The following is a 57,825-nucleotide window of genomic DNA, read 5'->3' as shown; positions in this document are numbered from 1 at the left end:
TTCTTTCTTCGGAATTCCGAACAATTGCAACTTTTCCAAAAGTCTTTTTACTAATAAACTAATCTTCCCAGCTTCTCCAAATAAATCAAGTTGTTTAATCCAATTTAAAAAAATTCTATTTTAAAGGCTATGCGACTACTTTTTACACCGACTATACATAACATTTAGATTCATTTTCGTATCAACGTACATAAGTATTACGAAAATGCATTCACTTTTATCTCATTCATGTTGAACATTGCAATTCTGTTATATTCAGACAAAAACTTATTATTACGAATACAAAATATCGATGATTTAAGAAGAAATTATTTTACTCGTATATACTCTGCATCTCGTAAAGATAATAATATTGTCTTCATACATGCATGTTAAATAATGGAGATCAAAGTTTATCAACTACAGTTCCGATATAAATTATCGGTGAACATTATTCTCTTGTTTGTTGCATGTATTTCCTTACCCCCCATGGAGATCATATTTGTTAATGATTCATTAGTCTCTACTGGATCGTCATCTTAACTCTATCATATGACACGAATACTGCAAACTTTCAGGTAAGAATAATATTTCTTATAATACTCTTTCAAATTCTTCATACTCTTGTCTTCCTAATCGTCAAGTATATTTTTTAAAAATTAAAAAGAATCGTGTGGATTCCGAAAGAATTATCGGGAATTAGTGAAACGTTCTATTACTGTTACATGTGCGTGTGTAATGTGTTAGTGCGTGAGCATTAATAAATCGGAGTTTGTGTAGCAGTCCTTAGTAACTATGTTTGTGTTATTGTTTATGTCCTGTGGTGTGTAATGTAATTTCTTCAACTGTGGGAATTTTTAGCACTTTCCTTATATCATCGATTCTGATAAAAGTCAACGCGTTGAGGATGAATCTTAAGATGATAGTTTGCTTTCCATTTTTTAAATACATTTATTTACATTATACCTATATTTAGATTTTCTATTTTTTGAAGTTTCACTTAACCACCATACTCCCGATTTGTAATAAATATGTTCATACGTATTTAATAATGGTTTTATATATTAATAATTTGTTGTCTCTGCTCAATTCGGAGTTTCTTATTTTAAGCCTAATATACCACACTATACTGATTTTCTAGTAATTTTTATTTGTTTTATTTTCCCTTGAATGTGTTTTCTTCAGTTTGGTTTCTTATCTAAGTAAAGTCCGAGGTGTCTGACAGAATTTATTTAATTGTGAAGACTGATTTTGGGGGTTGGTTCTTTATTTGGTAAAGTAAAGTAATTGTTAGAACATTTGTTTGGGTTAATTTTTATCTTATTGCACGTATTGACACACACATGCTTTACATATTATATTTTACTCAAGTTTCGAGTGGATATAAACGTTTAAATGATCGATTAGGTGCTTCAATGTGTGAACAGCTCGCATAACGATATCACTACAAAGATATATACTTATATACATGAGTATTCAGGAGTCACGAGTTGAATCGCTTGTAAACCGGTTGCCTGCTCTTAAACTGTTCATTCGAACAGTGTCGGTCTTCCAGTAAATTCATGTTGATCGTATCGATCTGTACGTCTTAATTTACACAGCGATTAATTTGTACAGTGAAAAATTAAGTAAAAGTAATTTCTTTTGTGTGATTATAGATTCTTGCACAGAATCATGTCGACAGATACACGAGGAATTGTGTTATCCGGCACTATATTGGCAAGGTAAGTTATTAAAAACTAATCAAAAATAAGCTTTAAACAATAAAAAGAGTATACTTAATTCGTATGTAGCTATTCAAATAAAATGTATTACAGCTTTCAGAATAGATCCTCGAAATAATTTATCGATCTGATCCTACACGTGGTTCAAATTTCAAAATAAAAGCTATTCGAATAGAAATTACGATTTAAATTAATTTTCCGAGTGTTTCATAGTTGCGTAGAGGTCGATACTATTCATTGCACTGACTTTCCTATCTTTTATAATTTAATTCTTAAACCAGTTCTTAACAATTATATGCTGTATAAAAGTATGCCTCTTTCCCTATGTGAGGTTATGTATATTTTTTGTGACTTAATTACATAATAAAAAAAAAGCGTTCATTACAATACAAATAATTCTTGAAATGAAATCCTTGATATTTAGTAAGACATTTAATTGTATATTACTCCTTAGAAAGCATGGATGCATTTATCTGCATTAAGAACCGCCAAATTTAAATATTCGTAAGAGATGCATGCTATATCGAAAATGTAGATATACATATGAATATATTAATTTATCTACGTATTTCTAAAAAATATTATCGAATTATATATATATATACAAATAGAAAATTTCTACCAATAAAATATTTCAAATTTCTAATTATCAATGTCAATATCAACAAAATATGTATACGAAATCAATTTAATTCGAAATATATTACAAAAAAAAATTCGAATAGATACATTCCTAAATTATTAACTTAACAAATTTAATACTTTATTTTTCTCAAATCATTTTATATAGTTCTAAATATATTATATATTATTGAACATATATATTATAATGAATTTTTACTTTCCTAGCATAATTCGTGAAAATCTAAAGAAAGATGTGAGAGCATTGAGTGAGAAATTACCAAATTATGTACCTGGTTTAGCGATCGTTCAAGTAGGCAACAGAGAAGACTCAAATGTTTATATAAGAATGAAGATAAAAGCGGCAAGTGAAATTGGAATTATCGCAGATCATGTCAAATTACCAAATACCACCACAGAACTAGAATTAATAAACAAAATAAATAAATTGAACAATGATCCAAACATACACGGTATCATCATACAAATGCCGCTTGACAGTATCAATAGAATTAATTCTCATATGATTACCGACTTAGTATCGCCCGAAAAGGATGTGGATGGGTAAGTTTTCCAGATTGTCATAATCAATGTAATAATTTTTGTTTAATACTGCGCTCAATTTTGAAATACTGTTCATTTAAACTGAAAAAAAATAATATAATTAACATCTATTTTAAATATATTTTATGCACCGAGTCACGTATACGAATATGAATTAATCAATGTTCGCAACGAAATTTTCAAAAATTTATTATTAAATGACAAGTTTATTAAGCAAAATGTGTTTTAGGATAACTTAATGTAAGAAATAAATGCTGACACATACAAGGAAACGCATCAGTAACGTGACCTTTGACACAAAACATCTCGAATTAAATGATAAGAGCGTAGTCGTTAAAAACCTTCCGTTTAAACACTTGCAAACTCGATAACAATTTTTTACTTATTTTGTTAGGGAACGTCACAATATTTCCGTCGATCCAGCGTTATTGGAAAATATTCAAACATTAACCTGTATTTATGACCGAAAATAAGAAGTAATGCCTATTTCCTCCTATGCACAGAATAATGAATATTAAAATATTCTATTTTTTTAGATTAAACACAATTAACGAAGGAAGAATAGCCATTGGCGATATGTCTGGATTCTTACCATGCACTCCAAATGGATGCCTTGAACTTATCAAAAGGTATGTTGAAAAAGTTTTCTTTTCAGCCAACAATTCCTTATGTTTTCCATTCGAAAAAAGGACACAACATGATAATTAAAAAGAAATAACTTTTTAAATAGATAAATATAATGATTATGCATGATAGTTATGTACCTGTATAAAGTATAAGATGATATCTAATGCAAAATAATTGAAATAATGTTTTGTAGAAGCGGCGTACCGATCGCTGGTTCTCGAGCTGTAGTTATAGGCAGAAGTAAAATCGTTGGTACACCTATATCTGAATTATTAAAATGGCATAACGCAACTGTAACAGTATGCCATTCAAAAACGCTATATCTTCCACAAATTGTAAGTATTCTATCTCCATTGGATCAACATATTGTCTTCCTTAGTTAATATGATTTATGTATCATTTTGAAATGCCTGAGAAGAATTAAGTTTTATTATTTCTTGTCTTCGTTTTTCTTCGTTCAATTCAAAATATTTGGTCGTCATTTCGTAACAGTTTGTATAATACAACATTGCTTAAAGGGTAAAAAGATGGATAACTTACAATATTTCACTATATCTTGAAAAATAAAAAATGCTAGATAAGACATTTTTCACTTATAAGATTAACATTCTAACTATACTTTTTACGAATTTTTAAACGAAGATATAGAAAATTTTAACTATATTTTACATCGAATATTCGATTGTTATTGAAGGTTTCACAAGCTGACATCTTAGTGGTTGGTATTGGTCAACCCCGGATGGTTAAAGGAAGCTGGATTAAACCGGGTGCAGTCGTAATCGATTGCGGAATCAATTCCATTCCAGGTAGACATAATTTCACGTACTGCATTCATTGATATTATTCTCCTATCAATATTATTTCCCTTAAAATTGCGTATTATTAATGTTAAACTTGCAATAATTATTGTACTTAATGTTATAATTCCTAAGCTCATTATCACTGTTATAAAAAGTATATTTTGTAACGCAGGTACCTTCTTTTTCATAATGTAGATCTCGAATTTTGAAATATCATTATATAATAGGCAGATACTGAAGAAATAAATCTGAACAAATTTCTTCATCCTAGTTCTGCTAAAGAAGATCATTTTTTAAACTTATTATTTCCGAAATTTACTTTTGTTTATCCTGTTCTTAATGGAATTCTAGGATTTTAAAAAATATCAACATAGTTGCGATCCTCAAATTTTGTATTTCGCAATCTTGAAAGGAAGAAGAAGATTTTTACTGTCTTAAGAAGAATTGTAATATACAATTAAAAGAACGATTCACGAAAATCGGTAGCAATTTTTTTTTAATGAAATTTTTTAACGATAGAAAAATACGATTCAACCGAAAATAGTGACAGAGCGCCGGACAATTAAATGCAATAATTATAAAGTCATTGAATTCATTTATAAAATAATAATCTGAAGAATTCTTCCAGATCCTACAAAAAAAAGTGGGCAACGTTTGGTGGGCGATGTAGATTATGATGAAGTTGCTAAAGTAGCTTCTTATATCACGCCAGTACCTGGTGGTGTTGGTCCAATGACCGTTGCTATGTTGATGGAAAACACGGTAATATCTGCACAAAGAACAGCAGAGAAAATATTAAACAAAAAATGGAATTTAAAAATTTTAAAAGTCAATCCCCAAAAGCCGGTACCTAACGACATAACGATTTCAAGAAATCAGGAACCTAAACCAATCACGAGTTTAGCCGAGGAAATTGGTTTACTTCCTAATGAAATTAGTCCTTATGGAAATACAAAAGCAAAGATCAGCTTGAAAGTTTTAAAACGATTGGAAAACCAACCAAATGGAAAACTCGTGGTAGTTGCTGGTATCACGCCAACACCATTTGGTGAGGGTAAAAGTACAATGTCGTTAGGCTTGGTGCAAGCATTAACAGCGTTCAAAGGAAAGAATTCATTTGCAACTCTAAGACAACCTAGTCAAGGACCTACTTTTGGAGTTAAAGGAGGAGCAGCTGGTGGAGGATATTCACAGGTATTGTCTATTGAAATTAAAAAAATGTTTAAAGTATACAACTTAATCTTACTGCCAATCATGTTAGCATTAACATGTAAAATTTCATTAACCCACTAATTATTAAAAGATGTAAATAAAAAGAAGATACATATTGTTTTTCAATGCTTTTTCGACGTAAAGGATGTATTAGAATGATAAACACTTTATAAAAACTCATTACACAAATCAGGAACGAAACAAGAGAGATGTTCATCGTCGTACTATAAATATTTTAATTTCTTCATAAAATTAACTCCGAAAATTGTATGATTTAGATGAAAGAAGAGATAATAATGAAAAAAATATCAAAGCATACTATCAAATAAAAAGATATAAGTAATATAATACAATTTTCAGATCATTCCTATGGAAGAATTTAACTTGCACTTAACTGGTGATATCCACGCCATAAGCGCAGCGAATAATCTATTAGCAGCACAAATTGATACTCGATATTTCCACGAATGTACTCAAAGTGATCAGTCCCTTTACGATCATCTTGTACCAACTATCAAAAATGAAAGGAAATTTTCTAAGATACAATTAAGACGTTTAAAAAAACTAGGTATCACAAAGACCGATCCAAATAGTTTAACGGAAGAAGAAAGGAGGAGATTCGCAAGATTAGATATTGACCCAGAAAACATTACTTGGACTCGAGGTAACATGGAACACATCATGCACAAAAGATTAAAAAAACGATACAGTCTTTTACACAAATATACTTATTTCAGTGGTCGACACAAACGATCGATATTTACGGAAGATTACCATTGGTCAAAGTCCGACCGAGAAAGGTAGAACGCGAGAAACATCATTCCGCATTTCTGTTGCTTCGGAAATAATGGCAATACTTGCATTGTCAACTAGCGTCGATGATATGAAGCGAAGACTCGGCAACATAGTAGTTGCTTTTAACAAAGATGGAGAACCGTTAACTGCCGAAGATTTCGTTAGTATATCTATTATCCAAATTATGAAATTGCAAATACTTCATTCTAGTGCTCGGTAATAATATATACATAAATTTAGGGTATGACTGGAGCAATGGCAATTTTATTGAAAGATGCTATTGAGCCAACACTTATGCAATCATTGGAAGGAACGCCGGTGATGATTCATGCTGGACCGTTTGCAAATATTGCTCACGGTTGTTCCTCCATCATAGCAGACGCTATTGCATTAAAATTGGTTGGACCGGAAGGTATCGTAGTAACCGAAAGTGGATTCGGTTCTGATATCGGTATGGAGAAATTCTTTGACATTAAATGTCGAACATCTAATCATATGCCAAACGCTGTTGTGCTTGTTGTAACTGTTAGAGCATTGAAGATGCATGGTGGAGGGCCTCCGGTAAAGACTGGCGTTCCATTAAAAAAAGAATATCTCGAGGAAAATCTTGATTTAGTTAGGAAAGGTCTTCCGAATCTTCAGAAGCATATCAGTAATGGAATTAAATTTGGTGTTCCAGTTATTGTCGCCATTAATGTTCACAGGTAAATTTTACATAAAGGTAAATAATTTTCCTCGTAAATACTTTTGCGTAGTAAATACAGAATCGTAAAATATTATTTCAGTACTGATACTCAAGCTGAATTAGAATTGGTGAAACGAGCAGCAATAGAAAGTGGTGCTACTAATGCAGCTATATGTAATCATTGGGCAGAGGGTGGTGCTGGTGCCACAGAACTAGCTGATGCAGTCATAGCTGCTACAAATAAAGTTAGTAATTTCAAAGTATTGTATGATCTTAATATTGGTATAGAAGAAAAGATAAATATTATTGCCAAAGAAATGTATGGAGCTGGAAAAGTTGTTCTTGCGGACAAGGTAAGCTCTCAATTTTGTAGAAAATTCTTGTTTGATATAAAATTTACATAATTATATGTACAATCAATAATTATAAACACAGGTTCAGGAGAAAATAAAGAAGTATAATCAATTAAATTATGGTAATTTACCGCTATGCATGGCAAAAACATCAAACTCTTTAACGGGTGATCCATCCATTAAAGGTGCACCTACAGATTTCACACTCAAAATTACTGATATATTTGTGTCAGTAGGAGCAGGCATTATAGTACCAATAGTAGGAGAAGTAAGTACTTCAGATTATTGAATATTACGATATAATATGTAACTATAATATGTACTATATTTCTAGATAATGATGATGCCAGGTCTTTCTACAAGACCAAGCATTTATGACATGGAGTGGAACAGTGAAACAGATGAAATAGAAGGCTTATTTTAAGTATGTTACATCTACAATGTTATAAACGTTGTCATGATTTACAATTAGATTACAGATTTTTATGCAGATTCATATCTTTGTGAATAAAAATTAAAAAATGGATTCTAAATGGTGATTTGTTTCATGTATGAAGTATTATAAAGTATATTTTACCTTGAATATTTTGTACATTTTTGCATCTCTAAATTGTAACTCTTTATTTTTTGTTTACACATGATACAATGTACATATATTGTCAAAGATCCAATAAATATTTTGTATTTAAAAAAAGATACGAATGGAAATATTTATTCGTATCTACAGTGTCAACTCTAAAATCTGACATTAATTTAAGCTATTTTACAGATAGCTCGTAGCTTTGCAGAATGTGATCTTGGATTTGCATTTATTTCTTCCAGTGTAGGTGTTATTACATGTTTATGCATCATTTTCCAAGGTGTTTTATTAAAATCTTCCATTTCAGTTAAACTATAATGTTTACCATAATTTAAATATTTTAGTGGTAACACATTAGCTACAGTTTCTGTTATGTTTCCTGACATATGCCTTTTAATGATTGTGTCTTCCAGAGAATGAAAAGATATTGTTATTAAACGACCATTCGTTTTTAAATATGACCCAGCAATAACAATACCATAGTTAATCTCATTTAATTCATTATTTACGAAAATTCTTAATGCTTGAAATGTTTTTGTTGCACAATGAGTATGTCTGCCAAGTTGATCAAGTCTTTTTTCAGAAACCACAGATTCAATAAGTTGAGCCAATTCTTGTGTAGTTTTTAAGCTTCTAAAGTTATATCGAGCTTCTATAATGGCACGTGCAATTTTTTTAGCATACTTTTCATTACCATAAATTCTTAACACACGAGCTAAGTCTGATTCTGTTATTTGCTCTAAAACTTCACTAGCTGTAGGTTCTAATGGGCATCTAAATCCATCCATTCTCATATCTAAAGGTCCATTTTTTGACACTGAAAATCCTCTTTCAGCAACATCAAATTGCATAGATGAACAACCAAAATCAAACAAGAAGCCATCTATGCTATGTACATTTACCTGATATTTACAAAGCAACTGTGGCAATTCAGAAAATCTCCCCAATAAAGGTATTACTTGTCCAGGATATTTCTCTGACAAAATTTGTGCATATTGATATGCAACAGGGTCTCTATCCAATGCAAATATTTTTACATCAGGTGAAGATTCCAAAATTTTTGTAGAATGTCCACCAGCTCCAAATGTCATATCCACAAAAACTTTTCCTGGTAATGGCTCCAAATAATGTAATACTTCCTTAACCATAACTGGCACATGAGGTATATTTTTAATAGTATTATCAGTTTTGTTTGCTATTTCGCTATATTTTCTACTATTCCTTAAATATATTGTATCATTATGTGTCCAAAATAAATAATGTACATCCTTTTTTAGATATTTCATGCCATAATATTTATATACATGAATTATATCACTTATTAGCTTCATTCTTAACAATATTCCTGAATAATCTTGAAAATTTACTCTTAAAAAATCCTCTTCTATTTTCTGAATAGTACTCCTGTGCTTCTGGTGTAAGCAATAAATTACATTGATCTTTTGTTAATCCACTAGCAGTACTTAAAAGTGTACGGCTATACATTTGTCCATAATGATTGGAAGAAATTCTCTTCAAACTCATGTAATAACGGTCACATTGCTCACGATTTACTTCACTAGCTTCACCCTTTACAAAAGCAAGTTTTACTTGATGACGAATATGCTGAGCTAACTCCCTAAAATACATATAAATTATAATTATATTTCATAGCAACAATTACAATAATTAGATATAAAATTAATAACATATTCAAATACTATAAAACATATAACTAATTGTATATAGTATTAAAGCATTTATAACTATAACTATTTAAAATATTAAATCTAACCTGAATATAGGTTATGAGGAAGGAAAAAATAATCAAATTTAGTTTATTTAACAAAATTACCTGCCAGGTTTAGAATTATCCACGGGCCATGATTCTATTAATTTCATATAATTTCTATATGTACCCATAGTAATAACAGAGAGGAAACGAGAATGCTCACGCACCGTAATTCTAGTTATTTCTCAGTACAGGTGCTGCACCATGCGGTCAAGTGCTGAGGTCAACTAAAGTTAGCATATACAAGAACCTATATAATTAGCACACTAGCATAGACAAGAACCTATTTAATTGTACGGTTCTACGGAAAAGTTCATATCTATTTTTTTATCTGAGATAGACAAATATGAAACTGGCAAAGTCGCGCAATAATGATTTACGTTAGTAAAAATAGTAATAATAATGTGATAAAGTACCAATTTACAAAAAGTTAGTCACTTTTAAATACATATCACCAACTATCATAAATAAGTGTAAAATAAAATAAACCTAACGTATTAAAGGGTTTTATATCATGTGATCGAGGTAAATCCCTGAGCAAATATACAAATCAATTTTTACTATTTACTAAAATGGTGGTGATTCCCTTACCAACTTCATATCACATGTAACGTTATCGATTCAAGATAAATACGACATTAGCAGCAGTAGTTGAAATTGAAACTAAACGCAGGCGAAATCTGTTAACTAAATTTATGTACCTACATGCACAAATTATCTTAGTACCTAATATTTATTTTAATTTAATTTAAATTCGGAGCATGCTATATCCACACTGTAAGGTTCTATTTCTTGTTGTATCTCTACATATTCCTGAATTATAGGATTATTTTGTTCATGCAAAGCAATATGCTTTAGGATATCTTTCTTCCTTGTGAAAACTTCATTGCATTGTTCACAAGACAACGATTTAGCATTATGTGTTTTAGTGTGCTTGATCATATCATTTTTTTGAGAAAATGTTCTACCACACGTTTCGCAAGCAAATGGTTTCTCTCCAGTATGTATTCTCTCATGCACATTTAACGTTCCTCTACGCGTGAAACTTTTATTACAATATATACATATATAAGGCTTAATCCCAGAATGAATTTTTATGTGTTGATTAAGATTGCTTGAACATTTGTATTCCATTTTACATATTTTGCAAACGTAAGGACGTTCTCCGGTATGTATTCTTTCGTGTATAAGACGTGATTCTTTGGAAACAAACGATTCTTCACAATATTGGCACATATACGGTCTCTCAGAAGAATGAATGGATTTTTTATGATAAACCAGAGAATTTTTGCTTGCTAATTTTTTCCCACAAATATTACAATCGATACTTATTTTATCTTCTTTATGTGTACGTTCATGATTTAATAATACCGCTCGAGTTGAAAATATTCGGTCACAACTCTTACATTTCCATGTAGGTTTATCAATATGTTTTTTTTCTATATTTTCTATAGTATCTTGTTCTATATGTTTTTTTCTATGTAACTTTAGCTCACTCATTGATTTACATGTGTGTGTACATATCTAGGAATAAAATGCATATGTTTTTACGTAATACTGAATGCTATGAATTATTAATTTCGAATGCTATTAATTTGTTTCTAATAATGGTATACTTACGCTACATGTATATATACCATTTCCACTGTTATGACGTTTAAGATGTGTATTCATGTTTCCTTTACGATTGAAAGCTGTACCACAAATTGGACAGACATGTTTATTCAAACCATGAGAAAGTTTATGCTGTCTTAGTTGTATTCTTTTGTAAAAAGCTTTGCCACACTTTTCACAGGAGTAAGGTTTATTTCCATTATGTTGATTCATATGTTCTCCCAAATGAAATCTGAATTACATATTTAACAATTATTGAAAAATACAAAATTAATGATTTACTTTATAATATAGTACTTAAAAGTTTTAAAATGCTACCTAGATCTGAATGCATTTCCACAAATGTCACAAATGTGTCGTTTCTTTTTTGAATCATCTAAATGAGTTCTTTTATGACCTCTTAAATTATTGGAATGTTTAAAACTCTTCCCACATAAATCACATAAATAAGGTTTATCTATTCTGTGAGTGGCTTCATGTACATCTAAACTAGACCACTTTTCATAGCTTCTATCACATATGATACATTTAAATAGAAGTTGACCTTCATGACAGTCCATAATATGATTTAATAATTCCTTTTTAGTAATATAAATCAAACCACAATGGCCACATTTTTTATTGGTTTCCATTGATGGATTATTGGTATTGTAGGAATCTTTATGATTATTGCACTGTTCTTTGTTCATAATTATTTTATCAGTAATTTGATAATCTTTTACTTGAAGAAATTTACAATACGAAAGTTTATGTTCAACAAAGTGTTTCTCAGTTTCAAAATTCGCATGACAAACATTACAAGTTTTTGTTATAAATTGAAAGTTCATTATCTTTATATTATTGGATTCTTTATCATTCATATTATTATTAGCTTCTTTTTCCTTCTGTACAACTATTTCTCCTCCATCACACAACATTTTGTGATTTTCAAACATCTCTTGTGTTTTAAACATATTTTTACAATACAAGCATTGAATTTCGTTATTTAATATTTCATTATCTGAATAATTTTTTGTTAGTCTATCTGTACATTCATCTTCTTTAATTTCCTCATTATGTGATGCAATAAAACTATTTAATTCAGATTGCACTTCCTTTCTTATACTATTTTGAAGACTATCTTTTTGCATATTGGTATTTTCCAAGTCACTAAATTCTTTAGGAACTTCCTGATTCATAGAAATTTCATTCATTTTGCTAGAAGATAATTCTACAGGTGTAACATCAGTTGTTTCATTCATAGACATTTCTTCATCTATTTCTAAGGAACACTTTTTTGCTATGGCACTATACTTATGATCATAATTTAGCTGTAAAATAATATATATATATATTTGATCCTAATATTATGGTACATATATAGTAGTTAAATTTTAAGTTATATATACTAGCTACTTACTTCTGCATTAATATTCAAAAATTTTTTCAACCTCATGTCTGTTCTTAAAGATGTTATAACTAACGAATGTGCAACTTCTAATTTATTATAACAATTCATGCACAATTTCTGTGGCATTATATCTTCCATGTCAACCATGATTGGTAAATGTAAACTTATTTTTTCTCTTAGCCTTAGATCTATTCCTCTCAGTGAAAATATTTCTATACCATCGAAACATGGTTCTTCACATATTCTACATAAATTTGAAAATTTAATACTGATTTCATGATACTGATCCATTTCAACATCCATATCACAATATGATAACATAACATTATCAGTTATTTCTGTTTGTTCATTTTTATTAAAGACATTTTTTGAATCTTTTCCAGCAATAATATCAGATTCAAATAACGTTGGAATAGCATGTTGATCTACTATCACGGGATCTGTCTTATTTATGAAATAACGATCTTCTATATGATGAGAACATATATAATAATTTGAATACAATTCTTCATTAGATTTCATTAGAAGATCCGTTCTATCACACTGATGTGCCCATATTTTTGAACTGTAAGAAAATAATTTATAACAAGTTATAAAACAAAATATTTAATTTCCAATAAATAAAGAAAGACTACTAATTAAGTATATTATTTTACATAATGATTATTATAATAATGAAAAATTATTTGCTTGCAAATTAAAAATATGTATAACTACGACTAGTATAATGAATGAAATATTATTTTTAAGTAGCGATTAATTTATAATTCGACAAGACTTACGTATCACTGTTCGGAAAGTGAATGAATTTGACATTTGTCGAGTCTTCATTATCCAAAGAGTATTTACAAGTTTTGGCAGCGCAAACTATTTTCATGTTGAACACTTTAATTTAAAAATGATAAATTTTATGTACTTTTCTACTAATTTCTTCATTAGATCTATAGACTAATCTATTATATTAAATTTATTATCGAGATGTTGTTAGTAGCTGTGTTATTTGATCACAGACAATGATTTCATGTACAGAAATTACAATTCTAGCAATACTTAAAAGATGGCGTTAACTAACTAGGTATTTTCGATTTGTACTGAATACTGATTTTATCTTCCGAGGATTAAATTTCTATTATTACCATAGATGATTATTATCTATATATTTTTACACATAAAACTCTGTTTTACTTTCTACTTATTAATATGATATAAGATTATGCTAATCTGAAGTTGTACTCGGAATGCTAGTTATTTGTGGCATCATTTTTTCAGTATTATATTATTCAGTTTAAGAAATTATTAAATTTAGCACTCAAAAATATTTTTCTTCTTCTCAAGAATATTCTTATGTGATCGGTTTGTACAAATTTCTTAAGCATTGCCTTTAAAAAAATCAAACGTTAAATATATATGAGAATAATAACAAAGACATTGAAGACTCAGATAATCAACAGCTATCTTGATTTTCTTATTAAGAAATTTGTAGACATAGGATATTTTATTTTAAAAGAGAACATACCAATTTCTTAATTAGAATTTACAGTGCGATTCAAAGAACGAATTTATTCGCATGATTTATCGAAATCATTCAAGTAACATGTATAGCTTTGGAGCATATCGTACCTGAAACAAGTATATACTGATTATTACAGATACAATAAGTCATATGAATATTTGTACATTGTTTAAAATTTAGTTTTTTTCTTTTTTAATTGTGTTAAACCATTTGATTTCTTTAAGAATTTAGAAAGATTAATTTACTAGATAACGTGTAAAAAGGTTTTGAAAAAATTGTAATTGGTCGGAATCGGTTGATATGGAAATAAGCGACAGACATCCAAAGATGTAAGAATCTTTAGATTTTAGACCGAAAGTCGTGAAAAACTGCGATTTCAACCATTTTTAACCGTTCGTAGCTTATAGTAATGTTAGTCCATTTTGATGAAATTTTCGACATATACATACCTGTATAAATCTTCAAAATGTGTGGTTTACATCTTCATCCTAGGCTCAGTTAAAAAAATTGTAAAAAGCGAGTTTTACTCTCTTGCTGGAATGCACGGCTTCACAGTAGACCTACGTTTACTCAATTCAAAAACAGTCTAGACAAATTAATTTCCTATCAGTCCGACAGCAAATGCTTAAATATGGACGTATGCAAAGTTTAACAATAATAACATATGTATATCTGAAAAATGGCAAATTTTCCACAATTCGTTAAAATAGTGTTTACAAACACGACAATGAAATTAGAAAAATCACGTCGTTTTACAGTCGATTGTACCATGTGCAAAATCATTTATTTTCTAATTATACGTACAATAATCTGTGGTATAACTTCTTTCATATATATATGTGTGTGTGTGTGTGTGTGTGTGTGTGTGTGTGTGCATGTATGTGTGTGTGTCTGTCTGTTTATATACAATATCTTATTCTCAATCTTAAGAACTCAGGTGCAAATACATAAAAATGACTAAGGCTCTTCCATATTTGTTCACACAGTTGCTCGACTGTCAGTAACAATATTACACAAAGTACAGCAAGAACATGGCAATCAGTTTTTATACTCTTTTTGTATTTCGTTATGATTAACGTTTCGATCTCTTTATTTTTTATATCACTAATAACTTTGTTTCTTTTCCCATTTGTCTAAAAGAAGATTCGATCGATAAGTCAAGTACACGGTGACGAAAGAATTGTAAATATTTTATAAATTTGCGGTCTGCCGGAAACGAAGGTTTGAAGTCTAAAAGGAACTCAGTTGTTCGCCTTTGTTATAGAGTGCAGGTATAGAAATACTGTTTTATGTCTCGTCCATCAGACACGTGAACATTTTTACATTCATTACATATTACATTCTTGTTATCAGAGGAACTATTACTTTTAGCATTTTTGTGTCTTCGTTACGTAGTTTTGTTGCTTGATTAACGCCGTGAACACTCAACTTATCGATTCAAAGTAGCAAAAGTATATTACAATACTGGTGGATGGCAAGTAAAATACAACGCGTAGCGTGTTTCTTTTTCTTTTACTTTTGTTTTATATTCCTAAGTTCTACGGATGTCCGCCCGTATTTGCTGAATGATCGCTTTGTTAGAATACTAGAAATTGATATGAAAAAGAGGAACTTCCTACTTATGGAATCTAATCCATTCGATAGATCCTCGTTTAGTATCACCGAGAAGTTTTAGCGCTTTTTTCGGCCTTAAGCTTACATAAAACAAGCTATATGTATAACAAAGTACAATATACGTGTGTGTGTATATATACATATATGTGTAACATTTCAAAAGTAAAGGATATACATTCATATATTGTATATTGAAATAATGAATGAATATCGCTTTAAAATATATAACCGATTTTGTTTTAAGATTATGTATGTTTAAAATTTCTTATAATTGTTTGATTTGTTGTAGACGTTCGATATACGCTCGTAATTGTGTTTTCTTATAAGATTTCTGAAGAAAACAATGTAACGTGAAATTATCGTGAAGAAATAATGATAAATCATTTTCATACAGTTACATTTTTGTTACTTTTTAAAATGAATGAAAATAGCGCATTTGTGCTTTTATGTGTATTACATACTTAAACGCTCTTGAATTTTTTAATGTATATAAAAAATGAAAGCATTTTGCCATATCAAAAAATGCGATTAGATCGTGAAGATACATTCAACAAATATAAATTTAATGTTTTTATATAATGTTGATGGTAATTTAAACAATAAAATTTTCGTTGATACATGGGACACCGAGCAGTTGAAGTTGGACCAAGTTCATATGTATATATTGTATTTATTAGTAAGTATTTAAAAATCTCTCCAAGTAATATTAATCACATTCAGATACAGCAACAACGCTAAACATCGAACGTATTATTCCTTCATTCGCCAGGAATGTAAGTTCGTTTGTCACAATAAGATGAAAAATCGTGTCGGAAGATTTGCTAAGTACAAAATGAAACGCTGTCTAGAAAATTTTTACAATCGACGAGGGAGATTTTTTATTCGAGGGATATTTTCTAGAAAAATTTGTTTAGTAATAGACTTTCATTGAATACTATCTTTTGCCACACGATGATGTCTCTGTAAAGAATGACATATCTGACATAATTATATAATTTGCCTATATAGCATAATAAAAAGTATCATTGTATTGTGATAATCTTAATATAAATGTAAATTCAACAAAAACATTATTCGTTTGATAAATTCCTTATCTTAAGGAGCCAAAAATCACAGGCAATGTAGTCTTTACATCGGTACCGATTTACCGATTTACCGATAGGAATTTCCAGAAGTGGCATTCTTACTGCCTATTTCCTTCCTTTTTTTTTTTTTTTTTTTAATTACGATGCTACCTATATCAGATACTATCATTTCTATTAATTAAACTATCTTCTTTGTCGACTGGGGGTGGGCCGGTGGTTAATGTGGTACTGGGTCCAGCCGTTAAATAACCAGCAGACACCGGCGTTCCAGCTATATATTATATTATTATTACATTCGTATGTGTAAATATATTATATCTAATATAGAAATGAAAATAATTGATATGTATATCGTACCAGTAAGGTAACCAGAATTAGTTGTATTAGAAATAAACAGATCATGTCGCTGATCTTTGTATTCCGCCCAGACACTTGACTTCTCTAGTATCGCATTTACTTTCTCACCCAGCAACAAGCTTCTAGTCATTGCTTTTAAAGCTTTGACTATTTGAGCTTTAGCAGTTGCAGGGTTTTCAATTACGTCTAACCGTCCTTCTAGTATATTTAACAAATAAGGTACCATTTCAGCGTCCAGTGCCTATAAGGAACAATTAACAACAAAGGTTCTTGAATTTATAATACTGACAGAAATAATATTTGATGTCTTGTATTTACCTGTTTTATAAGTCTATCCTCGTTAGTCGAAAATAATCTATTCAGCGTTTCGCACGCTATTGCTATCATATCTCGTCTAGATTGCATAGCATGTTTCAGTGGACTTATGCATTCTGTTTGACAAATAGATGATATACAAATCTGTAAGATTATTAATTAGTGTTGTTGATATTAAATACTATTTAATATTTCATAAAGAAAAATCAACGAACTCACCTCGCTTGCTGCTAATTGATGAAGTATTAATATCGCAGTTTTATATACAGATGGTTGATTGTTTTGCATTGCCATTTGTCGGCATAGTCTAGGTATGTGTCCTAATGATGGAACTTGATCTGCTAAACTTGGTTGTGCTTGAAGTAAATTTACTAGCGCTTGTGTTGTTAATTCCAACATATCCGACTATTTAAGGATATTATTAAATTAATCAATATACTCATATACTATAACACACCAAAGTGTACACTTACATCAGTTTTCTCCTTGGACATAAGGGCTAACGTCGTATCCATAAGTTCGCTTAAAAATTCCTTAGGTTTCCTAAGAGCCCACGCGGGACTGGCTATAAATAATCTAAGATATACACCTCCGACTGCGGGTTCATTTGTTGCGATATCAATATTACTTTGAGTATCAGGTAACTTTAATATTGCATTGGAATTTCGTCTTTGTAACATGTAATATCTGAAAAAATTTATTTTGCCTTAGACGAATGTAATTAAACAAGAAAATAAATATTTTTAAAAAATGTTTATGTACTCGTCTTTTAATTCCCCAACGATCCTCGACACTCTAGCTTTGGCATTATCATCCCATATTAATTCAGGATTCTCGTGTTTTGTTTCAAACATATGCACACATTGTTTTGGAGCATCCCTAATAGCTTCACTAAATAATCTGGGTAAAAATCTAGACAAATCTAGTTTTACTTTTGGTCCAGCCAACTTATCAGACGACATTTTGCCAAGCAGTTCTGCGGCTGTTTCGCGTATCTGAGTGTTACTTGAATTACAGAACAGATCAAGAACGTATACAACAGCCCCTAAAATTTTCATAAATTTCGTTTTGAAAAGAAAGATATAATTTTAGATATGGCTCATGTTTAATTTTACCTTTAGACAGTGCATCTTTTACGATCTTCGTGGAGCTCATCAGAGCATACAAAGTTTCCAATATTAGCAACTGACACTCCTGCAGAGAATTTAAAGCTAATAATAAATGTACTATAACCTCGTTTGCTGCGATATCATCTACACATTCTTGGTTCTTTGTAACATTACTAATAACTTCAAGTGCGTTTTTCTGTATCAACTTAAAGTTATTACAACTCAGAAGTCCAAATAATAATCTGAAGTGCCCTATACATTGTAATTCAATTCCTGGATTATTTTTTATAACATTTTTTAATGCTTCTAAAGACATAACAATATGTTCCAATTTCTCTTGATCCTTCTTAGCTAATGCCATATTGCCCATTGATGTCAAATATTTTGACGATTCAGACAAAAAGTCAAGTACATTAATTGTAAAACTTTTGGGGTTCTGAAAAAATTTGTTTGTTTTAAGTAAAAATAATTTTTTCATCGGAAAAATATTACATAATGTTAAATTACCTCTATAGGGAAATTGGGTTGCTCATTGTATACTTTTACAAATATTTCTCCAATAATAAGTTCATCGGCATGGACGCTATATTTAAAGTCACTAAAATCATGTTCAAAACTATCATTGCCATTTAATCTTTCTTGTCGTTTAGCTTCCAAGTATTCGTTCAATTCTGCTCTTGTTCCGTTATCCCAAATCAAATATGGATTGGAGCAATTCGAGTTTAGGATTTTTAATATTTCTTCCGGTTTATCCTTCGAGAGTTGACGAGCTAGATAAGGCGTTAATAAACTTTCTAACGCGGCAACAGTAACAGGATTAACAGGTGTTTCATTCTCTCCTGTCATGTAACCACCTAATCTTGCACATGCTCGAACTGCTAATTTCGCTAAATTATTTGCCACTTCCTGACGATTTTCGTCTTGATTTCTTTCAACGCCACCTTCTTCCAACGTGTAATCGTAATTAAACATAAATAATAATAAATGCCATAAAGCACCAGACTGTAAAAGTTGCATTTGTAATGCACTATCCGTGGCAAGGGAAGAAACGCATTCTGTTGCCACCGAACATAATTTTGTTAAATGCTGTAAATATATATCATTATAATAATTAAAAAATATATGTAATATTAATAGTGACATTTTAACAATGTTTTCAAAATTGCTAGTACTAACCTTGAAGTGTAATATTCTACAGAGGTCTTTAACTAATTGTGGTAGTTCAATAATCCTATCTTTGCAGCCCCTAAAGGACCCAGCAACCGAGAAACATCTAGTGATATGCATGCATACCTGCACTGCTATATCATTAAGTTTACTCGATTTATTTAGGACAGAAACACATCGTGTATAAGCTTCTAATAAAACATCTAATCCTCCTTCTCTGCGAAGTTCTTCCGCGTTTAATGCAGAACAGTGTACTGTGTGATATGCAAGTTCGCTAGCGGCTGCCAATAATGGCGCGGATTTTGAGAATAATTGCTCATCGTCTGTTTCTAGTTTGATTGTTTTAATTAACTGCGGGTAACCTGCGTATTTGTAAGGTCTAAGTTCGTCGGAATATCTATGGAAGAGAATGCTCTGTGTTCTTAAAATAAGCACTATGTTATCAGGATTTGGACCGTCAGTCGACCAACAACTTCGGCTACATAAAAATTCGTATGCCTGATTAACAGCTTCGAATTTATCCTATGAACAGAAAACACTTCTATGAAGAATTTAATACATTTATATGTTGCTAATGTACATAGAATTTGATACAACTTACTCTGCCTTGTGGATTTTTATCAGGGTGATACATTTGCGCAAGTTTATAATATGATTTTCTAACTTCAGCCTCATTATGTTGTTTTCCACTGGACAATTGAAGGACTTTATAAGCTTCATCCATTGTCATCAGTGGTGGTTTCTTTTCTACTTCTTTCTTCCATGCATCTAACACATCTTTCAATAAATGTACCTAAAAATTATGTATTATTATTTTAAATATATTTTAAGAATTAATAAATAGATATTTTTAAATCATTTACTATTGACTTACCGGTTCAGGAATAGGCCACTGTGGGAATTTTACAGTATCACAAAGATGTCTTAGATAAAATATTTGACAGAATAATTCCTTCTCTAATTGTGGATATCTTATCGCAGGTATAGCAATGTATTGATATCTAGCCATAGTATGGCTTCTTAATTTTGGTGAGAAATCTGCTATATGCGTTGCTATTTTTTCAATAAGCATTCTTCTCATTTCAGCATTCCATATTGCTTCTGGTGTATCGTAATCACCAAGAAATATTTGCGCAAATTTTTCCGCGCCATGATTTTCTAAATAGCTAACCATTGCATCAGGTAAAAGTTGTCCAAGAATACTCCGTTGCATGATGTCTGATGATACATTCTATGATATTAAAATATTATGTGAGACAACTGATCTGTTTTGTCAGTTAGCAAACATATAAATTTCACACTTACATCATCACTTCTAAATGCCTGTTTCGTATGAGTTAACTGTAAAAATCTCGCTATCGGTAAAACGTTTGAACCAGTGTACATTAATATGAAATAGAAGACACCAGTAAGATAAATTTTCGAAACATCTGCGTTATCTCGCATTATTTCACATAATAAAGTAGCTACTTTTTCAACTAAAACCGGGTCAAACGTTAATAAAAGTTGAACAATATGAGGTAGGCACTGAAGATCCGATAATAACCGCTTCATGCGCGGCAGAGGTCTAATTACCGCGTCATCAACGTCTCTACTTGGAAAATACTCGCACATTTTGATTAAAATATTTAGAATCAATGTTGCTAATTCACTTTCATTTATTACTGGTGTCCCTTTCGCGACTAATGTCCATTTTAATTGCGGAACTTGCGAGATCATTCGCCATCCGTCTAATCCTTGTGCCCAAACTTTCGTTTTGTATGTAATCTGATTTGTATGATACAATTCCTTTAAATCTTTCAAACTTATAGGACCTTTCCGCTGATCTCCGTCATTGTAATACCATTCTTTTTCCATAACCTGTTGTTGCTGTGGTCCTGCTTCTATTACATTAGTTTGTGTAGGTACAACTGCTCTAGATGTGTGTAAATGAGCCAAAGTTAAGAGATCGACTAATGTGCGTACTCCGTTTTGATCCATTATATCTTTTACATTTCTTCTATGTAATATAAGTTTATTTATGAACATGACTAATCTATCACGTTCCATTCTATCTGTACAACGTTCCAGCATTCCTACAATATATTTTGTATCCGAAAATGGACCAATATCTTCATAGTATCGTTCATATACTATAGTCATTGCTTGCAAGCAAAGGCACTTCATTTCGACTTTTGTTGTTAATATGAATCTATGGTACAAGTCGTTAAAAAATTCATATCTGTGATGAAAATAACAATTTATTACTTCATCTGCACAACATGATACATGTGAGAAAATTTAAGAAATAAATTTAATATAATCTGAATTGTAATCACAACAATTAAAATTCTATCATACATACGATTTTCTTATTGGACTGTCTGGACTATCTTTTTCCAACAAAAGCCTTAAATAATAATCACCGATTTTCACTTCATCTGACAGGCACTGATACTGTACTTCAAATTCTCTATGATTCCAAGCAATTAGGGTTCCTCCTGCTAAATCTTTGTCAGAACTGAACGCGCGAATTTCATTCTCAAGCGCGGTTCTTAATTCTTCACGTGTTTTATGATTCCAAATTAAATTCGGCAGTGAATGATCCTGATTGAACTTATAATAAAACAAATTCCAATTTGCTTCCGATTTAATTCTTTCTCTGCGTTTTCTTAATACTATCGGACGTTCTTTGATTTTCTCTTTACGTTCGATCCCAATCCTAGCTCCCCAGTGTTGAAGAGCATGTTCTACATGTTTTTCAACTACACGCATTTGACGTTCGATCGCAATCCACTGTGGGCTTTTCTTATTTTTTGATGCGTGATCTATAGCTATCTTTAAATTATCACGATTGTTCAATCGTTCTTTCTCAAGAAACGAATCGGGTACTTTTTCATCGGAGTCTAAGTAATTTAATAAACCAACAGGCTGTATAAATGCATAATGAATACAAACTTAGATACTTCCATTTTTGTAATTAAATGAAAATGATATTATATAAGTTCAGTCAATAATGCTAATTTACCATAATCCTTTTCAACAGTCCCATAGCTGTAGGATGTCCTGTAACCCAAAGTCCTACAAGATGTCTACACAATTGTCTATGTGTCAACAGTCTACCATCAGTACCAACAGTAAAAAGACTATTTAATAGATGTCTCGGTAAAGCTCCTTCTGCAAGAGCAAGTTCTTGCATTTTTGCAGCCACTTCTGGTGCACCTTCTTCGATAATCGCTCTCATTATTAATCCAGCACCTTTAACAATAGCTAGTGACGGATGTTGGAACAGTTTAAAAAGCGATCTTCCTCTTGCAGCGACCATTTCTAGAAGATTATCGAAGTGTTTACCATCGGTCGTTTCACTATACGGTACACACAGAGCAAAAGTTAAGAGGTCAAGCATGGCAGAGACTACCAGAGCACCTGTACCATGATTCTGAAATATTTATAGGAACAATGTTAGCATACTACAGGACAGTAACTACTATTGTTAAGAAAATGAAGATAAGATTAATATTTTCACACTTACGATATGATTAATCCACATATCAAGTAAATTTTCCAAAAATTTATTACTACTGAGAAGGCTACTTTTATTTAACTGTTCTTGTCTTAAATCACAATCATCATGCATTGGTTGCATGAGAGCACAAATACAATCTATAGCAGCTTGTGTTACACCATAATCTTGTCTTTTCAAAGCTTTCACGACTTTATGTCCAATAGCTTCTCTAAATCCAAGAAGAGTTGTAAATGCAGTAAAACCAATTTTGCTAGCAACCAATCTCCTTATAGCATGGAATTGTGCTTCTATTTCACTGTTTGTTTCTAATTCCTTATTGACCAATGCATTTAAAGCACCAAGAATAATTTTATCTTTATTTTCAGTAAAAAGACCCTGTAAGTAGTTATTCATCAAATGGTATATGTGAAGTTGTAATGTTGTTGCAGTCCATTCAAGCGGTACAACATCCTAGACAAAAAAAGAAAATATCTATTCAGATTACTATATAATCTATTCATCTATACAATATGATCAATACGATCTATTTATTATTATAAATAAAAAAGAAATAGAAAATACAAAATATTAGAAACAACTTTTTACATAGGTATTTATTCAATTTATTTCAATCTGCAAAGATAAGTATAATGTATTATTTTGTATCACACATACATTTTAATAAAATTTAATACGATTTAATTCAAATTTAATAAACTATCACCGCTTTAATGCACTGCACAATATTCATTTTTATATTTGATAATCATATAGAAATTTAATATTATATATATATATATATATATACACAATATTAAATATAGGGAATATGTCTTACATCTTGTGTAACAGAGTAATTAAGACCACTATAGGGAATATTTGCATTAAATCTTTCCAAAATTTCAGCAAAACTACGTCCACTTGGTGGTTGTTGAAGAAACTTAACATGAGATGTTTCAACTTCTTCATCAACAGGTAAATTAAGAGGTCCAAGTCTTTTCCCCCTAGGTACTGGATACATTCTGACATGAACATCTCTATTACCAGATGCTCTAACTCCATCCAATAAGGAAGCTAACAAAGAATCTCTATCCGTTGCAGTATAACTACGTGTTTGACCATTGAGATACTGTATAGTAAATAATTGTGGATTTTCATTGTCACGAATCAACGCAAAAATATCTGACAGAGGTCTAAGAGTACAAATATTATACGTCTGAGGATCTCTTTCCAATAAACAAGTATCAGAAAGACAAAGAGTTCTTCTCTGAGGATCTATATGTCTAGATGAATACTTATGAACAGTAAATTCTGATACACTTGTTATATGTTCATCAGCACTAAATTTACCCAACCTCTGAGCAACAAAATCATCTAATTTGATTGGTTCTTTCAAAACTTTTATGCTGATACCTAAATTGTTCATAGCTGATTCCAGCAGCTTTTTTTTAATTTCTTCCATGTGTTGAGAAGCAAAAAGATGTAAGCGTCCAAATCCACCACATACAATTACAAATCCATTAGAATAATCTTTCATTGTAAGAATTCCTTCAAAATCTTTATAACAATAACTGGCTAATACCATATTGGTTGCTGGATCTAATTGGTCAAGACTATATGGTGTCACTTCTAACACAACAGGTAATCTTGTATCAGACCAATGATGTTTATAAGCTTGATACCTCTAGAGAAAATGAAAATATTAATTTAATAAATGCAGTACACATTGAAAATGGCAAACATAATAGTTTATCTATTGAGCAGTTATATAGAAAAGGGTACATCTCACCAATTTCAATGATTTTCAAATATATGTTATGACCATGATTCTGAACAAGATTTCCCTATAGATATAACCATCACAGTGCTTTAATTTCCAAGATATTGATAAAAATACTTTTGTTATTTTTTATCTTAATGTGAGTTAGGTTTGGATTAGCTTTATCTATGGATATGATGATATTACATGTGTGTTCGTACATATAGTTATATATAATGCAATTTTTTTGCTACCCAAACTCATTGCAAAGTGATATTGACCCCTGAAAATTTGGCTATTTCTCGATTTTATATTGTAACTCGCAAACTGCAAGTAAGAAGAAGAAAAGATTTTGGGATAAAAGTTACTGCTTTTAATTAGGGCAATCAACTGGCAAAAGATTTATCAATTGTTCAATTAGAAAAAGTTACAAAGAAATATTAATAATTTTTCTAAAATTCTTTTTTTTATGTAGAAACCTTAATATTTTTATTCATGAGCTTTCATAATTATACAGTATGTCCATTTTAAATATATACATGTGATTATTTATGCAAGTATGAGAAATATAAAACAGTGTTTTAGATGAAAGTTGCTTGACTTCATGAGAGAAACTTAATAAGATATTTTGATTACTTTTTGCATTTTTATTTAAAAAAATTTTAATACTAATGTAACTTTTTTTTAATGTACCCTCTTTTATATAATTACCATTTATTGTTTTATTTTGAATATTTTATTTAATTACAAAATTCAATAGGATGATTTGATAAAAATACTAAATTACAATTAGTAGATATTATATAGATTGATATAAATGGTATTGCATGTATTAGTTGTACAGATAACTGTAAACAAATATACTACAGACTATTACATATACATTAACCATATGGCTAGGTTGATAACAGGTTTGATTAAACTTTAATAGCATCTTTTCCAGGAAGTGTTATATAAAGAATATATAACTCACCAAAATTTCTTTAGGTTTCTCAGCAAATTGGTTTCTATATTTCAGAGCTTCAGTTAATAAATGAGCTCTGTATTCTGAACTAAATTTCATATTGTCAATTTTTCGTTCTTTGCGCATTGTTATACTAAATTCATGCAGACCTAATTGATTTCTGTTTGTTGGTTGCACACTTATAAAATCTAAGTATTCCCATTTATTTGTAACTTCTAATGTAGTAGGATTATATGTTGTTATACCCATGGATCCAATAGAAAAGATACGTTTGTACCTGTTTTATAAGCATTAAATAAGATTTTTAATATTTATTTGAGATAAAAATATATTAATTTATGTTAGGTTCCATATAACAAGGTGATATGCATGTTAAAAATAAGTAAGCATAGAAATTACTTAATTTCAATATGTTTAATTATATTCTGTTATGATATTGAATGTCAAAATATGTTAGAAATATATTATAATATTAATATGTGTTTATAATATGATAGTATTACAATCTTTTCATTGGAAGATACAAATATATAACATGTGATTCTTATTTAACTATTTTTCCTTGTATTATTATATCCCTGCAATCCAGCGTTAGGTTCTTGTTTTATTTAAAATATACACAGACAAAAACACATGTACACCTTATAATAGCAATTCCACTTTTCATAACTAATTTACGATGCTTTAAATCGTGTGTACCTATTTTATTGCCTATTGTACGCATATTATTATCCATAAAACGGATAGTTTTTGACAAGTAGTAAGAACTAAAAAACGCGAACTTACTTTCCTTTCCATGAATGTTTTGTGACCAGAAAACATGCCACATCCTGGTTATCCTTTATCGGCATCATTGTAACATGTCCTGACAATGCAGCGTGTTTATTATTATAAATAATGCTTTAACAAAACACTGGTTACTGTTTGTGAAAGATGCGTAGCGTAGGAGGGACATTCGCATACGAATTGAAAATGAATCACAGCAGAGTCATTTTCAAAATGACAGATACGAGAAACACAAAGTAAATCTGAATCGCGTACGCAATGTTTATGTTTGACGTATTAGCAAATGATATTTAGGCACTATTTGATCGCATTTTAGCCGACTAATGACATTTTCGACGGCTCCATTGGACTGGGAGCGGCCATGATGCTCGGGGGTGTTAACAAACAGCTGTTTCCAGATGGCAGAATGATCACACTAGGAACTTATTCATTTATTTATGTTAGATATATAATCTAAAGTTATTATATTTTCTCTGGAAAAGTTTCTTACGTTTGTCTTCACAAGAAAAGGGATACATATTTTAAAAAGGCGCGAAAGGTAAAGAATTACAGTATTTTAAATGTACAAGTAAAACTATGAATTGATCTCTGTTGACATAACTAAATTAGCACTACGAATAATAAGTTTGTTTATAGATACATCGAATGTGTAGGTATCATGCTTTAATTGAAATTAAAGAACAAGATATATTGTAATTTGTGCGTAAATGTAAAACGGAAATGTGAAATAGAAATATTGTATTACAATATTGTATATACATGTTGTATAAATTTATTGTATGAATTTATAATTTATAATTTATAAGTTATAGGTTATAAATAATATTATATAAATTTTATTTATATTGTTATAATCTTATATGTACTATTCTTATTTTTATTCTGTTTCATTTGTATAAGTGAGTTTGATTCTCGACGTTATCTGGATTAGAGGTTATATTCCAAGTCTAGCGTTTTTGTTTATAAATTGTTGAACATTAAAACTCAAATTTTTTGTAAAGTATATTATTTATATTTTATCAAAAATTGTAAATAAAGTTGTTTAATAAACTACTATTAAACATTTCTTTAATTTAATGAAAATTTAAAATTCAAATAATAAATTTTATTTTATTGGTTTCAGCATATAAAGCAAACAGAATGATAGAAAATAACATATCTAGTGAAAGTGATGAAGGAGAAATAAAATCAGATTTTGAAGCGGATTTCCAAGAAGAACTACATAATTTTCCCCATATTTTAAGATTTATTCAAAGAATGCGTGATCACATTAAAAAACAAAACAAAAAGATCGCCAAATTACGAAATAAACTCAGTGAACATGTGAGAACTACATTTCTTAAATATAGTTTTTCTGTTATTTCTTATGTCTTATTTTATACTTTTATCTGCTCACAGAAAAATAAAAAATTAATGGAGAAGAAAACCTTAATTGACTACGGAACTCAAACGAATCCATTAGAATATGAAAAAGAATCATGTCAGGATTGGAATGTTAATAATGATAAAACATCAACTAGTATTATACAACAAGTTAAAGAAGTAGCTGAGTCTGCTTTGTTGCAAACTGGTTTTGTCTATGAAGAAACTTCTGGTTTATATTATGATTACAACAGTGGATATTATTATGATGCGGTAAGTATGTATGCAATAACAGTATTAAATTTTCATTGATAATCCTTACATATCATAAAAAAAAAACTGTTTTAGAAACAAGGTTTATATTATGATGGTAATACAGGTACATATTACTATTATGATGAAACTAGTGGAACATATCAATTCCATAGTCAAGCACAAGTAACTGTGAATGAAGCAGCTGCACATGTGAAAAGCAAGAAGGAGCAGAAAACTAGAAAGACAACCAAGGTTGGGGTTTAAATTATTATTGTTACATACGACATTTCTAAAGAAAATCTATCACATACAAGCATTTTTTATTCCAGGTTTCAGATGACATACATGAATTAATAAATGGCCTTTCAAACATATCAATTGAAAAATACAGGCGTCAAGCACTAGGTAATTGTCCTATGCTCTTAATATGCACACATGTCTCTCTTGTAGGATGAGAGGAAAAAACGCAAACTTGCGGAAAGAGAAGAACAGTCGGAAGATGAACTTGAGGACGGTGAATGTTCAAGCAATGATAGTGACAGCAATTCTAATGACATTACTCCAGAATTATGTACTAGTAGTGACAGTGACCATGAGGAAGATCAAGGTTTATTTTTAATTATTTTGCACAAAAATAAAATTTTATTAACTAATGATTCATGGATTTTAATTTTCTTGTTTTGATTACATATATAATTGCTATTAGTTACATTTCAGTTATATAATTAATTTCAATTACAATATAATTAGTAGAATAGATATACGTTTGCAAATAATACTTAGAATATTTTATGAATGGAAGTACATTCATTAATTTTTCGTTGTAACGATTTGATTTTTTATTTCAGATTTAGCGAAAACCTATCCCCCATGCATGAGAATCATAGTTAAGGAAACCAATTTATCAAAATTAAAAATTGGGAGTCTCTTTTTTGTTGCATATACTGGTGGTTCAATTGGTCGTGAAGGTGATCATTCTGTAGTAATACCAGATATAAATATAAGTAAAGTAAGTTAAAAAGATTTTTAAGTTAATAACAAAAGTTTCTTTACGTATACAATATTATTTGTATAAGATATTAAGTAAAAAACTTTGATGTTTCAGCATCATGCCCGCATTTTATATAATGAAGATAGAAAAATATACGAAGTCATTGATTTAGGATCAAGAAATGGCACGTTCTTGAATGGTAAAAGATTATCTGTGGCTAAGCAAGAATCTGAACCTCATGAAGTTTCACATGGTTCGATTATACAAGTTAGTACTACGAAATTGTTGTGTCACATTCATAATGGAAATGAAACTTGTGGCCATTGTGAGCCAGGACTTGTTCAGCAAAGCATTAACGCAGAAGAGAACAAAGCTTCTAAAAAAGACCAACACAAACAAGAATTGAGACGGCTGAAACATAAGTTTGGCGTAGAAAAAGATAATGTCGCAAGTGCTAGTCAATTAGCATTGGGGTACCAAGACAGAGCGCAAAATCGAAGACAGTGCATTGGTTCTTTGAATCATCATGCTAAAACACAACAAAGTTCAATGGATACGTAAGTAATTTATTTGTTATATTATGCTTTAAAACAATTGCAGTTAAGCAATTAAGATATATTTATAACATGTTATCAGTGTTTTATTTTATTTTTTCATTTCTTTCCTTGTAATTCCAGATTTTTATTATTTCTTGTTTATTTTGTGAGTCTTCTCATGCAGTGTTTTCACTTACATATATTTCATTTATTATGTATTTGTTATGTATTTTATTTACAGATCTATAGCAAAAGACAACAGGGGATTTAAACTGCTATCAAAAATGGGCTGGTCTGAGGGGCAATCCTTAGGGAAGGAAAGAGATGGACCAACTGAACCGGTAAGTCTTCTTCCTTACAAATTTAGTATTTGTTCTAACATGTGATTTTTTTACTATGATATATTATACAGTATAAATGTACCAATATTCTAAATGATAATACTTATATTTATAAACATATAAATTATAGCGCCATGAAAGATAATAGGGATTTTAATAATACTTATGTATTATTATGTCATTTTATATTGGATTTTGTTGGAATTAATATATATCTAACTTATGTTAAATGAGTAATACAATTATGTTCCGTACCAAAACGTTGATGTAATTCATAAAATAAGAATTTATGACTATTTTAAATGTTTCAAATATTTCGTCGCTTTATTGTGTTATACATTAACGAAAAGAATTTTGTCCTAATGTAAAAAAAATTCAGTTCATTTCAACGGTTCTTATAATGGGATACGTAATTTTAAGATATTTAATCGCTTAAATATAACAGAATTTGATTCGTTTGCAGTAAGAAAAGAAAAAACATTCATAAGCTTAACCATTTCTTTTTAAGTATGTTCTAAATATTGCATTGAAAATAATTGTATACTTTACAATAAAATAGTTATCTTTTTTCGCAAATATAGGTATAATTATTACGGTGGCAATTCTACTTAATTATTCACATGTGAGAAAATAATAGATTAGTTAATTAGAACTACTATTTTACAATTGCAATCGAAAAATTCAGCCTCGACAAACTTTTCGTAACAATTAATTTCAAAGTAAATTGAGTTTATCCTTCTATCGCAAACTATATAATATATTCTTCACATTCTCTAAAGATCAATATCTAACAATAAGTTAAAGTTGGAATATCTAGACAAGTTCGCAACATCTAAATAAGATAGGGTACGCCAATTTTCGCTATTTTCTGGGATTTTTCCCTCTTTGTACACCCTACAAATTTAAATTATATTATACAAGATCAAATAGATTGCAAGCATGTTTCTAATACAACATGACAGTCGTTTCTCGACTTAAACAATTCAAAATCTCCAAAATTCTCCTTTAAAAACAGAGTGGCGTCAATTCGAAGACTGACATCTCTCTTGCAGTATGTTCTAAAGTGTCCGCGTCAAATGTCTCGTCTTCATAGCTCTCAGAAATGGCTTTCCAGACGCCAGATGCCAACGGTATGTAAACGTCGACAGAGAATGTCGTTCTCAGCGCGTGTATTAACGCCGTCGCGATGCCAATGACGTCAATCGGCAATTGCGATACGTTTCTCATTTCACCTTTCTGTCGGCCTGTAGCATCAAGCCAAACGTGGTGTAGCACGTGTGTCCAGTGCAAAAGGTGCATAGAAACGTCGGCCGCTTAGCCACTCATTAGCTGAACGGGGTCGTGTCGCTGCAATTCGCAATCCGGCCTCGTTCGCCTTTTTCAAGCGAAGTGACGCGACGTGACACGCTAAAAACTGTGGACTGCCGTTACTGTTGCTCACCCCCTGCGAGTCTTTTCTGTTCCTCTACTGCTTCCACACCACCGTCACCATCACCATCATCACCCCCTGACTGACCCGTCCGATACACCGTACGATACCAATACACGTGCATCGTATATACGTGTAATACAGACATGGAAGATAGCGTGTGCAAAAGCCAGACAGCAAGCAGGTTCTAGCTGCTGGTGGTGCTGCTTACTCGTTCGGCCGCATCGCGTTTCGACGGCGACGAAACGAGCGCCGACGGTACGAACAGAGCATTCATATGATAACGAGCGTAACTCTGCGAGACATGAAACGGAATAGTAGAGGGGATCGTCGCGAGGGGCAGAGACGAAAACGGGAGCAGCAGAGAGCGAGAGGGAGCGACAGAAGAGGTGTCCCCGGGTAATGAATGCAAATGTATTGAAATCCAAATCATTATTTTGTCTAGACGCATCGTATGCTCTATTGCACGCTCTGAGCTTAAGGAGAGGGGATGAGGAAAGGCACATAGCGCGTTCCTCCACGGGGGTGGATTAAGGGAGAAAGGAAACTGAGGGAGATGGAGACCGTTGTTTTCTCTCGTCTCTGTGTACCTTGACGCGTGTCTGCTAAATTTGCTTGTACACCTTTATCCTCCTTGATGTCCGACAACCTCCAGTAAATTTATCCGTGTGATGGTCTTCCCTCTCGTTGTAATCCTCGTTCCTCCGTGGACGACGATTTCTCTTCTACACTGTGTTTTTTGCTCGTAAAACACCGTTTGACTTTTGCTATTGTTGCACGATTCACGATGCATACCATGCCTTATGTAGAGACCGAGAGAAGAGTCAGTGCTTCTTTCTACGAGTCTTTAACGAGTGTAAAGTAATTAATATATTTTCATGCATCGGCTGTTTCTGTCCTTACCGCTTGTATAATGTAGGAAGCAATTTTACGGATGGTAAATGTACGTGTTTTACGGAAATTTGTGATACAGAGAAGTAAGTTGATTCGAGATACTGCGGAAATTTCTTCTTCTCTTCGAGTTATTGTAATTTTGTTGCAAAGGGAAATGGTACAGTTTCGAGCGTACATGTATTACGCGATTTAATCGTATACGTATAACTAGCTTTCAAGCAATTAAAGATACGTTAAGATCGCGTGATTTTAAGGGAGAAATATGATTTATGGCTTTATAATTTCGCGAAGATTATTATGATCTATCTTGGGCATGAGATCGCGTGATTTATTTGCGCATACGTATTTCGTTGCACATTTAAAAACGCACTTAATAAGTTGTTTCCTTGTTAAACATTTTTCGTTTAAAATTATGCATCTATTAACAAAACTATGTTAATTGCTATACAGTACATTGACTATTCATAAACACAGGTTCCACTTGTTTAGTTACGCTCATAAAGATATAAATTTGCATAAATTATATTATATTACGCATTTATGTGTCACTATCAAAAAATACCAATATTATATCTCACAAATTATATTGACAAGTATACATCTTATTTACCGATGAGATGAAACTCTAAATAAAATTGAAATCAAATTCGCAACTACGTAATACCGCGTTCGTTCTCTTCGTCTAGCCGCTTTACGTCGCAACCAGTTGTTACAATTTTATATCGACTATCTCCGTTTTTACGTTGCGTACCTATTTCTGCAGGTTCTCTTTGTCGAACCTATATGACCTACATCGTAAACTGGAAACACGTTCACGGTCGTAGAAAGGGGTGAAAAGGTAGGAGAAGGAAGAGAGAGACGGTTAGCTCTTGGAGGGTGAATCCGCGTGTTCGCTCCGAGAGTTCGTAAACCAGACATTGTAAAGTTCTCGAATGGCGATTGACAGTAAACCACGAGCATGCGATAAAGTATAAAATTGTCCCGTACTATGAAAGTGCTTTTAACAGGTGTAGGTGGATGCGTGTCCTATCTGACCGAATGAAATCTCGGTAGGTTCGTTTATTTGAGTGCCTTCACTCGCGCAAGGTAAGGCGAGTACTTACTTTTTATTATTGGCTCGCGTAAAAGAGTCGATCTCTAACAAGAGACACTTGAGATAACAGGTCAATGCAAGTTTTATTAGCGTGCTGCTTTGACGTAGAAGGCTGTTGCTTCGGTAACGTGGAGTTAAGAATTAGAATAAAGGACTCGATTTTTATTCTGCATACTTTACAAATGTCTTCAGTTGTACGAAGTAAAGTGTTCTTTTGAAACTTTGAGATTTATACGTTGCAGGTTACTGAAATTAGGGAAATTTTTCATGAAAATATATAATGAATATTTGAGAGGTGTATTAAAGTTCATTTAAGGTTACTTGACGTTCATTTTCGTTGTATTATCTAGTTAGATTTTGTATGTTCAATCCCTTCATTAAACCGCAGATATCTATGTAAGCTAATATTTTTATGAAATAATTATAATGAAAGAGATGGAACTTTGTTATAATATATAATACAATAAGCTTCCAATTTATTGGGACTGTATTATACAACGTATTGGGATTGTAAAGTTGAACCGACTTGTAACGTCGATCGTTAAACAATTGCAACTGAAACGCAATAGATGTAACGTGTTACAATTCGCTTCTATATGAGGCAGCCTTAAAGTGCATCCGGAAACTGCAACAATTTCATTTTATGGACTTTCGCGTATACCGGCTGTTGTGAGCCATTTCACGGTTACAGCGTGAATATCCACGGTAGTGCCTTTTACGATTTACATTCATTTCCATATTGCATTTCCTCGCCCTTTACAGTACCAGTGAGGAAAAACCTGATTGATTAATGACGTAATAAATAATCCAACGTAGTCTCGCAAAGGAATGAGGCTCGTGGTGCTTCCATAAAATCTTTCATTGGAAGAGCTTTTTACGATTTCTCTTTGAGAAGCATAATATTGCACGCGCGTTTGAAATTAAAAAGTTTTGTATCGAGACTGTGCATCAAGGAATTGGTTTTTATTATTTTGTCAGTTATATCATTTATCATCTTAATTTTTCAAATACGCCTAACTAGCAAAAAGCAACATAGTTTGATATCCATCGATATTTCTCCTGTGTCAGTGTTTCTTATATCTTGTACTTTCATACATGAATAATTGCAGTACAAATCTCGATAAAATAAATTGATTTGGTGATATTCGTGAGTTTCGTACGAAAATCACCCTTAGTCGCAACTGATTTTGACCTGCCATGTCGAAAGCAACTTTCTAAACGTGATCCAAAGATTCAGATCTTACGACGATGGTGCAATAATGCGTGTCATTGATTAATTACGTTTCCTGACTGAAAATTCATAGATTTTTGTCTTTTTATAATTCAAAGGAAATGTACACAACCTGTCTGACAAGTAGCGAGGTTGCCAATATATTAATTTCAACGGAATTCCGAATTCCATTCCTGAGGATGTTTGGAAAAATCATGCATTTTATTCAAAGTATCTTTCTTAGAGATCGATACCACTCCGAATATGGATACTTTGACATTATTTCCAATAGATAAATTCATGGGAGCAAGTCGTTTGATTTTTAGAAATTCAACGCTAATTGTATATTTGAACAACGAAATTGAGGAATTTACAAAAGGAAAATTTGACTTTTGAGAGGCTCGAATATCTTCTCGTCCATCCCCTTCATCTCACATTTCTCCGATTCGCTTTCAACTTTCGTCTTTTCCCGGGATAATTGACGGCGCGTCCGAATCGAGAGTGTTTTGATTCGCGCCAGATCCAGCAGCGAGGAGAAAAAAGGAGAACCGGATAAAAGTGAATCGTAGGTCTTGACTCGCGACTCTCCCGGTCTCCTGTTTGTCCGCCAAAACCTGTTGCTGGCGTCCTCCTCCTGCTCGTTTCGCTGCCTTGTGCGCGCCTTCTATTCATCCACCGGTCCCTTTTTCTTCTGGCGAAAGTAAAAATAGTGGTAAGAGAAGAAAAAGGCACACGGGGCAGAATGCACGAAGTTCGTACGTTGAACGAAGACGTAAAGGTCGGGCCAGGAAAAAGGAGTAAAAGGGAGGAAGAGAGGCCGAGATAGAGGGAGAAAGAGAAGAGAAGAGAGAAGGAGAGAGAGAGGGTTCTGAGCGGAAGTTGTACACCAAGTGTACGTGTGCAGTCCTGCCGCAGGTGGTACGACGGAACGCAAGGTCGTTTCGATATTATGTAATGCAAAGAGGCAGGAGAGTGCAAGGATACGGAGAGGATCAGCTCTCGACCTCCCTCGGTTGCCCCGGAGGGAACCCATTGTCTTTGGAATTCGGGACAACGTTGGGAGATCATCGTCGAAAACTGAGAAAAAAACCCTTCCTCCCGGCTACATCCAGCGTTTGCCTCTTCCAACCCGCAACTTTCTTTATCCGTAGGGCTTTGATTTTAATGTTTGCATGACGTACCGGGGAAGGTTACAGGAATTCTGGCGTTCGGGGCAGTAGTTATTTTAGAAGGACTTTTTTTAGTCAATGTTTTGACTAATTTTTTTTTTAAATCGGGTTGTACGATCTTTATGTTTTAGGGTGGTAATGCGATTTTGATCCTATCTTCAAATGTAGTCTATTTACGTTCTACAGTACAATCTATATTCCGGTACCTATAAATCAATCTGTTTATCAATTACTCACAAGGTGCCTTTTAACGATTTGCAAATCGTTTTATGCTCCATGTTTTTGCGCGTTTATCATATCGTTCATCGATCCATGTCCATTCAAGTAAATATCTACGTGTCCAAGTATCCATGTCCATATAATACAATGGCTTCTCTTTTGTGACGTCGTCGTCGGTACAGCTTCGTCGGTCACGGCTGAACGATACAAAGTTATGCGAAAAAATGTGCAATCTTTATCTACGATCTTCGTTCATTGCCATGCCGGTTTATGCAGATATGCTGATTTTTGCCGGTTCTGATCGACCAGCTTACATCCACGGCACCGGTGGATTCGCATCTCCATGCTCGAACGATCCTTAAGGGCTCTCTACCCGCAACTTCTTTGGAAAGGGTATCCCCTCGCCCTCTTCACGCTCGTTCACTCACTGGAAATTTTCGTTCACGCATTCGGACACTTTCATTACACCAGCTAATAAACCCTCAGAGCGTGATAGCCTGATGTGCCGGATAAAGCGGCCGTGCAGCCTTTCGCGCGATTATAAGTCACAATCGTGAGCAATTAATACATCAGCCACCATAGATTAAGAGTTCAGCCGTGGCATTATGCTATATTACCGGTTATGGCAAAGATCAACGGTGATAAATTCTCATTGTGTTCCGCTAATGCAATTTTCCATTCGCCACTTTTTTTGACGGCTTTTCTAATTTCTTTACGATAGGATGTTATTTTACTCTTTTTATGACGCCTGCTTTGGAGTAATATGTGCACTGGAAAGAGTTTTGTTACGCTAAATGGACGTTAATATATATTGAAACGAAGGGTTGAATAACTGTAGAGAAACGAGTATATTATATTAATATAGTTCTATGAGATAAATTGAAATCTTAGTTGAAATTGTAGAAATAAATTAAAGTCGTATTGGTAAAATTACAAAATGCACATAATATGTAAAAATACATAAAATAGGGCATAACTTTGGAATCGATTTTTGCTTGCTAGAATTTCTTCGAAATTTGACCCACGAGAAAGACACTGAATCGATGATTATTAGCGAAAGGTGAAAAGGTGAAAAAAGGGAACAGTTTTATAATCTTGTCTCGAAATATAGGCATCTCGAGGGAAGGTGTACGAGAAAGGACGAACGAAAGACCCGATGCCAGTCACTTAGTGAAATTTATTCGTCGATCTGTGTCCATTCTGTAAATTATGAAAATTACAGGACAAAATTTTTAACGCTCTTCCTTAACTTTAATTCTATATACTTGTGCCTATAAAGTTACTTCGGTACCACTTTTAACGGGTTCATAATTGCGCCCTTTTATATATGCTGTTCCTGGGCGTGTACCGCGTCATATATCTACTGCATTCTTTATATAAACTGGTTTTATTTATTTCGGATCGTTAACATTAAGTATTAACCGAGCCTATTATTTAGCTATCGCTGGCTTTATGCGAGATTTGTCGTGATTATAAATTTAAATCAAAAAGGAACATTTTACGATCGTTATATACACACTGTCGCGATATTTGTTTATAAGTGGTCATTTAGAGCTACTTTAAAAGGAATTTTTATACAATTTATTGGTATTTGATTTAGATTGAGGCAGAAAATTGCCGATGTCTATCGTGATCGCGATAAATGAAACATGTAAATTAAATAACATTATCGTACAAGTTTCCATAATATTCCTCTCGGTAATGTGAGTTTCTTAGAAGCCTTAATTAAATTTAATGCTAAAATATCTGTGTTTACTTTTTCATGTCGGTTTATTGCATACATATTATTATTTATATAAGACAAATCTATACAAATTGCGGTAAATAAATATAAATACAACCGTGTATTAGTTTAATAGAATTTTATTTCTGATTTCTTCGATTAGTCTGGCAAAATCTGTATTCTATTGTTTCAATTATACTAAACGAATACTAAAACTAAAAAGTTACAAAATTATATTCTCACGGTTTCTCTAACATAACGCTGAAAATATAAATAAATAATCGAGAAAAAGAAACACTATCGCGATTTGTTAGTTCCTCATTAGTATTCATACACAATTTATATCTTAATTATCGACTTATCTATGTATCTAGCATATCAGTTCGAAAGCAGCAACGGATAAATATTAAAGTGCAAGCTGCTTACACATAAAAACTTCTGCTCCTTTTAATTGCAAGATCTCATCTAGTAAACATCATGCACACTTCGAATTGAATTAATATCAAAGAAGATAAAATCGGTAAACATAGAATGTTGGCCAATTACCTTGAGAATTCTATCAGTGAAGAAAGAATCGATTATTCGAGTCTTGACAGATTATAACCACAGTGATATGCAAAAGCCTCTGGCCAGATAAATTTTTCACTTTATATTTCGAAAGTGATATCTAATCTTATATTTATCTACTTATATTTATATTAAATATGAGTTAAAATTCTTTAAAATATCACTTTTAAAATATAAAATGAAAAATTTATTTAGCCAACAGTTTTTACACATCACTATATATTTCATATGTAAATAGGAGAAATGAGAGGACGAAAGAGGACAAATAGCTATGGCATTGAATTTAGTTTTATGAAATTTTATTACGGTAGACACATTTAACCTGTGCCTGAACACTTCTCTCAAACATAAAGTATCCTTGGCATGCGAGCCTACTTGCATACGCCTGAATACGCGTGAGCCGATGGGATTTTTTATCCGCACACTCATTGCGTACTAATTTATGCATATACCAAGGTATGACATCATCAAAATCAATCTTCCGCTAAGCTAGTGTTGATTGAATGACCACTCTAGCAAGACCGAAGTTATAGATTCATATTTCATCGTACATAGAAAAGGCGTAAGGCGTTTCATGATAATTATAGCCATGACATGGAAGCTTGATGTGGATTCTGTAGTCGTGGTTGTTTTATGAACTTCTTTATTAATCATTGTTAATTGCTGGTACCGAAGAATGATGTTCAAGCTTGACACATTCGGCAAATCAATTATTTATTTGAACATGTAGAATATCGACTGCTTCCTACGTATAATATAGGGGCAAGTCTGGTTTCATACAAAAATCTGTCTAACTTATCCAGGTTAAAACATCGTCTGCATTTCTGCATCCTACCTCGTAAGAAGGATCTCGTCAGACCGTCATAGTTCGGTCCACGTGGCTCCATCGTATAGCCATTGGAGAGCAGCAGGAGCCAGATCGGTTCCTCCTCTCTAAATTAAATCCCGCTTCCGACGTGCGTCAGTCAGACGTCGAAATTTCCAAAGTCACTGACGAAGCATTCCTTAATCTCCTTGGGGCGAGTCTTCCCCTCGGCAGTTGCACGATCTACCTCCCTCCCTCCATTCCTCTCTCTCTCTCTCTCTCTCTGGCAATACGGGCTAATTCTCCGGGGACAGCATGAATGCGTGTTTCACCGTGTGTCAGTTCAACGTGGGCGGCAGGGCAACGGAGGAGTGAGGAGGAGGAATGGAGGAAGGGAGAGGGTCTGTCCTTCTTTGCGCGCGTTGTTTTGTAACGCGAAGAGGGAATGTTAGGAAGGACTGACTATAGAGTGAATGGAGAACGCATAGGATTTATGGTACGCTAACGGATTGGGAGAACGGAACGGAACTGGAAGAAAGAGGGAGATAGAGCGAATGGGCAAAGAGACAGACAGATGCTGGGAGACTAAGAGAAAGAGGTGGTTGCGAGGACGACAAGGAGGAAGATAAAAAGGGAGGAGAAAGGAAAAAGGGCAAAGAGAGAAGTTGTAGCGGTGCGTTTCGTAAGGGGCGCGGGAGGCAACAGGTGGGAACCCACTGTCACAAATAAATCCAACACAAACGCCGCTGCCGTCTAGACGGCGATCTGCTGACTAACCATGGGTACCAGATTATCGCGCCGCTTACTTTCTCCTTCCTTCTCTCTCTCTCCCTCTCTCTCTGTCGTTTTTTCTCTCTTCTCTACCCCTTCACCGCTCTTCTTTTCTTTTTCTCGGCTTTTGTTTCTCTTTTTACTTCTCTGTGTGTGTACCTCTGAGACAGTAGGCGATGAAGGAAGAGCGAAAATGAGAAAGAAAAACTTTCTGCGGATGATGGTGCATGAACGGACCAGAGAACGTAAGTACATACGGAGAATAGCGATAGCAAGAGAAGAGAGAAGCGTGAGAAAGATAAGAAACCCGGGTAGATAGAGGCAGGCAGAGACGACTCGTACGCACGACAGGATCAGAGATTGTGCAGGTGTCGTTACACACGCTCCCGAGCGTAAACGCGCTTGCACGTAACGCGCCGTTGCGGAGATAGGTGCACCGCTTGGCATGCGGGTGCACCGTCAGATTGGCCAGCCATCGGTGTCCGCACGTTGCTGCCATAGCGCCACAGATTGCCTGTTTACTCGACAGAATCTCTTTTTCCCATTGCCTCTGACAGATACCCGCATATTCGATTGCTCGCGAGTCCACGCAAATGGTCCGACGTTTTATTAGCTTTTGTTTTGTTCTCGCTTTCGTGATTTTTCATGGTCTTATACTTTTTACGCTTTCGGCTTTCCGCCAGGATTCTAGTGGCATTCTCAGCGTTATTTAGTTAGAATTCTGAAATTAAGTAGATCGTGGTTGTCTGATTAGTTCGATGATGTTGTATGGAATATGTTTATTCGAGTATTTCATAGATTTTATTATTTATCTTAGTTGTTTGCTTAATATCGTGTTATTAATAAATTTACTATATATATCCGACTGTATATTATGTATACTGGACAGGTAACCAGTAACTGTCCTAATATTTATGACTGGTCCTGTATTATATTTTCGACTGTTTTTAACTACATAGAATCTTTTCAATCGAGAATTAAATATACTAGAAGATCTATAGCTTAATTTAACTATTTCGCGTATGATTTGTATAACTTAAACATTTCCTGGTTATTGTACTTATTTGAATTCACAGCAGATATCAGAAAGGAGTTTTCCATCTAGACGTGCATCGAATCTGTGCTCGGTACGTGAACGCAATGCAGCCCTAAGTGCTTGTGAAATGAAGGGGATCGTATCGCGTTATAATGCAATATTCTCACGTTGCAAATATTTTAATCGGAGTACTGGAACGATACTGTCGAATGAAACATTCATTACGTTCTGTGAATGGATTATGCCGTGTAGTTCAACGTATTTCCGTTGCAGAACGAAAGTAACCTAACGTAGCAAGAATAAAACATTGATCATGTTTCCGTCACAGAATAGACTAAATTTCAATATTTTTATTAAATATTTTCCCATAATTATGCATAATTATATATAAATATTTCGATAGATCATGAAATAATAAATTTTAAGCAAACAGTTATGTCATAGGTCTGGCGATAAATAAAATTCACTCAGTTTTTATTATATGAGATATAGATATATAAATTAAAATAGAATATTCTAAAATTGAGCGATTTAACCCAAATTTGTGTATCATCTACGAGCCAACGATACCAATTAAGGTTTATTCTACTTACAATATATAATACAAACATACATTATGTATCAAGGATCAAACTATAGAATCTAATCTATCTAAATAACAGAATGATTAATCAAAGTCGGTCAAAAATCGTTGTTCGAAACGATTCTTTGGCAAGAATCCATTGGATGACGATTCGTGAAGGAAGAAGTCGAGTAGTTCGAGGAGCAGTATGCAGTCAGGATAAAAACCGTGAGCTGCCGGAGATTAGCGAAAAATGTGACGGTAAAAAGCGAGTAATAGGCGAGTTGACCGTGGCAGAGTCCGAGAACGGATCCGGCCATGGAGCACGATACCCCAGGGAGACACGTAGAGACGGAACGAAATTAACCGGAGCTCAGCCAGGAGGAACCGGACGCGAGCGCATAATGCTGTGCACACAGGAGGGCCGCACACGTGCGCGCATAACCACGTCGTCAGTTTAACAGTCTGTCCAACTGTGTGTACATCCACGTGTCTACGTGTATACGTGTATACGTGTATACGCGACGGTAATACGTCCGTATGTCGGCTGTCCGTAACGTTAGCCAGACTAGGAATCCGGCAGCCAGAAGCGGTCGATCGGTCTAGACGAGGTGTGCGTCCATGCCGCCGACACACAGGCGTACATTGTCCGAACAATCGACCAGGCCCGACATACAAATATGTACAACGAGAGATCTATTAATTACAACCAGCAGCAGCCGGCTCTGACTCGTATCGACGAGCGCAAACCGACCGTTCTCGGTGAATCCCGTGGAACGGGACGCAACCAGACAGCCCAGAAAGAACATAATTATTGCGTACGATCGGAAGTTCCTTTGGCTCCTTTTGATGAAATAATTGATTAAATGATTAAACGTTGCGACGTTTGCTGAAAGCAATTAAAGAGTGCGTTTTATTAGCGGCCGCTTAAGCGCTTTGACCGAGGCTCGATTGGCCACTAAACAATGTTATTTAATTCGCGTTCTTTCCCGCAGTGTATCAACTAAACGTTGAGGGTGTATTCGATAGATTAATCGGAGGATTAAGCCTTATTGGTGGTAGATTGTTTCTCCTTTCGTTTTTTCTTTTTTTTTTTTTTTTTTTTTTGGTGAATGAGTAAGAAATATATTTGAAATGGTATTTGTAGTGGGTACAAATTAGTAGATGGGAAATGCGCGGTTTATCCGGATTTCCGTTCATCCGGATCAGACGTGGTCCCATTACATCGCGGATATGAGCTTCCACTGCACATGCAACATGCAATAGGTTTAACGAGCTTCCGTAGCTACATGAAATACACAGATGATTCTATTTTCAAACAAAAACACTGAAATAACAAATGTCATAACCTTTAACGAATATTCGATAATGAATGGTAACGTGTAAAGTTAGATATTATATCGTATTATACCAATTTATATTATTTATTACATACTATATCAAATTCTTATTAAATAGAACCATTGCTATTATAAATAATTTAACTACTACTCACTCATATCTTCTTCTATACACTTACAACTTCCATCCTATCAAAAATAAATTCACATAGACTTAAATGTCGTGTACATTCTCCAATCGACCACACAAGTTAAATGGCGGATTTTCCCGACATTACTGTTATCTCGCATCTTTTATATCAACAAGCAACCTGAACCACACCGTGCCTAATACCCATCATGCATCCGTTTTCTTCGTCGAAGAACATCTCCACAAATTAGCTTGCCGTCAACGTATCCACCTCCCAGAAGGGGTGACGTTAAACGACGTGTACCCGTCGGTGCTTTCCATCGCGCGGGTGATCGTCGCGATCAATCAGATCGGAGGATCGGAAAAAAAGGAGCTGCCCCCGCTCTCGGTGCGAGGTCTGCCGCCGCCGCGATTATTCGCTGGCTAGATACGTTGTTGAAACGCCGTCTCGTCGGAGGTGCATATCCTAGTGGTAGTCGAAGTAGAAGCGACGTATCGCCCGCACACACCGCACGCGATAGGTCGGTCCTCCTATCGCCGCCAGACGGCTTCCGTCTGGGTAAACACACCGACGTGGCGAGCAGCTTGGCTGGCAGGGCTTACCGACTACCTAGGGACATCCATCACAGGATTATCGCGCGACCATGCTCGCGCGCGGTCAGGACGTGCGGCCTCTCCTCTGTGTCTGCTCTCCATAAAGCCGCCAAAGCGTGCATGTGCAAGCGGACCGCATGTAAGACTACGTCTGCCCGCCTGTCTGTACGTCGCCTCGACGATTCATCGACGTGTACGCATTAAACGAGCCTGGAATTGATTGATAAAGTAGTCGAAGAGTGGCTGAAAGAAAAAAAGAAAAAGAACATAGGGTGGAACGGGGGTGAATTGATACAAGGTGAAGAGATAAAGGGAATTGGGCTGGACGGAATAAAGATGTGATTGAATGTTTAGATCGAGGGTGAAAAGAAGCGAAGGGATGTTTTTCGAGTTCTATGTCTTGCAATCTGATACAAATTTTGTTGTACTGCTAATTGTTATTGATTATATTATTGCAATTGAGGAATTTAAATTCGGTTATCAGGAATTTCAGGAATTAAGTTAAGAAATGATGTTCGATGGATACAAGAAGTATTTGTATACCATTGTGTTTATTATTGCATTTATGTAGTAGTTAGATATTAAATTCAATTATAGTAAATTTCGTATTATCTAATAGTTCTTTCATATGACCGCCAAAATTTGATGCTATGAAATGTCGACTTAATGAAAACACTGAAACAACGAAAAGACGCTTCATTGAGAAGCAAGGGTGTGTATAAGTTCCTTTTGTAATTACCGTAAGTAGAATAAAGAAGAAGGGAAACAATTATATTTTAGATTTAGTGGTGTTAGGAGATGTATTGGAGATAATAGGTAGTTTCATAATTCATGAATGAAATTCTATGAGAACGAAGAGGAAGATATAAATAAAGAAGAAAACGCAATAGTAGAAAATTATCTGACCACTGGATCTATTGCGTAACTGGTATGAATTAAACTACTCATTGTCGTCTGAATTATAAGTCTGCCATCATAAAAATCGAAAAAATCGAAAAAAGGCAAGAATAAAGCAAATATAAGGTACAAATATATTTATGAACTAATAATAATAATTTAAAAATTCCAAATATACATACCTGTATATTTAATTTCGTATTCGCAAGAAATGATAAAGCAGACATATTTCAGTCCTTCTATAAATATTTTAGACCGACAATGACTTATTAAGATTAACTAAAAATCATTTTTCTGAACTAAATATAATTAATAGCATTCCATTAAAAAGTTTCTTTTATATTGAATTCCTCTGCACCTTTTTTGTCTTGTTCTATCTTCATAATATAATAGAAAGAAGAAGTAAAATAAATAAAAAAAAAAGATGAGCAAAGAGTGCAACGTAACAGAATAGATAACGGATGTAGAGTGTACAAGAAAAAAGGAAGAGTAATGAGGAATACGAAGGAGAGACGGAAGGAAAGAGAATAAAAAGGTAATAAGGCAGGACATTGCAGTAACATCGTGTCGAGTTTGGTCAGGATGTGCGGCATCTCTGTGTCTGTCTGCTCTCCATAAAGCCGTCAAAGTGTATGTATACAAGCGTCTGAATGCCGCATGTAAGACTACGTCTGCCCATTTGTCTATATGCTTGTCTAGGACGGATGCACATGCATGTGTATGCATTCTGCGAACGAGACATATGAATGAACAAGCGACTGGCAACGATCTGTTGCCTCGTTTCACGAACGAAAGCTCCGTCTGGTCGTTTGTTCTATGACATTAATTGTCTAGTTTAACATTTTTTATGTATATCCCTCTGTGTTAAACTTATGTAGTATAAGAATTGCCAGTTTAAATCGTATAAAGCGATCCGTAAGATGGATTAAATTAAATAATTTTGTTCAAATATTTTAAAAAATCATACTATATCACATTCCTAACATTTTTACTTTGGTATTCGTATTGTAATCAAACATTTTATTCATATATGTAATAATATTGGATATTTTAACTAATGTAACGCGTATAAAATTATATTAGTTAATTTAGGTTACCGTATAATAATCTAATCAAGTTAGGTAATCGTAGTTAATTAACGATTAGAAATCTAAGAGGATAAGGCAGTTTAGCATTCCATTGCGAATTTATGAAACAAATTACAATCGTTTAAAATTGTAACTGGATTATCGTTTATCGCAAAAGAATTGTGGAATAATTCTATCATTTAAATGAGTCTTGATTCAGAGGCGTGCATCGGTGTATGTTTTACGCAAATTCACACGTATACATAAAGGTAGAAGCGCGACGGGAAGTGGTGATGGTGACGAGGATGAAGGTACCTGCGCCTTAGTTTATCTAGTTTAGTCTAGCAAGTCCAGAGTCTATAGACGACCAAACACTAATTAATTCTGTGCAAACATGCCGCGGCTCAGCGACTAAGAGATCGTTGGCTCCGATGGCTGCGCAAGAACGTTCCTCCAAGAGTGGAGGATTCGTAGAGTTCCTGGAGTTTCATTTTGGACTTGCTTTCGAGTATTTACCAGGGGAAACGTTGACCGAAAGTAATTGGCCCACATTTTCCGAGTACAGGGCTTCCGCTCTTGCTGCTTTAAGTTATTTCAGTGCACGCTTCACGATCACCGTTGCTTTTAATTTGATCTACTAGAGAGGAGGAGAATGTTTTCTTATTTCTTTTGTAGGCAGAGCGCTCCTCTTCGAATTATTCTACAGAAAATAATTTTGGTAAAGCGATGTTTTGGTAATAACGATAAAAAAATGTAACAATTTAGTCGTAGAAGCTCTATCGTGGTATTTATGTGTTTTTATTTTGATGTGAATTATTCGCTTTATCTATCTTTATTTTTCTCCTGTAAAACTGTTTTACTGACGGTCTAAGTACATAGCTGTTTAAATCTTTGCTAATATGAAAATAATTTGAAATAATTGTTCTTTTCTTACTGAACATTCTAAGCCTGTACCAATTATACGACTTTATCGCAATATACGATTAAATCGCAAATTTTTACGATATACAAATTTTTGAGCATCTTCGAACATTGGTATTTAATGGATTAAATGCACATACGTTCATAATCTGCTTATGGCTCAGCAATTAGAAATGAAATACCCGATACTTCAAGAGACTCGACAAAAGACACAAAATGATTCTTCAAATTACTATCCCCAAATAACTTTCGACCATCTTCGTCTTTTTACCATCTATTTTCCCAAAGCAATTTCCGAAAAGAACGACGTAATCACAGCATCGTTCCCTAGATCGAATCGCGCTGGCATGTCGTTCATTCAATCTTTGCTTCGACAGCTGCGTGTCAGAGAAATAGACTTTGTAGTAAAGAAAGAAAAGCGACATCCTTTGAAAGCCACCGAAGGAAAAGCGCGAAGAGATAGAGAGAGTGCGAGTCGCGACATTTATTTCTACAGGTAACACAGAGCGTCGCCTCCACCACCACCAATTCCATCGTCGACGCCTCTGGCAGACATAGTGGCGACGTTGTAAACGAGCAAAGTTTCGAACCCAATATGCTGTCTCCGCGCTCCGGAGAGCCCATATTCAACCTGTCAAGGTGCTTGGTGCACGTGCGTCCGCGTCTCGCTTCCCGGCATGCCAGACGGGCAAACCGGGACAAACTTTCGAACTGGCACAGACCGTCTGGCACCCTACCACCTACTGCCGGCGAACCCGCGAATTCTCAATATGTTATTGTACTAGCGGCACCGTTTTATCTGTGGATGCCTCTCCCAACTGGCAACGAATGAACGAACGACCGACTGTTGTCGGTGTCTGGCTCTTTCTCTCTTTCTCTCTCTCTCTCTCTCTTATTCTCTTTCTCTCTGTGTTTCTAGCCTCGCAATTTTGCTTCCTCCTCGTCCCGAACCGGGTGGCCTGGAAGTTCAAAGGTGCATATGCACCACGCTGTGTCGATTCCGGCCGAGATGTCTCCTTTCTGTCGTTGGAAATCGTCGGCGCCGGTCGTGTATTGCACCGCTGCGCTGGTGGCCTGACTTCCTCGCCGACACGGAAACCAGCGGAAACAGCTCTGGTCATCGGCGTGATCTTGCGCGATCGAATTTGCTCGCTCGGGAATGAAATTTACTTTCGGGCATTTGGATCGTATCGGTGAAATGCCATGCTTGGGAGATGGGAGAAAGGTTTTATTTTTTTTGTTAAAGCGCTAAATTTTGTGTAGAATGTAAAATAGATATGGAAATGTAATTAATACTTTGTAACTGCCTGTCTTTCATCTTTTCGTACGATAATCGATATTTATTAAATGATACGATCATTTCGTACGTCGATATATTGTGGATTTGAGAGAGCATTTTTAAAAGCTCTATCAGTGCTAGATATCGTAATAGAAGCTGTTATCTGTAATAGAATAGGAATTGAATAAGATTGCGGAAGGAAAACGCGTGGGTAGGAAAAATGGGTAACAGGCGTGAACATCATCGACGCGGCGACGAGTTTGCATCGTCTAATAGGAAATCACGGTACATTGCCTCCGCTCGCCTGTGTCATTCATCTAGCCAGCTTGGCCTATTTCCCTATTTTCCACCCTTTTAGTTCCCGCTTTGTCTCCGCGCATCAGTTTTCGCGTTTCGTTGCCAGCAGTTCCATGCTTTATTGTCTACTTTACAGCTCTTTTTGGACCAGACTACTATTATATATATATTTCCATAGCTAACACTGAAGCCTCCGATAAGATCATCTTTCCGTTGCATATATTTGAACAGAGTTACTGACGAATTGTCAAAACAAATTATAGTAGTTGTAACATAAAAAATTGTAACAAATTTAGAATCAAGAAAAAAGTTACAGAAGAGTTACAAACTAAAGTTTCTTTTTCCTATAAAAATTGAAGCATCTCAAGAATAGTTACAGAAATCAATTACGCAATATAAAGATTTAAAATCATGAAATCCGTAGAAAATTTAAAGTAGTTGAAAGATACGTTTCTAATTAATATTTAATTTTTATTCGATTGGAATTGGTTGAATTATTTCGAATCTCACGGCTGGTGTCGTCAAGACCTGGCTAAAGCAATGATTCACACAGATAAAACAAAGAGTTTTCTCATAAAGTAAGTATGATATCTGGGTCGCGACATTAGAGCAACGATCGATCGGACTCGATGGAAATAATTCAATGATCGAACATTGTTCGGTTCACTTGGCTGTCTATAGCTTATATTACGAGCCGCTTCTCCGTTCAGCCATCGATTTATGTCTGTCTGCATCGTACATAAGAAAACGGTCGCGCTGTTCCATCGTCCAACAGACATTTTTAATCCATTTTTAATAAGTAATCCGGGTATCATTGTCTCGTCCATCTGTTCATCGCGAGCAGCTGTGATAAGTTTAGACTTGAACGATCGATGGTCCACGTATTATACTGTCTCTTCTTTAAAAGATCGAATCGAGAAGATTGCTCGTGTGGCATCTTGTCATCTTGCAACGAGATCAGTAAGGAATTAATAACATTAAAAGTTCTAGTTTCTTTTTAGGAAGAAAAGATAGTGAGATACTTAATCGTAATAAAAATATTTAATAAGACAGAAAGATAATATGATACATGTGTTGACCCTTAACTATTTCTGTAGTATATCCTAGTTAGATTTTGTATGTTCAAGTTTTATAATAAATAGAGAAAAACAAAAGGTTTTTAAGGATGTAAATTTTGATATAATTTTATAAACATTTACTGCCCAACACAATTAGAGACTTTTTCTTTCTCTGTTTTCGTCCATAGTAACTACTCTCCTCTTATTTTGAACGTTTTATATTGACACATTTTCTAACATTTATATAATTCTAAGGGGTTGCACATACGAGATCGATTAAAATTCTATGAAAATGTTTAAATTATCCATATGTAAAAATTCTATTGATAGGTGTACTTTTAATAGGTAGTACGATATGAATAATTATCCTCGGTCCAGTTGCGGCTTAATTATCGCCAATTAAATCTTGTCGTACCTGTCCGCTACAAAAGCAAATGCTTCATTAATTCATTCAGAACCAACGTTGCGTTAACATAATATTCACAATTTTTTTCAGTCAGGTTGTATCAACGAATTTTGCCTTCTAACATCGTAATTATAAAAGAAAATCTCATTGATTTACTTAAATATTCTTATCATCGTTATTTCTTCGTTCGCCTAGTTTCTACGATCTTACGAAGTTCCAAGAAATTAGCAAATAAATGACCTAAATTACATAAAAATTCGACCGATCTTGAAAATGAGCAAAAGAACGGAAACTAATGGTGCAAGATTATAGCAGGTGGACTCGTCTATCGAGAGTAATAAAAGGCACGCGACGCGGCGTTACATAAAGGTTAGGTAACCGTTCAAAATTCACCAGGCGATGACTCAACGATGAGCCAACAGAAAAACTAATTCCGTTCCGAGATAACATTTCGGGCGGGGAGATTAATCATCTTCGTGACATAAATCAGGTAAAATATATATTCGCGATGGTTCCATTGGCTATGACGGAGGAGGGATGAAAAGAGATGGAGACGAAAGAGGAAAGGTCGTCGTGGTGTTCGTCTTTTGCGAGCAGCGAGAGGAGAGAACGGACGAGCGAGCGCCAGTTATAATATATATAAGTGGTCTAGACAGGCCAGACGGATGCATCATCGCCATCATCGTCGAGCGAGAAAGCGAAACTCGAGTCGAGCCGTTTTGCTCCTGAACGTCTCGCGAGCTCGTCAATCGAGTAACGAGCGCTCATTTTACGCGCACGATAACGCGTCTGTCGCTCGATCATGATCCGTTCTCGTCTTTCCTCCGACGATCCTCCCTGTATACCTCCTTTTCGCGAATTTCTACTACCATCTTCGTCCTTTTCTTGCTTCCTTCGAGCAATCGAGTACGAGACGCGATGGCGAGAATGGTACAAGCAGAAAATTTCCATAGCAGAAATTCTTGTTGTTAAATGTTGGCTAAAGTACCGCAAAAACGTGATATTTTTAATAGTTTGGGAAAGAGATCGTGTGAATTAAATATTTTTAGAAAGCTTTCTGTATAAATAGCTGGGGAACAGGATGATGCGTCGAGGTTTCAATAGAGCGAGGTTTCAATTTCACAATCCTATTCCCTTTTATATAATCGATGTTACATCTATTAGTAGAGTAGTAGATAAGTAACTGCTAAAAATCTTGGTGGTGAAATTGTCTATAAAGATAATTGTAACTAAAAATAATTACAACGACTCACAGGGAGCACCGTGCAACCCCTTTGATGCTCTTCCTTGATGGTCGGTGAACTACAGTTGGAGAATCTGAATGGCGCTTTTATTTTCTTGGAAAGTTTAATCACCTAAGAAATTTCTGTACCATGTTATAATTAACGATTTTGAAGAGTTGGTTACAAGTTTTTTCTTATGTATCACGTTTACGTAAGTTTAATTTTATACCGATTGGAAATTAATTCAATGTATGCTTTAAAAAAAATTGATCAGTAATTAAAACGGTATTTTTGCGGTAAGAAAATCGTAAAAATCAATACAGCGACTGAGTATTTATCAAAGCCGTGTTAATTATTATATTTCACCATTCCTTAGTTCACCGTTTCTTTAATGAGTTATTTCTGCGACTTGGTGAATTCCACGTAGGCGAAAGTAAGAACACTCGACTCTGTTAAAGCCTAAAAACCATTCGTCTGTATTGCATTTTGCAGCTGCTTCAAACTTATAAACGAGGTTCTTTTAAGTTACAGCGAGTAGGCAAAGAAACTTTATGAAATGGATCTTGAGATTTTCCGAGGCGCTTGACTTTCTGTGAAACGACTCCGAGATTCCTTGTAATTTCTAGTGGTTAATATTTAATAAGATAAATTCAATTCCCATCGTTCTAAACCTTTCCCTTTACCGATTTTTAATTATTACTCCTTGATTCGCTTATATAGTCGCTGTATAAATAGAAATTATAAATTCAATAGAATTATACAAAAATTCTTATTATATCTGTTTTATCAGATCAGTTTGCATTTCGAATACCAACCATTCTGAACCACTGTAAGAAATTTAACATGTTCCACTTTCTATCTAAAATTTTATCTATGTATATTCTTAATTAATAATTCGAAGCATTTAGAGCTAGGACTAAAATGTTTGTCCCGACTAGAAAGGCGAAAGATGCTCCTTTTAATGAAAGTGTATATATAGCAAATTTATCTTTATCTCTCTTGTTTATATTGTATCTCAAACTGACAAATTTTCCTCTGATACTTTTATCGTCTTTCTCTAGTCTTATTTTTCAATTTTATTATCATTTCATTCGTCTCCGGCTTTGAGGCACTTTTCTTAGATATTTTTATCTTCAGCCAGATCGGACTTTGTTTTCGTGCTGAAATCCTTTCGTCGTATTTTCTTTCTACGCTCTTTCCATTCTTTCATTTTCGTCTCTTTTCCTTTCAACCAAGTAAGTCAAGTGTCGACGAAGCTAGATAGGGCCTCATTTACAAGCCAGACGGGGGAGGCCACTTGCCCTAAATACGCGTCAAGAGAGGGTATTCTGCCCAGTGGTTGCGACTCGAAACTTAAAATAACCCTTCCCTCGATAACACCCGTCGCTGAATAATCTTTCGTTTCTCCGTTCTTCGATCTCGTTTCTTCTTTATATTTATACTATAGAGATGACGCGAATAAAGTATAGCAAACAATCTACAATTAAATAAATAGTCAGTTGTGTTTGGTGCTTAAATAAGTAGTAGAGTTGACATTTATGGTTTGATTAAATTTTACTTTCTTCCTAAACATTTTATGATACACATATCGTAGACGGAAATTCAATGAACGTGGTGATATTTTGCATCACATAGAGGCTGTCCTTGTATCCTTAATATTAAAAAAATAGCCAGCAACTACAGTTAAACTACGTAAATAATCTATAGTATCCAACCGTAACGTCCGCTTGCTATAATTAAACGATAGGATAAGGAAGAAGAAAAAAATTAAAACGCATTTATGTAAAACAGCGTATGAAACATTATGTGGAAACAATTATCTGCTTATCTCGTATTCATTTATGTTCTTTGCTTGCAGGTACCTTTGACGAATAATCCGAGCAAAACCGGTCTCGGCGCGACCAGCGAATTTCCTACAATCGAGCTAGATTCTACGACGGAAAAGAAGCAGGCGTTGTGGCGAAAGACCCAGCAACGTTACAAAGAAATAACCGACCATGCGAAATAATTGCACCGTGAACGTTTGTCGGGAAAAACGTTTGATTTGCATTGCACGCGCTTTTTCATCGTCTGTCACGGTAAGCGAAGACAATTACGTTCGACCGTAAAAATTCTCATCACCGTCATGTGAAATACGGAATTCCAAAAAATTCTAACGCTCATTGCTAGACGATTTTTGAATCGTATATACATAGAAACAAAACTAGAAATAGAAATAGAAAATCGAGTGCAAAATAGAAACAAAAGTGTAAAGTATAAATAAGAATATGCCGAGTTGTTAATGTTATATATGAATTTCTCATACATCGATTTATAATTTTTCTCTAGTATGAATTACAAATATTTTTGTAATAAAGAATATTTCTCCTAATATGTTTGCGTGTGTTATGAGTTAGTGGTTATTGAAATATTATTAAAAATTGTCATGTTCCTGTTAGAATATGAGAAAATGATCTCAATTTAAGGATTAATATATATAACAAGAATTATCAATTATATTGGTTTTTCTATTTATTGATATCCGCTCCGTTATTATTATATTTTTATAATTACACGACATATTTATTATTTCATATCTTCTAAACCTCTATCCTAATTTACTTTTTCATGATACTTCTTATTCTTCTCTTTTTGTAACAAATACGATAGCTACATGTATCTTATATTCCCGTATCTGAATCCACCCTTTTTCTTTTCACGAACTATTTTTATTCGTGCAATTATGCAATCACCGCTTGAGTTTTATTACATTGAAACTGGAAATCTTGTTACAACGATAAGGAAATTTCAAAGAGTTTCGTATACGATACATAATATATCTATTCTAAAAAAATTTCTATGCTAAGTATCCGAATACTTTCGTAAGCCACTGTATGAACAATTTTAACGATTCAAAGTTTCCGTCAATCACACAACGGACCTATTTTTTACCATCATTAAGCTGCTAATATCACCATGAAAAGTAATGAGGGGAACGATGGGGAACAGAGGAAATAATTGCATCTCGCATCGAAAACGCGTACGGATTCGTTGCAATTGAAGCAAAGAGAGTCTTAGACCGTTCATTTCATCCAAGACACGGTTCGTTTCTCTGGACACTCCGGTGCACCGGCGATATTTATAAAGCAAACTTCACGGTGCAAAGACCTCGGCGCAAGTGTACCGAGCCGAGCCGTAAGTTTAGGCCAAGCCCTTAACTCCTTCGGCACATCGTGCGGTTTTCATAATAAACTACTTCCAGCGACGCTCGATCTCCATTATTTTTACGGCGCGCCTCGTGGCCACGACGTTTGTCACGATTTCCAGGCGGTTCGCGACCGGAACCACGACGCTTGCAACTCCGTTTTCTGATCGGTCTATTAAAATTTCTGCATGATTTAAACGCGTTCCCTATACGTGTTTCTAACGGTTCTTTTTGTTACGAGTTTTGCCACACGACACTTATTTCTTCTATATATTTGAATTAACATGTTCGCGATCAATTTCACAAATAGTCGTTTACATGTAAATAAGGAAATGATTAAGTTCCATTCATTTTTATTGTATCTTGTTATTTCTATGGAAATGGGAAGACTCGAGATTCAGATTCAGAAAATCGCATGGAATGCGATGTACAATAAGTTTTTACGTTTACTGTTTCAATTAATAGAAAATATTAGATGAACAGAAATTTTAATTATTAAATTGGACACGTATTGTATATTTCCTTCTTATCCCAAATACGTGTTATTAAATATGATGAACTTTACGGTGCACTTATATATACAGTTCTTCGTAGTCTTCAATGAGAGACATTTGTCAAACAGTTTATGTTTCTACATGATTGTATTTAATAAGTTGAATTACTATCTGAAGTTGAGGAAAGTTCAACAGGAAGATCAGTGGAAGGTTCGGTAGAAGAACGAGACTGCGGCTCTGTTGCGAAGACAGTAAGACGTCATTCGTTTTATGTTATTCACTTTGTGTCGCTCGTTTTGATCGTTTTGCGGTGCTATTGTTGTCTGCCTCCATCAGTAGACGGACATTCATATTCGTTAGAAGTATTTACGGTGACTCGTTTGATTTAAGTATATCGATGATTATTTTAACATTGTTTGACTTCATAAATTTTGTCTATTGCAGCATTTCTATTACTGTTCTATCGCCTTTCATCAATACATATCGTTATAAATTAGCTATTTTCTCTTTAAAATAAATACGAAGTGCTTACATCAGGAGAACTAAAACTTTGAAAATGATTGCAATTGTTACCCAACAAAAATCCAATGTTCATTCCAAAACGTGTTGCATATTTAATTATAAAGCCAAATGAAAGAACGGTTCTCTGCTATTGGATACATTAAGTTTTAAAATTCAAGAAACGTACGACATCATTTTTCTCTCTATGATTTTCATCCATCGTGTGTTTCTGTTTCGCGCAATTCAACAAAATGTTTATTTCTCCTCTTCTTCGAATTATACTCTCCTCTTCGACCGTAGCTTTATCTCGAATTAACGAACGCAACGTCATGTTGCGACCATTTTCACAGAGACGCTCGTAAACGGGTTCAACCATGAGCAGAGGGACGTCGTAAAACACGGAGACAAGTGGCAGGAAACATGGCGGTGACAAGCGAAGACAACGAATTAGTCTCTTTAATTATCGAACTCGACACGACTTCACGCTTATATTCGTCCTTTTTGCTAAAATAGTTTCCGCTAAGACACGGGACGGTTGGTTATCGATGGAGAGGATCAGCAGCCCGGATTAGGGGAGAACTTACGAGCACGTGAAAGTGCATCTTATACATCTTACGCGAGACATGCTTGTTCAGATTATTTCTTGCAGTCTACATCGCTTTAGACTGTAAACAAAGAATGACAAGCATATGTGTTTCGCTAGTTGTGAATTCTTCGTTTTATTTCTCAGAAACTGCTCTTCAGCCCTCTAATTGCATCGTGCTTTTCTACCAGCTTTCATATGTTTTCTTGCACTGAAACGAGCCACGTGATTCCTTCGTGAGATTAGACGAGATACAAAGTGAACGTTGTTAACCCTTTTACGGTCCAAGTCGCATTCGATGTTTTATCCCAATTGATTCGTTCTCGATGAGTCACTTTTAATGTACTCAGATTTTCATGGATTCGTAAATAGCGATATCTGTGTTAGCGTATCAACAGGAATTTGTTAATTGCTCGATACGGGCGAAAAAGAAGAAATTTTAAAAATTATATTAGAATATCGAGTTGTTTGTTAGCGTTCGTTAGTTCGACATTTCTCGTAATATTCCCGATTTACGAGAGAAAATGAAACAAAGAATAATAGGTATATTTTGCCGATTAAATGAAATCTTAGTGGAACAAATGTTTCCTACATATATTGATAGTGGAAGATCAGCGATTCATTCAGAAGAGCATGGCAAAGAACCGCAAGGGGTTAATAGTCCTTCAGCTGGGTGTTTAAATAATTTACAGATATAGGACATGGTTGGTTCGATCGTTAGACTGGCAATTAGCGAGGAAGAATTCATTGCTGGCCTGGATAGCTCAATTGGTTAGATCGATCATTGGACCATAAAAGATCTCTGCTCGTGTCCTGCTTCGGTAAATCTAATCGGTCGATTCTATCCGTTTCTATAATTTTAAATAATGATTTTTCATTCCTATGTTTCAATTATTAACGCCGAATATTTTTTCGCTGCTGGTTAGCTCTGGCGAAATGTATATATTAAAAATAGCATTTTTCAACATTAGACTAAGGTTGAAAGAAATTATCGATGGCCTGGATAGCTCAATTGGTTAAAACAGTCGATCGTTGAAGAAAGGTCCGGAGTCAAGTCTTGGTTGAACTGATTCAGCAAATCCAATCAGTTGATTCTTTCCCTGCTTACAATGTTCAAAGGTCTAAAGTCGAATTAATTCAGTTCATAATGGCGATTATCAAACCATAAAAATGATTGCAATTTCGTTTACAACATAGAAATATAGTTGGATACTTATATAGTAGTACTAATACAGTGTATTCGTGTTTCTACTTTCCTCCATTCAAATAGTTTTCCAATAACAGCAGTTCTTCATATCGCAAGTTTCTTATTATAAACTTATATTAAATTTATGTTTAAATGTAACTTTAGAGTACAGTTTAATTTATGTTTAACAGATTTTAGGACGCGTGCTTTGAGTCAAATAAGTAAGCTTTTTATTCGTTTAATTAGAGTTTCAGTGGTTAGAAGGGGTTGTAATTAAGGAATCGAGTTTCTTCGAGTGAAGGCAAACCACCGTAATAATTAGATCTATGCAAGCAATAAGCACGAACTGTTTCGTGAAATGAAGTTCTACGGAAGACAGTTCGAGCAACTGGACTTGATCATATTTCTCCTGGTCACACACATGTATACACTCGCCTTTTCCGGTTTTCTGGTTATTCAGTGATTCATGGTTGTGAATAAGGATATATGTTTCGAGCTTACGGCTATTAGGATGATTACATATGACAAGCAAGGAATCGAGTTTACCTAGAACTCATTTTTGATTTGAGAAACAATTTATTTCATTAAAAAATATATCTACGCGTTACCTTACATTATATCAATATTTTATTTCACAAATAACCCTGGAATATTATAGCTAGAATTTTCCTTATTTACGTATCTACTGCACGATTGTGCCATTTATCACATGATTTTAATGTATCTCGAACATATAAGCTTATTTTATATAAACTTAAAATAGCAGTTAATTATATGATCGTAAATTCAAAACTGATCCTCGATAGTTAATACAATTCGTACACTCTCTTGGAA

General features: G+C 33.8%; 5 protein-coding genes across 9 annotated transcripts; 2 read left to right on the top strand and 3 right to left on the bottom strand.

Annotated features, from left to right (window-relative positions):
• Positions 1-471: 471 nt before the first annotated feature.
• Positions 472-7,943, top strand: pug (pug C-1-tetrahydrofolate synthase, cytoplasmic). Of its 2 annotated transcripts, none has more exons than XM_069126133.1 (13): positions 472-557; positions 1,638-1,703; positions 2,553-2,888; positions 3,425-3,517; positions 3,709-3,850; positions 4,210-4,321; positions 4,944-5,509; positions 5,888-6,191; positions 6,265-6,482; positions 6,563-7,026; positions 7,108-7,360; positions 7,443-7,628; positions 7,695-7,943. In XM_069126133.1, the coding sequence occupies exons 1-13, from the start codon at positions 532-534 to the stop codon at positions 7,782-7,784; spliced, it is 2,856 nt and encodes a 951-aa protein (XP_068982234.1). In that variant the 5' UTR covers positions 472-531; the 3' UTR covers positions 7,785-7,943. The 2 variants fall into 2 exon arrangements, with proteins under 2 accessions (XP_068982234.1, XP_068982235.1); XM_069126134.1 differs by lacking the exon at positions 472-557 and adding an exon at positions 1,352-1,560.
• LOC138186342 (probable methyltransferase-like protein 15 homolog) lies at positions 7,943-9,968 on the bottom strand. Its single transcript, XM_069126141.1, has 2 exons — positions 9,775-9,968; positions 7,943-9,509 (listed from the first exon to the last, which is right to left on the bottom strand). Exon 2 carries the CDS (start codon positions 9,269-9,271, stop codon positions 8,114-8,116), a length of 1,158 nt encoding a protein of 385 aa, XP_068982242.1. The 5' UTR covers positions 9,272-9,509; positions 9,775-9,968; the 3' UTR covers positions 7,943-8,113.
• A 7-nt stretch (positions 9,969-9,975) lies between these two features.
• Positions 9,976-14,883, bottom strand: LOC138186339 (zinc finger protein 708). Its single transcript, XM_069126135.1, has 6 exons — positions 14,678-14,883; positions 13,498-13,600; positions 12,725-13,280; positions 11,644-12,635; positions 11,332-11,557; positions 9,976-11,235 (listed from the first exon to the last, which is right to left on the bottom strand). The coding sequence occupies exons 2-6, from the start codon at positions 13,590-13,592 to the stop codon at positions 10,450-10,452; spliced, it is 2,655 nt and encodes an 884-aa protein (XP_068982236.1). The 5' UTR covers positions 13,593-13,600; positions 14,678-14,883; the 3' UTR covers positions 9,976-10,449.
• An 845-nt stretch (positions 14,884-15,728) lies between these two features.
• On the bottom strand, positions 15,729-27,221 carry Rme-8 (receptor mediated endocytosis 8). Of its 2 annotated transcripts, none has more exons than XM_069126131.1 (18): positions 26,869-27,221; positions 26,092-26,359; positions 24,198-25,043; positions 23,387-23,830; positions 22,883-23,293; positions 22,220-22,785; positions 21,181-22,096; positions 20,750-21,106; positions 20,477-20,668; positions 19,885-20,397; positions 19,216-19,794; positions 18,715-19,144; positions 18,362-18,644; positions 18,073-18,286; positions 17,819-18,004; positions 17,603-17,743; positions 17,285-17,525; positions 15,729-17,198 (listed from the first exon to the last, which is right to left on the bottom strand). In XM_069126131.1, exons 1-18 carry the CDS (start codon positions 26,934-26,936, stop codon positions 17,083-17,085), a joined length of 6,771 nt encoding a protein of 2,256 aa, XP_068982232.1. In that variant the 5' UTR covers positions 26,937-27,221; the 3' UTR covers positions 15,729-17,082. The 2 variants fall into 2 exon arrangements, with proteins under 2 accessions (XP_068982232.1, XP_068982233.1); XM_069126132.1 differs by having other exon boundaries at positions 23,387-23,755; positions 26,869-27,220.
• A 42-nt stretch (positions 27,222-27,263) lies between these two features.
• On the top strand, positions 27,264-53,532 carry LOC138186340 (angiogenic factor with G patch and FHA domains 1). 3 transcript variants are annotated; one of them, XM_069126138.1, is made up of 9 exons: positions 27,264-27,406; positions 27,992-28,191; positions 28,267-28,503; positions 28,579-28,737; positions 28,936-29,092; positions 29,334-29,494; positions 29,591-30,033; positions 30,254-30,353; positions 52,902-53,532. In XM_069126138.1, exons 2-9 carry the CDS (start codon positions 28,009-28,011, stop codon positions 53,049-53,051), a joined length of 1,590 nt encoding a protein of 529 aa, XP_068982239.1. In that variant the 5' UTR covers positions 27,264-27,406; positions 27,992-28,008; the 3' UTR covers positions 53,052-53,532. The 3 variants fall into 3 exon arrangements, with proteins under 3 accessions (XP_068982239.1, XP_068982237.1, XP_068982240.1); XM_069126136.1 differs by having other exon boundaries at positions 27,295-27,517; XM_069126139.1 differs by lacking the exon at positions 28,936-29,092 and adding an exon at positions 28,815-28,890 and having other exon boundaries at positions 27,295-27,517.
• Positions 53,533-57,825: the final 4,293 nt, after the last annotated feature.

This window comes from Bombus flavifrons, chromosome 13, assembly GCF_040668555.2.
Source record: "Bombus flavifrons isolate JBK064 chromosome 13, iyBomFlav1_principal, whole genome shotgun sequence".
NCBI classification, from domain to species: Eukaryota; Metazoa; Arthropoda; class Insecta; order Hymenoptera; family Apidae; genus Bombus; species Bombus flavifrons.
This window is presented reverse-complemented; position numbering and strand designations above follow the sequence as displayed.

Coding starts and splice junctions, on each gene's coding strand:
- LOC138186340 (XM_069126136.1), top strand. Junction 28,504..28,578: donor GTGGATATTATTATGATGCG/GTAAGTATGTAT, acceptor AAACTGTTTTAG/AAACAAGGTTTATATTATGA. Junction 30,354..52,901: donor GAGATGGACCAACTGAACCG/GTAAGTCTTCTT, acceptor CTTTGCTTGCAG/GTACCTTTGACGAATAATCC.
- Rme-8 (XM_069126131.1), bottom strand. CDS start 26,936: ATGATGCCGATAAAGGATAACCAGGATGTGGCATGTTTTCTGGTCACA. Junction 19,145..19,215: donor AACCCAATTTCCCTATAGAG/GTAATTTAACAT, acceptor AAATTTTTTCAG/AACCCCAAAAGTTTTACAAT. Junction 17,744..17,818: donor ATCAATTAGCAGCAAGCGAG/GTGAGTTCGTTG, acceptor ATAATCTTACAG/ATTTGTATATCATCTATTTG.
- LOC138186339 (XM_069126135.1), bottom strand. CDS start 13,592: ATGAAAATAGTTTGCGCTGCCAAAACTTGTAAATACTCTTTGGATAAT. Junction 13,281..13,497: donor CACTTTCCGAACAGTGATAC/GTAAGTCTTGTC, acceptor ATTTTCTTACAG/TTCAAAAATATGGGCACATC. Junction 12,636..12,724: donor TTTTGAATATTAATGCAGAA/GTAAGTAGCTAG, acceptor ATTATTTTACAG/CTAAATTATGATCATAAGTA.
- pug (XM_069126133.1), top strand. CDS start 532: ATGACACGAATACTGCAAACTTTCAG. Junction 3,851..4,209: donor CGCTATATCTTCCACAAATT/GTAAGTATTCTA, acceptor TTGTTATTGAAG/GTTTCACAAGCTGACATCTT. Junction 5,510..5,887: donor CTGGTGGAGGATATTCACAG/GTATTGTCTATT, acceptor TACAATTTTCAG/ATCATTCCTATGGAAGAATT.
- LOC138186342 (XM_069126141.1), bottom strand. CDS start 9,271: ATGAAGCTAATAAGTGATATAATTCATGTATATAAATATTATGGCATG.